The sequence below is a fragment of the Engraulis encrasicolus genome, unplaced genomic scaffold (genome assembly GCF_034702125.1).
Source record: "Engraulis encrasicolus isolate BLACKSEA-1 unplaced genomic scaffold, IST_EnEncr_1.0 scaffold_251_np1212, whole genome shotgun sequence".
Classification (NCBI taxonomy): Eukaryota; Metazoa; Chordata; class Actinopteri; order Clupeiformes; family Engraulidae; genus Engraulis; species Engraulis encrasicolus.
The window spans coordinates 1-62,398 of NW_026945535.1; the positions used below are offsets into that span (position 1 = coordinate 1).

Below are 62,398 nucleotides of genomic sequence, written 5' to 3' on the forward strand. Positions count from 1 at the left end.
GGCAAACGCACATGCCAAGGACAGACAGCTGTGGGCACAGAGGCATAGACAGCGAACAGAGGTACAAACTGCATATGAAATTGCATATTGAATTGAAATTGAATTGCAATGGTAAACTGCATAGCCTAGCCTACAGTGCGTAAAAAATATTATATTGCATGTATGGCAAAAGCACAGCACAGCAGGTTCAAATGTCTGATGGCCAGTGGACGTTGTCTCTGAATGTTGAGGTTCTCAAGCTTCTATCTTCTACCTGATGGCATAGGGGCCTAAAAAGTTGATGTGCTGGATGGGAGGTATCAGCTATGATTTTCCTTGCCTTTCTTATAACCTGCGATGAAAAGGGGGAGGACAGTGAGGAGAGGTTGGCACCTAAGATTTTAGACTGCGCACAACCCTTTCCAGCCTTGCCTTGTCCTGTGTAGGCCTAGTGGCGTTACCGTACCAGACAGAGAATGTGAGAACATTTTCAATAGTTAATCTGAAAAAGTTTTTTTTTTTTTTTTTTTTACTTTTTGAAAGGCCATTTACAGTACATTCAAAAACAATGTTTCATTTGATAGCTGGTCAAGAAAAAAAAATCATGCAGGAGCTCAGGTATGGTGATGTAGAGCAGAGGTTGTCATGGTAAAGTTTGGGAACCCTTAATACAGAGAATTTACACCCAGGAGTAAGTATGTCAAGGGATTGTCGGGTGGAGCCTGACTGAATCAGGGGGGAGCAGAATGAGTTTGTATTTCTTTTTTAAATATTAAACCTATTAAATCATCAATGCCTAAAATATACAATTCATAATCATTTAATATTCTGGGGATATAAATCTGTTTGTGTGGATTGTGTTTTCCATGGGTCCATGTGACCCCGTTGTACCCGAGGCCTAGAATTTGCTGCTAGGCTCCTGGGTATGTGTACCACTAGGTGGTAGCCCATGCAAGCACACTGCAGAATAGTGGAATATACTGATAACACATTTAAGGCAAGTCCATTCATATTAAGACTACTACATGGTATGGCAAAAAGGCGTAGGGGTACAAGACAATAAAGTTTTTTGGACCAATAACTAATAAGACCTGAGAATGTTTAAATCAAAAGCTAGCCTTTGTCATTGCTCCCATCATGTCTTCCATGCACTATATATAGGCGAATTGCATAGGACAGTGAAATCAACAAAAAAAAGAAGAAACACAAACTTCCATTTAATTAAATCTTTATATATCAAATCAGTGTCATAGCAAAACATATCATCACCCCAAATGATACATTTCTCAGGGGTATATCATTACAAGCAGACTTTTATAGTCTTAAAGTCATGCCGATGACTCTTAACTAGGATACCCGTTTCTACATTCAGTGTTCCATGTTCTTTGGTAACACAGTGACTGATTAATCTCTAACTTTGAGGATTCAGACTAGTACTACATTTCATTGGTAGGATCTTGTAAGAGGAGTCATCTAAGAACACAAAGTATGGAAACACTCTCTCGGTGAAGGTGTGAGTGAAAGTGTGCAGGTGTGCGCCATTATCTGGGTCGGAGAATGACAGCTTTCCTCCGTCCCAGTCCAGCTGCACCCTGATCTTCTTGGGCTTCTGCTCCACCGTGAGCTTGGTCTCTTCCGGCGGAGCGCATGCCATGTAGACATCATTACACCCCACTCCCCACTGACCTCTCGCATCGCCAACGTCGCCCTTCCTCTGGACAGACTCACTCATCACACCCAGGGCCCAGTCTTTACTCTCCCCAATCTCCACATCCCAGCACTGTGACCCTGAGTTGAAGCCCTCAGAGCCCAGCAAAATGCCGCACCCGTCAAACCTCTCCGGGTTATCAGGAAGCGGCTGGATCTCACTACCCCATGTCACACTGGTCAGATCCTCAGACAGGGCGAGCACCGAGTAAGCAGTGTTGGGATCCAGAGTGACGGGAGCTGCGGAGAGGAAGCAGTGTTGGACAAGTTACTCAAAAGCTGCAATGCATTACTGACGACGTTGTTACCGTGTTTTCAAAGTAGTCCGTTACATTACAATGTGACTACGGTAAGGCATTACACTACTTTTGCATTACTTTAGTTACACTCGCCAAAATAGCGAAATATGGATCTGGTCAATTACAGAGTGAATCAAACTCATACTGTAAGTCATGACTCTTTCACCTCCCAAGAGGTGCTTTGACAGCATGAACAATGAGAGGTGTGCCTGCGTCGCAGAGCTAAAGATTGACTAGTAGCAGTATACAGTAATATTAACTGTAATAGTAGCAGTAGTCGTAGTTGTGGTGTGCATATACGCATGTGTGGACAGGGGCATTGTCCTACTCACTGTATTGAACAATCTCCTGCATCTTCTCCCAGACTCTGAACTTCAGGTTGCCCAGGTGCTTTGCCACATTGATCAGAGCTCCTTCTGGAAGCTTCTCTGGATCCTGCAGTGTGCCAGCAGTGTGGGCTCTGGAAAAATATTCAGGAGTCAGTGCTGCTGTGGGTTTGGATTCAGAAATTCCAGAGAGAGAGAGAGAGAGAGAGAGAGAGACAGACAGACAGACAGACAGACAGACAGAGAGAGACAGACAGGCGGCACATCACTCACCTTTCCACAGTGCTCTTGTAGTTCTGCAAATTAAAAAGAACAAGTATATGTGTTAATAGAGGTGTTTGCATTTGTTGAGTGAAAATAGGATACAATTACAAGAATACAAGGAGGACACAATTTTAAGAAACCAATACCTAGAATACTGTAATTGATTTGATCACAATTTCGTCCATAACAGTGGTTTCAGAGTAGGAGACTGATGTGATTGTAGAGCGCTATGAGCAACTCCATATAAATGGAATTACATTACAATCAAGCCAAAGTGTACCTTGTCAAAAATCTATGTAACAAGGTTAGCACAGAAGTTTGAAATTGGGTCGATTGCGTTCAATTAGTCTCCAATGTGCAGTTAAATTAAACATGAGACATTCACAACAAACAAACAAACACACATACACACATACACACATACACACACACACACACATACACACACACACACACACACAAACACACACACACACACACACACACATGTCTCTGACACCTTCACTAACAGCACACACACACACACACAAAAACATTAACATATTGATACAGACATGTACAATAAATACACCCCCACACACAAAGTGCAGTAAGAGTAAGAGAGTACTGATAGACAAACAGACAAGAGCCATGGTGAATGACAAAACATTACATTAAATTTAGCTAACACACTGATTCTTTTATCCAAGGCGACTTACAGGTATTTGCCCCTGGAGCAATGTGGAGTTAAATGCCTTCCTCAGGGGCTCTTCAGCCATGGGTGGATAAGGAGAGGTAAGGGTGTGATCTAAACCTGCAACCCTCTGATCTTACGACCACCTCCCTAACCATTAGCCACACCTGCCTAACACATGCTTCCTCATTCCCCGCGGTTGAAACTCAAAATTCCTTAGGGGTTGTGCTACGTCCATGAAGAAAACTATTAAGCTTNCCCACCGTCAACCTAGGCTGAGCAACTTTTAGGGGGCTTTTCCCTAGAACATCCTGACTGCAAATGAGCCTAATCACCTTCCAATTGCGGTTGTGGAAGATATTAAATAGACCATGATCGTCAATGACACAGAGAAATGCATCACAAGGCCACAGGCAACAGGAAAGGAGTGGAGTTAAAGCTTGAAATGGAGCCTATGGTGCAGACTTTACACTGTGTCATATTTTAGCAGTTTCTTTCCAGAATTTATGCTGACCATTCACAAATGTTACATTTTCATGAATACTTACCACCACCATCAGATTCTAAGTATTCATTATGACTGGGAAAATCGCATTTTTCATTCATGAAACAGTGCTCCTTTAAGTCACACTAGCTCTCAATCTCACCTGCAGGAATGTGGCATCATCAGCTTCCATCTCCTCCTCTATGGCTTTGATTGTATCTGAGAGAGATGATATCTCTCCGCTCATCTTCTCAATCTTCTCCTTCATCATCTGACTCTTCTGCTCCTCTTCCTCCTTCAGTGCAGCTATCCTGGCTGCCTCTTCATCTCGTAGAAACTGGTGAAGCTTCTCAAACTCCTGCTTGATCTGTCCCTCTGTTTGGAGAACCTGACTCTGAGTGACGGCAATTTAATGTTATTGTTACATTCAGTACATGCATTATCTACCACCACTGCCAATAGGCTAATCAAGTTTAAGATTATGTGGCTGCACCATTGCCGAGCTTCATTTTAAACATCCCATCAAAGTTTTCTTGTTGAAGGTAATATGCTTGTTTCCTCAAACACAGGATTTTTTTTTGTCAGACTGGCCAATGCAATGCCATATAAAATGACTGTTAAGTGCAATAATGTTTCTCACCTTGATGTGTTGTGCTGTTTTATCACAGATCTTCTTCACCTTTTTAAACGATTTCAGCTTCTTGTGAAGCGGCTGCAATGCAGTCTTCAGCTCCTCCTAGAATGAACAGGTACCAATGGTTTGTTTATAGAGATGGTGTTACCTACTGTTTCTGTCTTGCACACAATACGCATCCACAAGGCTGTCAACTAATTCTTAAAGGGACAGTTTGGTCAATTTCAACATGCAGTTGTATTGCTCACGCTACCCTTGACTTGTCAGTACCTGGTGATGCCACATTTTTTGGCTCAGCCCTTTCCGAGATATGAGCAATTCTAATGGGGGCAGCGTTTGTTTACATTTTTAAAAAATGAAACATAGGCCAATTCCAAATATTTTCCCAAAAGGTACTGCTGTTTGCTAGTTGTCTGCTGATGTTTTATAACCTTTTGGATGTTTTTGGGAATAAATAAAAATGTTTTTTTGAAATGTAAACAAAGAGCTGCCCCCATTACAATGACCAGGATCTCGGAAACGGCTGAAGAAGAAGAAAAAAAAATCTCAGGCACTGACAAGTCCAGGGTAGTGTGAGCATTGCAACTGCATGTTGAAATTGACCAAACTGTCCCTTTAAGTCAAAGAAAGTTACAGCAAGCTACACACTGCATAAAAGTTCACTCGTGCGTAAAATAAATAATGTCCAACCTATTGGTTGGGCTTGCTAAGTCTTCAGTTCATCAAAATACTGAAGCCTACCTTACGATCCAGTGCTGTCTGGTCTTCAGATTTTGATGCCATTTTCTGTAGCTCTTTAGTTTCTATTTTTCCCTTCAACAACCTTGGGTTAATCGAAGCCTCTTCTACACAAGGCGCACACGACGCGCTTATTTCCAAGTTTCTGAAGCAGCTTTCCTGTAGTGTGCACAAACCACCTTCAGTTCAGCACCCACTCACGTCGATTGCTTTCTGCTCCGACGGTAGCTGATGACGTGTCTGAACCCTGGAGCATTTAACTCTAGCCGCCGCCTTGCTAGCCTCGCCCATACAGGTATGTTCAGGACAGGTACAGTCCGCGCTACGCCCCTATTACCTGCCCCCAAGACCTGAGTGGGTGTCACTCATTCGTTCATTTTGATTCAGCCTGAAGCGCACACATTATCCTAAAACAAACATGACATTCCATCTGAAATGTCACAGTAAATGTCACAGTAAACGCACCCCCATCCTGTTCTTACACCCACGTCCACTCAGAGAGAGAGAGAGAGAGAGAGAGAGAGAGAGAGAGAGAGAGAGAGAGAGAGAGAGAGAGAGAGAGAGAGAGAGAGAGAGATAGCCTAAAGAGGCTATTATCAAGTCTAGACGGCAACGTATAGCCTACTACTCGTTCATGTGTGCTTTCCATGTTGCCGTTTGGTAGGCTATTTACCACAATTCCCAGAGGACATGAATGGACCTAACCTTTACTACTTAGCATGGTTCTTGGGACACTCCTGGGGTAGACTCTAAGCCATGTTGTGCATTGGGTATGTGGGTGTGGCTGTGGGTGCTAGGCCTACTCTACTTAGACCTATAGGCTTATAAAAAAGACTAACCCCACTTTGCATTTGCACCTGTTGTTCTGTATAGGCTATCTTGTGCACTTTGCATCAACAAGTAGGCTATGTGCTATGAATCTTCAATTGTAGTCTACAGTAAGTCTCTTTGGATGAAATTAGTCTGTCAAATGTATAGGCCTAATTTAGGCTTCACTTAAAGTTTTAAGAGATGAAATTATGATTGTCCTGCATGAAATTCATGTTGAATTTTATTAATAGCCATTTCAATAATTGAGATTTGAATACTGATCAAAATAATCGGGATCATGATCTCATCTATAATAGAGCAGCCTTTTCACAATGGGCCTAAACTCAGCAAGTGAGTTAATGAAGCCAACAAGCACCATCACGTACGTCAGTGACAGAGGTATATCCTCTTTGACACCCATCAAAGGAAATGTTTCAAAGTATCATACAGAGACATACACAGCCAAACCATTATACAGTAATGTTCTGATTAAATGAGTTCACGGACTCCGCCAAAGAGGTTATGTTTTCGGTTGGTTGGTTTGTCTGTCTCTTTGTCTGTCTGTAGCAGGCTAACTAAAAAAAAGTAATCAACAATTTTGTTGATGGAAATGACTAAAGGAACAAGTGATTACATTTTGGTGGTGATCCGGATCCAGGAATTGAAAAAGGGCGAATCTTCACATTTCAGTTTCTGACAAAAAAAAATAACAATGCAGAAAGACTTGAAAAAACGGTGTAACATAGTCAAATGTTCTAACAAAGAGCTTCCTTGGCAGAGGTCTGCTTTCTTTGAGTCCATTCAGCATAGGCCACATTGAGGACAAGGACTCTGAGAGTTTTTCTTGATCACTTTAATGCTAATCACTTCAAGTCTTCCATGTTGCAGATGACAAAGTCCACATTGTCACATACAAGGCATTGTGATAAGATAACACATCGGTTTAAGCAGAGACACAGATTTCCCAAATTAAACCGATTTTCTTGTACAAAAAGGCTCTGGTGCAAAAAAAACAAACAAACAACAAAAGCAAAATCTGCCAATCTTTTCACACACATCACACATCAATTTAAATTTACACTTGCTTTGCAATAAAATAATGACATTACAAGCTGGCTTGCATACAGGCATTTGGGCACAAGTCAATTCAACACCAGGGTTGCCAGATAGTGGGATGTTTAGGATGACCATCTGCAGGGGTAAAGAAAAACATATCGGACAGGTTTGTAATGTAGATTTATGGCCAAAGAAAACAGTTGAATGCCAATGGGATTCATGTGACTTTTTGAAAAATGAAGGATGTGAATTTCTCTTCAGTGAATTCTTAGGCAGAGCGCGTCTAGACGTCTTTGAGACATAAAGTGAAGAGGTTGAAAAGTAGGTGGTGAACAAACATACAAATCTAAACTCAAGTAGGCCTAGTATGTCTGCACACTATATCCTGTTTTATACTTTTAATCAGGCCTGCACAGTAAAAAAAAAACTGTTGTTTTTACGGTAAAATTGCTGGCAGCAGTGGTTGCCAAAGTCTACCTTTAAAGTGGTAGTTCGCTATTTTAGACATTAAGCCCTGTTTGTGTGACTTCTGGGGTGAAGTAGAGATGTTCTCATCACAATTTTGACATTTGGTGCTGAACGGAGCATTTGGGTATTCAAGACTGCAGCCCCCCCCCCTTTACATTGACTCCAATGAAGCACTCAAGCAATCGATCATAAAATGGCATTAAACTTTCGTTTGCAGAGACATGAAACTTACCGAGTGGTCAGGGGTGGGAAGCGATACGTTGGCTCGAAAATCACTGCGAAATGCGCTTCCAGAGAAGATATTATCATTATTGTCCGTCTTCATTGATTGTATTGGTTTGACTAGTATTACTCCGCGCGACCGGAAATGGGGGTGCGTTTGTTTACGTTACTATCTATGGTTTGTATGCAATCTGTAGTTTTTGTAGCCAGTCCCGCTCAAAGATAGCCGTTCTACCTCGCTCCTTGATGTCTACATAAACAACACACTATCGCTACCTACTGGCTGGATGTCTACTGCTATTCCACGGCGTCTGGGGAAAAATAGGTCCGCCAAATGCTAAACAACAGTTAGAAGGCATATTTCGCTGCAATTTGCGGGTCAATTTATCGCTGTCTACCACTGACCACACGGTGAGTTCCATGTCTTCTCAAACAAAAGTTTAATGCCATTTTATAATCGATTGCTTGAGTGCTCTATTGGAGTCAATGTAAAGGTGGGGGGGCTGCAGTCTTGGATACCCAAATGCTCCGTTCAGCACCAAATGTCAAAATTGTGATGAGAACATCTCTACTTCACCCCAGAAGTCACACAAACAGGGCTTAATGTCTAAAATAGCGAACTACCACTTTAAACAAATAACGGTATATTTCCTTTTTACATTTTACGGTAAGATTATGGCAGCAGTGGTTGCCAAAGCCTACCGTTAAATAAATAACGGTATTGGTTTTTTTTACATTTTACGGTAAAATTATGGCAGCAGTGGTTGCCAAAACAGATTGGACAGATTATATTCAGGTGAGTTCAATTATAGAGTTACAATCAGACAACTGATTGGACTGATTATACTCAGGTGAGTCCAATTATAGAGTTGCAATCACAGACAACTGATTAGACTGATTCTACTCATTGGAGTCCAATAAACATCAACTTAATTAGATACCTAAATAAATGCCCAATTGCCAGATTGTCTAGTGCAGGCAGGTGGACCAGTCTAGTATCATCAGAAGGGTATGCAAATCCATTCTTTTTTTAAAAAAGGCCTGAAAATAACCTTAAGGAAAATGAAGGCCAAAGCTAGCGGGGCAAGCAAGCTAGCAAACAAGCTAGTTAGCAAGCCACCATGCAGCCACCCTTACAACGTGACCTGCTTGCCGGGCCGGCCAGGTGAGGGCAGGCCAGCAGCCGGCCAGCCGGCCTTACAGCCAGCCAGCCAGCTAGCTAGCTAGCAACCAGTGAGCAGTACAATGCAACAGTCCCTGTTTAAATACATGTTCAAGTGAACCATGTGACCCGAGTGATGAAGCATTTGGCAGGTGCAGGCAGTAAGTTAATCATTGCATGACAGCCCTTAGCACTCAGGTGAGGTCAGGAATTGATTGATTGATTTGGATGGGGTAGAATGACAGTTTCAAATAGACTGGGCTACTTCTAAGAGCTCAAGGGATTACTGTCCCAGGTAGACTTTTTCAGATTATACTAGCCTAAAGGTATATTTTACACATTAAATGAGGCTAAACTGTAGGCTGTTAACTGTTGCCATTTGCAGTCCTTAACTGTTGCACAGTTTATTCAGTTGCCAGCTTCATTGTTGTCAAATCTACAACGTGGAGGCACCTGGAGCCAAGCAGACAGGCAATATGTTTTCTGTGGAGTAATTAATGTTCAATTCATTATAACCACCATTGCTTTCTGTTGGGTAGGAGGAATGTAAAGAAGGATATTCTGAATTTTGAAAAGGTTTACTGTGTCAGTTTGCCTCTCAAACCAAAAATCTGATGGCAAAGCCTCAAAGTCCAATAAAGGAAAAAATTATTGCGGTGGAGAATTTTTCGCAGGATGAACTACAACACATGCAAACAGGGCCGCGTTATCCTATGGTGCAACCGGTGCTGCAGCACCGGGCCCCGCCACTAGAGGGGGCCCTGGACGTCGTGAGATCAGAGAGATTGGAAAATATGAAACGATATTTTGAGACAATCAATTGTACTTTTGACGCATTTCGCCATCCGTAGGCAAGCAGAGGCGCATATGCATATCTTGTCACCAGGCTAGACAGGCAGCTTGGGCCCCCCAAGACTGTAGCTGGGGAACAGTAGTGGCGATTTGTTACAAGTGTTCTTTCTTTTTAATTTTCGCTTGGCCCCCCTACTGAGCCTAGAATCGCCTCTGCATGCACGCAGGAATCGGAGGTCGGAACTTATCATTTCAGTCAGATGCTTCTGGTTGTGTGCCACCAGTGAAAACGGTGGTCAATAATTTTATAGTTTGATGATGGGCTATTGTCTAAAAAAGATGTGAGAAACTCGGCGTCAGCACTTGCTTCAGATTGTACGGATAAACTTCAGCCCGGCATGGATTAACGCATTGAAGAGAAGGTTGGCAACATTATCCATGTTTGTAATGTCAGTGTTATAATCGCTTTTTGTAATAATTGTTGCATAGCGATCATGGACTTGTGCAATCATGTAGGCCTAAGCTAAGCAAACAGAGCACAGCACACCAACCTAACTTTATCTTATTCTATTGTTAAAACATGGGGAAATAAATCACGCACCCAACTGCATTCGCGAAACAAAAGTCTTGCATGGCGCAGCGAGAACCACTTCTGAGGTGTTTTTTAAAAAGTGTTCACAATAATACGCAGCAAGTGCACCAACCAGCACTCAAAGTTTTGACAGTCTGACAACAACAGGGCAAGCCAATCTAGCAAACACTAAAATGATATAGGGTAGTCGCATTTTCCTAAAGCAATGTTATGCCATTTCCCTAAAGCACTGCAATAGGTCTAATGTCGATGCTCTGTCAGCGTATATATCTTTGCGTTCGGCTTTGTGTTCAGTTAAAACATGCCTGGGTACCACTCGCGGATTGTTCAGTTAGCAAGTGGCTCTTATCTGGGAGGAAAAAAAACTTGAGTGATACATCCACATCCACATCCACATCTAAACATTTGGCCTACGAGTTTGCACCGTAATCTACTGTAATGATTGCACACTATTGCATTGTAATGCACCATCTAGATGAAAACCGCTGACTTCTTAATTGGTAGCCTATATGGTACATTTTGAGGGGATTTCGTGACAGCTTCACTTTGCTGTGGTTCGCTGCTAAGGGGATTCCCCTTCCTCGCGTCAAGCGACAGCTGAGTAGGCTACTTTCCTTTGACAGACAGCCAGTCTTTCCAAGGCCATTGGAAGTTACATTAATTAACACGTGTTTCCCACGACGGTTTCGATTCGACAAATTGGTTGGCAGCAACGTAGCAAAAATAAGAGACTTTTGGTTGTGCTTCTGTTTGGTAGTTCTAGCTGAGCCGACGTTTACTCTGCTAAACGGTAGTGCACAGAATCTCCTCCCAGTCAGCTGGTTGCGACTGGTGAACTCAGCAGGGGGTTCCGCGCACCCTTTTTTGTGTTGAGTAGAACGTGTAGCCTGGGTTGTTTCATGCGTTTTAAATAGGCTATGGCTTATTATAATGTGGTGTAGGGGCCCCGGATTGCGTCTGCACCAGGCCCCGGTCAGGTTTAACGCGGCCCTGCATGCAAAGGGTTGTACTCTAGGTTAATACTCATTGATGGCTACTAATCAAATAGCGTGTTGACATCAAACTCTGCCTGTTACAACCAGCCTATCAGTGGTTTGACAAGTTACACCTGGAACAAGTGCAATCACAAGAGATCTATTGGATTAAAGAGGACAAAAAGCCTAACACGACCAGAAAGAGCACCTACTTTTTGTAGTATACACAATGTGAAGAAAAGCAGAACAGAGTTCTTTGTCTGTTGGTTCACAATTTGGTTCACTAACAGAGGATTGAGTTTGGTTCACTTATAGGGGACTCAACAAAAATGGCTGCTCATGTTGCCAAAACATTTGAAAATTGGGGAGGCATGTTTTTCATAACTCTCAAGGGAGTTAAACATTAACTCTCTAGCTCTCTTAGCTCAACAACTCGGATCCAGAGGAGTCAAATAACACTCTGTAGTGTTGCTGCAACTCTTGATGTTTAGATTTTGGCTGAACACCAGTCTAACTCTGATCAATCGAACTCTGGCAAATTTGCTGTGTACATATGTGTACACCAGTGAAAAATAAAGTCATGTACCGTTTCTTGACTACTTCATCTTCACTTAACGGTATTTTCCAATATTTTCTTTTCAGTGAACAGTTCAGTATTTTCTACATATTGACACCAGTGAAAAATAAAGTTATGTACCGTTTCTTGACTACTTCATCTCACTTAACGGTATTTTCCAATATCTTTGTTTACAGAGAACAGTCCAGTATTTTCTACATATGACACCTGTCAAAAATAAAGTTATGTACCGCTTTTTGACTAAATAGTGGCTTGCCATATTTAGTACAGAGATAAACTGTTTTACATTTTACGGTCACTGACTGTTGCAATTTGACAGATTTTTGCCGTAATTTCAACAGGCATTTTTTACAGTGTGGATTGGTAATCTGGCATACAGGGCATTTTCCTGGTGGGCCGACAGTCCTCAGGGGCCGATATTGCTGTTGTTGTTTTCCTGAGGATTGGCCCACAATTTAGAGCCATAATTGGTGGATTACGCCATTTAAGATATAGTATTCAAGTGGCCTGAGCCTGTGTTAGGGGCCGACCTATGCCAAAAAATGCCTGGGGCATTTTTCAGTCCCAGACCAGCCCTGCTTTTAATCCCCACATGTGTTTTCACATGTTTTCGAGTGACGTGTTTTCAAGCTTGATTCTGATGAAGAGGGCAGGCTAAAAAAAACATTCACTTTCACAAGACAAAAAACACAAAAACCTTACAGAAAACAGGACATTTCCTCTTAACTAGATGTTTTCTACAATCTAGCCAATCAGTGTTCTCTGTTTCAGGCATCCATGGTAACATGAAGGCTGATTGAACTTTAACTGTGAGGAGTCAGACTTACACAACATTTCACTGGTAGGATCCTGTAAGTGTTGTTTGCCTTTAAAGCAAAGTATGGAAATACTCTCTCAGTGAGAGTGTGTGTGAAGGTGTGTAGGTGTGTATAGAGGGCAGGGTCAGTGAACGTCAGCTTTCCTCTGTCCCGGTCCAGCTGCACTCTGATCCTCTGGGGTCTCTGCTGCACTGTGAGGTCATGCTCATGAGGTGGAGACCATGCCAAATATTCACCATCATTACACCACACTAGCCACTGGCCACTCAAACGGGTGATGTCTCCTTTCCTCTGGAGAGACTCTGTCATCACACCCATGCCCCAATCATTACTCTCGCCAACCTCCACATCCCAGCAGTGTGTCCCTGAGTTAAAGCCCTCAAAGCCCAGCAAACTGAGGTACTCATCAAATCTCTCTGGATTATCAGGAAGCTGCTGTCTCTCATCACCACATCTCACACTGGTCAGATCTTCAGACATGATGAGTCGTGGGTGTGCAGTGTTGGGATCCAGAATGACAGGAGCTGCAGAGAGGATGGACACACACATGAGATAAAAAAAGAGTTGTGATGTGTTTAGGATGTGAATCACAATCTCCAGCTGAACAATGAATGGTGTGCTGATGGGTTGCGGCGCGCGCATGTGTACTCACTGTATTGAACAATCTCCTGCATCTTCTCCCAGACTCTGAACTTCAGGTTGCCCAGGTGCTTTGCCACATTGATCAGAGCTCCTGAAAGCCTCTCTGGATCCTGCAGTGTGCACTGGGCTCTGGAATAGTAACATTCAGGAGTCAGTGCTGCTGTGGGTTCGGGTTCAGAACCACAGACAAGACAGAGGTATGATTCACATCACTCACCTTTCCACTGTGTTCTTGTAGTTCTGCAAAGTAGAACAGTTGTTTGCAGTTATGATGTATTTTGAGATTTAGTTAGTACACACACTATATACAGTGTGTGTGTGCGTGTGTGTGCGTGTGTGCGCGCGCGTGCGTGTGTGTGTGTGTGTCTGATATTCTTCTGATTTCTCCCCTTATAAGTTCATACCTGCAGGAATGTGACATCATCAGCTTCCATCTCCTCCTCTATGGCTCTGATTGTGTCTGAAAGAGATGAGATCTCTCTGCTCATCTTCTCAATCTTCTCCTTCATCATTTGACTCTTCTGCTCCTCTTCCTCCTTCAGTGCAGCTATCCTGGCTGCCTCTTCATCTCGTAGAAACTGGTGAAGCTTCTCAAACTCCTGCTTGATCTGCTTCTCTGTGTTGAGAACCTGAGTCTGGAGGAGGCCAATGTTGTTTGTGTTACATTCAGTTGGTGTGTCATTAGCTAAGCTCACTGGTAAGGTAGAATACACACCATTCAACTCCAACATGACATGGCTCTCCTTTAATCTAATGTGAAACAATTAAACAATTAAAAAATAGAATAATGAGTTTCACACCTTGATGTGTTGAGCCGTTTTATCACAGATGAGCTTCACCTCTTCAAGTGATTTCAGCTTCTTCTGTAGTGGCTGCAGTGCAGTCTTCAGCTCCTCCTAGAATGGACCAGAATACAATGGCCACAAACATGGGTTTAGTCATTTTCATTAATATTGCACACAAATTGTAGACATTGTACACACACACACACACACACACACACACACACACACACACACACACAGACACACACACACACACACACACACACACACACACACACACACACACACACACACACACACACACACACGCACACACACACACACACGCACACGCACACACAGTCTTGAGAGTGTCCAGATAGATGGCTTTCAGAGTGAAATCAACACTGCCATCGGCCTGGCAGCGACTAGTAGTGAGTGTCAAATTAACATCTATTGCAGGGGTATTGAACGTATGTCTTGGGAGCTGTATACGACCCTTGAGGCTGTCTCATCTGCCACCCGAAATCATTTTAATATTATGCAGTTTCACATGATATATAAGATAAAGAAATCTTAGAAATTACATTTAGCCAAATTTATATTTTCAGGAGACCTAGTGAAGGTGGCGTGTTGTAAAGGTGGCCACCTTCTAAGAATCCCGGTCCTAACCTACGTTGACCCTATGACTCTACGATCTCTTTCTATCTCTTCTTCCTCTGCCTTCCTGCTATCTCTGCCTCTCCTCTCTTCCTCTCCTTTTAAATCCATCTCTAACAATTAGCCTATGTTCTTTTTTTCTCATTTGTTAAGCACTTTGAGTTACATCCCTTGTATGATACAGTGCTATACAAATACAATTATTATTATTATTATTATTATTATTAATATAAGCCTAAAGTGCTGCGGGAAATCCTGTGTGTTGTGTTCTAGTACAGCCCTTGGAGGACTTTCTACATTTTGAAGTGGGCCTTGAATGAAAACGGTTCCCCACCCCTGCTCTTGTGCTACATAATGCCTACAGGCAAAGGTGTAGGTTTGGCTCGAAAAGTGATGGGGACATTTCAATGGCAAATTGTCCGGATATGCTGTTTTTGCATTATATTTGTGGAATAAGTGGTGGAAAAGCTAGGTTTATCTCAAAAGCGGTATGGACATTTCCCCACCATCCCCCCTAAAATTACGCCCATGCCTACAGACAATAATCATACAGCTTGGCTAAGGACAAAGTTCATCTTAACTTGTAGTCCACGGTAAAGAAGTTATTGTGTTAAATAGCAATATACTGTACCTAACAATTCTCTGCTTATATGTTCACATATCAGGACATTTACCTTGCGATCAAGTGCTGCTTCATCTATTGGGTGGAACTTGTGACCAGTGTGTTTTTTGGAGTCTCGACACACCAGACACACAGGCTGTTTATCCTCCAGACAGAAGAGCTTGAGTTTCTCACTGTGCAGACTGCAGAGCACCTCAGACCCTGCTGAAGCTCTCTGACTCCTCTCCTTTAGGAATGCCTCACACACATTTCTCAAAGCTAAGTTAAGAGCTGCATCTTTGGACAGTTTTCTTCGGCAGACTGGACATTCTCTGTATCCTTTGCTCTTCCAGAACTGCTGCAGACAGGCCTTACATACACTGTGACTGCATGATGTGATAACAGGATCTGTGTAAATATCACAGCACACAGGACAGCAGTAATCATCTTCTGATTTTGAAGCCATTTTCTACTTTTAGCCCAATCTATTGTACATTCACTTCCAGAACCTCGGTAGACGGTTGCAGTTTCTGGTCAGTGGAATAAACTATGCCCCAGGAGATGTGCTGTAAACATGTTGTGTCCACATACGTTGCTCCAGTAACTTTCTGGAATAGCTGTGAAAGTCGCAGCTCACTAATTATGTCCTGCACTGTGTACACTCCATTTCTAGGTGTTTAGGACAACCAAGGCTGCAGGTTGTAGAGTTGTATAGCATGTAAATATAAATACTAAGCAAGCACAATGAAAATAAATAAGCTGTATAACTCACGACTACCCAGGGCTGAGGCTGGGGTGAATGTGGCCTGGGCTAAAAATAGGCCTGCAATTCTGAACCTGCTCACATTACTCCCCTCACATGAGTATGTGTGTGTGCATGTGTGTGTGCGTGTGTGTGTGTGTGTGCGTGTGTGTGTGTGCGTATGTGTGTGTGTGTGTGTGTTTGTATGCGTGTGTGTGTGTGTGTTCCTGCACACTGACTGCTCTCCTGTAAGAAGGTCTCACACAGGTTCCTTAACGCAATGTTGGGTGGGTATGCTGATCTTGAGCATTTCCTCCTGCAGTAGGGGCATTTTCTGGATCCTTTGCTCTGCCAGAACTGATGCAGACAGGCCTTACACACACTATGAGCACACGTCATTATGACAGGATCCTTGTAGATGTCACAGCACAAAGCACAGGTGAGGTCCTCTTCTAGCTTTGATGTCATTGTCTCCTGTAAAAACTGAAACAAAAAATGATTTCCCTATTTTAATTTAAACCAATTTGCGAGTACTCATGAAACACTTGTTTTGGCATATGTTGTACCTATATCCTGTATATTTCCTTTCACTTCCAGCTGGGTAGAACAATCAACTGCAATTATTTCTTCAATCTAAAGATACAATGATTTCGACATCCCCAACGTTTCCACAATCAGTCACAAGCTATCGTTTTTCGGTTTCAGCAAAAGTGACATAAAAAGTATACCAGAGTGTTTTATGAAGTGTCGTCAAGTGAGAAAGTAGCCGTCGTCTTCAGGTGCCCCAGCCTTAACTTCCTCATTCTCAAAGTAATTCTCAAAATAACAAGGCATCACACTGTCATACACCGCAACACTACACACTCTCACTAGCACTTAGACTCACCCAATAACACCACATTACACTGGCACCAACACACTCTCGCTGACCGTATACTCACACAATAGCAATACACACTAGCATACACCTCAACATACTCTCACTGGCCCCGTCTATAACCAGAGGAGAATCTAGGTTCAAGCGAAATGTCAAAGGAGTGAACATTTGAAATAAATGTGCCACTACTGTAGCAACGTGTGAGCTCTTTTTCATCATCCCGGGTCTTGGGGGCCCAAAGCAGCGGCCTGCCGTGCCTGGTGACAAGATGTGTCTCTGATAATAACACATCACACACTGTATTCCCCAACAGTACTATGAACTAGAAAAGTTTATGCGGTAGTACTCAATATTGCAAAAATGTCCAGATGACATACCCATTTTAGATGTTCTCAACATTTTTTAAGTACAACTGACATCCTAACACAATGTCTTTGAGTTTGTAAATTAGAACTCTATCTGGCATATGAGTGGTTAGACATTGAGTCACGACAACAGCTGAGGCGACCATGGAGTAGTGGTTAAACAGCTGGTCCTCAACCCCAAAGGTTGCAAGTTCAATCCCCAACATGGAGATAACCTTACCTACTTTCATACTTCCTGGAACATGGTATGAAAATGTAGATGGCCACCAGACCCATGACTCCAGCTTTAATTAGCAATATTTTTCACATTTAATTTCGAGCGAAATTACAAAAGAAAAATGCTTAGTTAAAGCAAGACAATGTTTGACCTGCTGTGGTCTGGATAGGGGAATGGCCACAAGATCAGAGGATTGCAGGTTTGAATCCTGTTTTACCAATAAAAAAACACTCAAGATGATATTTATTGTTTATTTTTTATTGTTTAATTGCGAAACTGTGAAAGTTACAAATTCTTTATATCATGCCAATTGGAACTATATCTGCGGTATGAGACTATGGATGTCAGCTTGTTGTGCTTGGGCTGTTAAGCTGTTGGCCTTGAAACATCATGGTTAAAAGTTCAATTTCCAGCAAGGGATGTTAGTTAAAAAAAAATCACATTCAAACATTACTGTTTTGGTATGATGTCAGTTGGCCGGATTTGAAGTGGAAAGTATGTGTGAAGCACATTTGACTGTTAATTATGAGTAAGTCCAATACTTTCTAACAAACAGGCCTAACTTTCTAGAAATGCAAAACTTGCACAACTCTTACCAGTTGAGGAGTGGTGTAGGGGATAGTCCTCTGCATGTAGCCATAATGACAGGTCCTTATCTTGATGTTGAGAGTTCGAATCCTAAGACTGCGGCACTCACTTGTTTGGTTGTTTTAGTTGTTTTTTAATTGTTTACCAGAAGTACAGAAGGACCCATTCATGTCAGAACCATATAACCCTATTTTATTAAAATGTAACATAAAATACAAACTTCTCTAAAAATGGTGAATCTGTCAATGGGGGATAGATTTACTCAACACCATGTGACCATCAAACTACAACCAGAGATACTCTAGACAGAGATAAGTCATTTCAGTTCATTTCTGGTATCCACTTTCTGTAGGGTGAACGCCCCTTTAGGAGACCTTCGGTTAGGAGACCTTGGGAGTCCTCAGGTTGAGAATAAATGGAGTCCCCTTAGCACTGTAGATGGCGGTAGCGCATTTCTTGTGCAAACACCTCAAAAATAGAAGAAGAAGGAGGGGACAACGCCCCCTTAGGAGACCCAACTTGAGCACACACTTTTGCATTGGGTGGGCGGGTTTCGAAGCCTCTTTATTACTCCACCCTCTTTGCTACAACCACAGTGGGCAAAGAGGGTGGAGTAATAAAGAGGCTTCGAAACCCGCCCACCCAATGCAAAAGTGTGTGCTCAAGTTGGGTCTCCTAAGGGGGCGTTGTCCCCTCCTTCTTCTTCTATTTTTGAGGTGTGTAGCAACCCAATGTAAGTAGGCTGCCGGATGTGAGTGCCCGGATATCCGCCCGAGTATTTACGTCTATTTTACCTCAGCTACTCGATTTCGGTCGTGTATTTACGACAGTTTAACCTCAGCTACTTGATTTCGGTCCGATTTGAGTCTGACTGAAGATGGAAGGGAGTTGTCGTGCGTAAAGAGCCCACAGCACATCGCCGTTTTGGCGACACCAGAGTTCCTTGATCTCCCAATCAGAAGAATAGGCTAGGCCCGGTGACCAATAACATCAAAATAATAATAATAATAATAAAAAAATGAAATTATAACTTAAAAGCGAATTGATTTGGGTGTGAACATTAAACTGTCTCAACCGGGCACCCAAAGGGAATTCATCAAAAGATAACGGCGTTACTTTCTCGTCGGCATTATTTTGTTTTTATTATCCAGGAGGACTGAGCTGAAAACTGCAGCAGTCACCTTGCACAGTTCTAGCTGCTCCGAAGCACGTGCGTGTCTAAGCAAATCATCCTGCCCATTCGCAACGTTAAATAAAAAGTTTTGCACAAGACTATAGCCTAAAATAGATGCACTGTCACAGACACTGGAATAGCCCGTTTCGGAAGGCATTAAAGTCACGAGTTTACAGTCTAAATGTAGCTAGCACTCGGGAAGTTTCTGAGTTTTATTCCTTACTATAGTGAAACATAACATCAGGATATCCTATAAGTTAAAAGAATATCTGGGCATAGCCTTCTCTCTGAGTTAGAAAACAGCAGCTAGGCCTAGGCTATGCCGCATATTGTGTAGTTATTAGGCCTATTTGGTGGTGCAAAAACAACACGCGATCCATGCCGCATATTGTGCCATTATTATTGGTGATGCCGAAACAACAAAGCCAGATTGGTGACTAGAGCCTGCCTAGTACATTTAGACATAGCCTACTCATTTGATTGTGCCATGTACATTTAAAAGTGTCAGTGCAGAATTAAACTGGGCGCTGAATATAAATATTGGAACCATTTTCCCTCCGTGTCTAGATACAGTCAGAGGCGCGCGCGCACGCTCTTATTTCTGTATTATATGAAAATATCCTAAAACGGTCACAACATCAGAGGACCTTCGTGGTGGAGGATACTTGCGGCGGGGGCCGAGACCGAGTTGTTACAGGACACTCTTAATATTATTGAAGGGACAGACCATGCTCGATACTTTACCCGGTCTAAATGTAGCACTCGAAAAGTTATGCCGCATATTGTGCCGATTATTTGGTGATGCCAACAACACGTGAAACTAGGCACATTGGAGACTGCAGCCTATATAATTTAGACATCGCCTATTCATTTGATTGTGCTACTAAACTTAGACTAAAAGTGTCAGTAGATTACAGAATCAAACGGGACGCTGAAATATTGGAGCCAGTAACTTCGTGTGCGGTGGATATTGTGCAGATGTGTGTGCGCGCGGCGCGCACAACTAATTTCTCTCCCTCTCTTTGCTCATCAAGCCTCCGATCTCCAAAAAGACACGGGCACTCAGGATAACTGTTTACACGAGCTGTTTAAATAGGCCTAATGTGATGCACATTCTTCATGACATGGCATGGTTTGGCCACCCTAAATTCAACATGACTGCATTCGCACATATCGTTTAAACATCCATGATGGAATTGTCACTCTTAATGTGCAAGTATTGGATATGAAAAAAAGATCCTAAAACGGCCACAACACCAGAGGACCCGTGGTGGTGTGGTGGATATTTGCGGCGGGGGCCGAGGCCGAGTTGTTACGGTAGGCCACAATCACCGTCAGGCGACACAGCGCGACTCACATAGGGTAGCTGTGGTACCGCAAAGCATTCCTGATGGTGGAAATGAATGCAAATACATGCAAATACTCTGGCGGATATCCGGGCACTCACATCCGGCAGCCTACTTACATTGGGTTGCTACAAGGTGTTTGCACAAGAAGTGCGCTACCGCCATCTACAGTGCTAAGGGGACTCCATTTATTCTCAACCTGAGGACTCCCAAGGTCTCCTAACCGAAGGTCTCCTAAAGGGGCGTTCACCCTACAGAAAGTGGATACCAGAAATGAACTGAAATGACTTATCTCTGTCTAGAGTATCTCTGACAGTGGGTTTACATACAGTCAGAGAACGTCTATGAGAATGGCCACTGGCTGGTGGCCAGGAGTGGCACTGCAGCTATGTTCTCGCAGCCAAGTAAATAATGAATGGGTGCCAATGGGGCTGTACGCTTCTCATAGTTGTATCTGCATGGGGGCCGCTAGGGGGGGGGGGGGGGGGTACAGATTCTAAGGGCCCAAGCCATGATAGGGGCCCTTAAGGGGGCCCAAGCACTGATAGGGGCCCTTAGGGGGGCCCAAAATTCAAATCTTTCATGGGGCCAAACATTTCTGGCAGTGCCCCTGTGTATCTGCCCGTGTAATTTTTCTCCTGGAAATAATGAAGTCGCGTTCGATAGATAGGAGTAAGTGAAAGCATTTGCCGACACGTTTGCATCTTGTCAAGTGTTAGATTCGTGAAAATGACCCTTATTTCAACTATAGCAATGACATAACACGTGACAGGTGGTGGAAAAGCGGTACGTATAAATGGGGTAAAGGAAATGACTGCGCTCATCCTTCAGAATTTGGGCACCTTCAATTAACATGTTGGACGGTGGTGGGGGGTTTTGAGGTGTGTGACCGTAGATGTCTCTGCGAGGATCAGTCAGAGTACGTCTCTCGTCAGCTCTGGTCGTGAATAGTCGCAGAGATTCCTCAGCCAGCAGGTATTAGCCGAATGCTAGCGTGTTGCAGGACAAAACTAACACGTCTTTGGGAGAACAAAGGCATGTCAGGAACCTTTAACTTCACTTCTAATACAACTTCCATGATAAGGTACAGAATGTGCACACATCTTTACAAACCAGAGAACAGAACCGTCACAAATCCCTGCTGAGCCATTTAGCCCAATAGGCTCCCATTGATCTTTTACTTGGCTGCGTTCGCCAACGGGGCTATAATGGGAGCCAATGAGAGATACCGTTCTCATAGGTTAGACGTTCTCTGATACAGTGTTGAATCTCGCCCTCCAACCCGTGCCTGCAGTTCACCTAGGGAGCGCTGTCGAGACAGCAGAGCTCATAAGGCTGGCGCTAATAACTGACAATTGTGCTCGCTGTCGGCTGAAACTTGACAATATTACTGTAAGTTCTGAGAAACCAATGTGGATTTCAATGAAATGTACAATAACCTGGGAGTTTTGTCCTTCTGATTTCCAACAGCTTTGGCATTTATGAGTCAGGCTCCGCCAGCATCTTGCTAACAAAATTGCTTTACGGCCGTCGTGATCACAGCAATGCAGCCGGCCGACCAATCCAAACACAGTGTGTGAAGCCACTCGTGACGTCATATTGACAATAAAGACGTATTTTACAAAGATCCAGCGATTATAAACATTCAAACTAAGTGCTGTTTGAAAGGATAATCTATCCTGCCTTTTGGAAAATTAAAATTAAACGATGACACCAATTCTCTCCCAAAGCAATGGCAGCATCGTGATTGAGCTCCATGGGGAACCAACAGCCTCTACGCTCCTTGGCGCTCCTCTGCGCTGTCTGGATAGCGCCACTTAGTGGACAGTACCACCCGGAAAAAGTTGCGAGATTCCTCTCTCGTACTACCCATAAACACTCTCTGCTACAACTGACAACTTGGCATGGAAAAATGTGTCTATCAACCTCACTTCAAGGTAAGAAAAGACCCATAAAAGTGTGTTGGTGTGCATGTATAGTAGTTTACTATGTTGCTGTGTGTGACCTTAGGGGCTCTTGACGCTACACTATGTGTATGTTATGTTAGCAATTTATCTTAGAATGCTAGCTACTGCTAGTTAGGCTAGCACTGTGTAGGGCCTACACTATAGGCCTTTCATACAAATCTTTTTCTTGTATCATACATCTGCAGTGTATTTGCAAGTGATGCGTTGCATTTTCATGATGACATATTGCACATTGAACTTCTGTATAAACCAGTGTAGCAAACCCAGTGATCATGCTGTAGGGGCCTAATCCAACAAGTCCTCATGAAAGCCTTAAACTTATTATTTACGCTCCACAGGCAGCCGATATGGGACCACAAGAACTCTATGATCCATCACCTCTGCTCAAAGGATAAACAACTGACTGTGTTGTGAAGTCTGACACTATTTTGGGGGAAATGTTATTGTAAGTTATATGGATCTCCTTCAGCCTCCAACTCCTAATAAAAGATTCAGATATGGACAACAAATAAATGACTGAATTGTCTAATGTGTTGAGGTTGATTCTTTGCAATGTATTGACTGTTGACTGTATAGACTGGGTCTACATTTTAGAACAGATTGTTGTGCATTGTATGATTGTTGTGTTATTGTCTACTGCTATTGTTTGCCAACCACATGGAACAAAAAAAAAAAAGATATAAAGCACTGTTCACGTTTGTGGAATTAAAGCTCATGTTCTATTTGGTTTAAACAGAGTGCACTTGTATAAACCAACCAATCAATAAACCAACCAAGTTTTTTTTTTGGCTCTAAATGAGAAAACATAAAACTTTTAATAATCAAAAACCTAGAGCCAATATAGCTAAAAATGCTGTGCTTGTGTACTTAAAAATTGTGCGAAATACTAATTCTTGCATTGATTTTTGCATCATTCTCGAAATATTTATGTCAATGGAGCATGTTAGATCTTTGAGTAGCAGATACTAAAACATTCAAGATTTTATTTTTTCTCATAACATTTGTTTTCACATAACATGTCTGATTTTATGTGAGACTTACGTAAACGTTTTAGTTTTCAACACAAATCTTTTGTGTAAACGATTGTTTCTGTGCATTTTAGAGTTTGGACTACATACTTGACTTGGGCTGCTAAAAACTAAAAATCTAATTATGGAATTAATGTTTTTAATCTGTTCAATCATTTCAAAGTTTTTGATCATTTTCCTAAAGATTTTGTGTCCTTCATATGCATGAATGTATGTAGTATTTACGTAAAACATTTGGTCATAAAACTGAAACTTCAACGGGAATAAGTTTCCACAAAATGTTTGTGGAACATGTTGGGGTTTACAGTGCACTGACATACACCTCAAGACAAGCACTCTGCACTTAGCCTGGGAACTCCTATACTGCCTTTAGTTCTGATCTGACACTTGTGATTAGGTCAGAGACGGTCCATTATGGATTAAAATAATCTTTGATTAGGTCTGCTGGTAACCAGGCAACTCTCTACTCACACAATAACACTCATCACACTGGCATCAACACTGGTGCTCTATACTCACACAATAATACATTACACTGACATAAACCTCAACACACACTCACTGCCACTCTCACACACTAACACACTCTCACTGCCACTTTCAGTTCACACAATAAAACTCATCACACAAGAATACACTTCAACACAACACTCACACAATAACAACACATCACACTGAATCAACACAGGCGCTCTCTACTCACACAATAAGTAACCTAGCAATAGCGGCCTTCGAGGTGTCCCGATATTAAGGGAAATAGGCCTAATGGACGAGGCGGAGCGTTCTAACAGCGTTGATATCGGGACACCTCGAAGGCCACTATTCTGTTTATCACCCGGATACCAGCATTTCAATATTAATTTCTTAATATGTTGAACTAAGGCTTCGTGAGAAAGTAGATTATCCGCTGCGCTTGGTACGTTGCTATGGGCACCACTTCCTAATCTAGTGCGGCGCGCCTCTATCGGAGGCATGTAAGGATGCAATATAATTGACGACTGGGTTTTTGACTTGACAACCAGATGCGATAGAACTAGTAACGGGGTCTTGACTAGACAACCAGATGCGATATAACTAACGACGCGGTCTTGACTAGACAACCAGATGCGATAGAATTAGTAACGGCACTTTGCCAGAAAGTTAGAAAAGAAGCTACTTAGACGCCCGCTTGACATCATAGGTGTCCTGCTCTTGGGGAATAAAGGACACCTGCTCAGCCAATCAGAAGACGTTCCGTCTGCTCACCGGGTGATAACAAGACATCACATTTGAACTAAAACACCATCTTTAGATCGTGGAACCTCATGATGTCAAATATAACACACAGACAGGCATGCACGCTCGAACGCACGCACGCACACACACACACACACACACACACACACACACACACAATGATACATCTCATCTTGCCTGCTGTATTAAGAGTGTGAGACTGCAGTGAATGACAGAACTCTGAACACTGTAGAGCACTGCAGAACAATGAAGAGCACTTTGGTTAGCTTTTGGCTTTTCTTGTTATTGGTTTTTAAGAAATGATCTGAAAACTACAGAAGAAATAGAAGATGATTTCTTCATCATTTATTTCCTCAATTGAAGTTGTGACAGAAATTAAATTGTCATTATTATGTGTGTGCTTGCACAAGAAGAAAGAGATGAGCTTATAAGACATTTGAATTGACTTGTGAAAGTGGTAGCCTACTGTAATAAATGGGCACAAAGCTCGATATAAGCAGAACTTTAGAGGAATAAATAATCTTTGTTGAAAAAAAAAAATGCAGGTTAACAAAAGGAAGGATTTGTCATGTTAGAAAAATGACAAGAGCAGTTGATACCAGAAAGTAACTTAATATATTGTATCCTACATCATTTAAAAAGAAGCCACAACCCACATTGTACTTTAGACGCGATTGGGCAGAATTGCATGGCAAACCTGTTTGTGTGCTTTCAAGTTACAGTAACATGCACAGCACAAAACACTCACACTTTAATTACCTTTAATTAAGGCTTTACTGATATTATTGAAAAACACTTTTGGAAATCAAAAAGAGCCTTCTGATTAGGTGGGCTTGACAAGTGGGTGGGCGCAGGCCTTCTCCCCAGCCCTTTGTTAGGATGACGCTTGTGGTTTTATGACCACTGTCCCATGATTTCATTTCACTCAAATGAAATTCTGATTTAAATGGAATTCATCACTAGGCCTATGTTTAGTCTTCATATATTATATTACATTAACTCTCAACTAATAGATGTTAGAGAGGTGTTCTACTATCAGTGTTCTGTTTAAGTCATCCATGGTAACACAGAAGCTGATTGATCTCTAGCTTTGAGGATTCAGACAACACTTCACTGGTAGGATCCTGTAAGAGTTGTTTGGTTGAAACGCAAAGGATGGGAACACTCTCTCAGTGAAAGTGTGTGTGAAGGTGTGTAGGTGTCTCTTATTATCAGGGTCAGTGAATATCAGCTTTCCTCTGTCCCAGTCCAGCTGCACTCTGATCCTCTGGGGTCTCTGCTGCACTGTAAGTTCATGCCCATGAGGTGGAGACCATGCTACATATTTACCATTATGACACCACACTACCCACTGGCCACTCATATTATTGACAATGTTTCCCTTCCTCTGGAGAGACTCTGTCATCACACCCAGGATCCAATTCTCCCCAACCTCCACATCCCAGCAGTGTGCCCCTGAGTTAAAGCCCTCAGAGCCCAGCAGACTGACATCCACATCAAATCTCTCTGGATTATCAGGAAGCTGCTGTCTCTCATCACCACATCTCACACTGGTCAGATCCTCAGACAGGATGAGTTGTGGGTGTGCAGTGTTGGGATCCAGAGTGACAGGAGCTGCAGAGAGGAAGAACACACATCTGATCTCAACACTGATTGTGTGTGTGTGTGTGTGTGTGTGTGTGTGTGTGTGTGTGTGTGTGTGTGTGTGTGTGTGTGTGTGTGTGTGTGTGTGTGTGTGTGTGTGTGTGTGTGTGTGTGTGTCTTATGAAAATGGACCATGGTTTATTATGATATTACTGTACTATTATTACAATGGTTCTACCATGGTATGTCATGATTACTCTAAGTACTCTGAACCTACCATAATTGTACTATGGCTTACTATGGTATTACTGTGATTTTATAGTAACATGGTTCTACCATGGTATGTCATGATTACTCTAATCATACGAAAATCGACCATGGTTGTAATGCAGAAACCATGGTTTTACTACCACATTTCATGGTGATTCCAAGTCCTATCAACCAATCATAGTTCTAGTACAGTAGCTGTCATAGCAGTAGCCCTGTAATTATATTACATAATTTATTTATCAGCCACGTTTCCGCCGCACCCCAGGGTGCCCCGGCACCCCTGTTGAGAAACACTGCTCTAGATCAAAGAATTGCAGGTTTGAATCCTGACCTCACCATTCCGTAGACCTCCATCCATGGCTGAAGTGCCCTTGAGCAAAGCACCTAACATTGATCCAGGGACTGTAACCAGTAGCCTGTAAGTCGCTTCGGATTAAAAAAGCATCAGCTCACTGTAATGTAATGAATAACTATTAACCATGGTTAGTTGTCATAGTAAAACCATGGTTAATGTTTGCATAGTTAAACTATGGTAAATCCATAGTTAAACCATAGTTAAATCCATAATTAAACCATGGACAAATCATAGTCAAACCATGGTTGAATCATAGTAAAACCATGGTTGAACTATAGTCAATCAATGGTTAAACCATAGTCACAAACCATGCTCAAAAAAACGTGACAACTATGAGTAACTAAAAAACATGGTTCAGTTCTCATAGTAAAACCATGGTCCATTTTCGTAAGGGGTAGTAGTGTGTACTCACTGTATTGCACAAGCTCCTGCATCATCTCCCAGACTCTGAACTTCAGGTTGCCCAGGTGCTTTGCCTCATTGATCAGAGCTCCTGAAAGCCTCTCTGGATCCTGTAGTGTGCCCTGGGCTCTGGAATAACATTCAGGAGTCAGTGCTGCTGTGGGTTTTATTTCAAAAGCACAGAGAAGAGAGACAGGAGGCACATCACTCACCTTTCCACTGTGCTCTTGAAGTTCTGCAAAGTAAAACAATTGTTTAGTAAATAAATATATGTTTTGTATTATGTAATTTAGAAAAATAAAAAATATTTTAACTTCATTTAATTTATGTATCTTTTTTATTTTTTAACAATCACAAATACCACAGCCAGAAGAAGGCCAATGATATTTACCACAGATTCATTAATCACCGTGTTCTTGTAGCAGACACTTATTTTCTTGCCTTCTTACCTGCAGGAATGTGACGTCATCAACTTCTATCTCCTCCTCTATGGCTTTTATTGTGACTGAAAGAGATGAGATCTCTCTGCTCATCTTCTCAATCTTCTCCTTCATCATCTGACTCTTCTGCTCCTCTTCCTCCCTCAGTGCAGCTATCCTGGCTGCCTCTTCATCTCGTAGAAACTGGTGAAGCTTCTCAAATTCTTGTTTGATCTGCCACTCTGTGTTGAGAACCTGAATCTGGATGAAGCCAAAATGTTCCACTCAGTAGGTGTGTCCTTAAAAACAACCAATATGAAAGGCAGTATACAAACCATTCAACACTAACAAGATATAAGAAAAAAATCTAATAACAACCAGACATGTTCCAAAATGTAATGTTTTAATGTTGTAATGTTGATGTTTTTTTGGCAATGTTGTGTGAGTAGTTACTGTAAAATCAATGATGCACCTTGATGTGTTGTGCTGTTTCATCCCAGATGAGCTTCACCTCTTGAAATGATTTCAGCTTCTTCTTTAGTGCAGTCTTCAGCTCCTCCTAAATGGACAGGAATAATGCAGGGGTTAAATAACTATAGTAACTCTACACCAGTGATTCTCAAAGTGTGGTCCGGGGACCACTGGTGGTCCGGGGCAGAGCTCAGGTGGTCCGCGGGGGGATTTCTACTTTTCCAGCAGAAGGCTATATTTGTAACATTATTACAAAGCCAAACATGTCTGAAGTCATATATTCAACACAATAAGACAGGCTTGTAAATGTGACTAAAAAGTAAATAATCGCATTAAAATTAGCAGCGTTAAATAGTACACGTCAACTGCCAATTCAGTTGACAGGTGGTCCCTAAGCAATTTGGGGGGGACAAAGTGGTCCTCGGTCTGAAAAAGTTTGAGAATCACTGCTCTACACAATCACAATTCAATTTCACACATTATAAACCATTGCTGTAGCCTTTGTACAGTACATAAACTTTAAAGTAAGGACATGACAGCTAAGACTGCACACACCAATACAATATTGTAATGGTCAACTCTGCCAATGGGGTAGACAAATCAACACTGCCACCTTGTGCTAAAATATTGAAACTCCAGGAAACAGTCACACAGTCTGAGGGAAAAGTTAATCTTAACTTGTACAGTTAAAAATACCAACCCATTGTGCACTGGAAATTGCAATACGCATTTATGTTCTTGCATATAGGTTATAACATAACTTATACTTGCGATCAAGAGCTGCTTCATCTATTGGGTGGAACTTGTGACCAGTGTGTTTTTTGGAGTCTCGACACACCAGGCACACAGGCTGTTTATCCTCCAGACAGAAGAGCTTGAGTTTCTCACCGTGCAGACTGCAAAGCACCTCAGACCCTGCTGAAGCTCTCTGACAGCTCTCCTGTAAGAAGGTCTCACACAGGTTCCTTAACGCGATGTTGGGTGGGTATGCTGATCTTGAACATTTCCTCCTGCAGTAGGGGCATTCTTTGTATCCTTTGGTCTGCCAGAACTGCTGCAGACAGGCCTTACACATACTGTGAGCACACGTCATGATGACTGGATCCTTGTAGATGTCACAGCACAAAGCACAGGTAAGATCCTCCTCTAGCTTTGACGCCATTGTCTCCTGTACAAACTGAAACAAACAATTATTTCCCCATTTGAAATTTTAATTTTAATTTTAACCAATTTATGAGAACTTATTAAACACTAGTTCTGGCAAACCTTGTATAGCCGAGCTGATTTTCTTTCACTTCAGCTAAGCCCAATAAACTGTAATTATGTCTGAACTCTAAACTCTAACAATAATTTTGACATTCCCCATATTTTCTGCAATCAGTTACAAGATACACAGTTATATATATATTTCAGCAAAAGTAACAAAAAAAGGGTACCAGTGTGTTTTTCGTCAAGTGCCGTCAAGCGGGAAAGCAGCTGTGGTCTGTGCCTACGTCTTCACCTCCTCATTCTCTAAAGAAACAGAGGTCTGCAAGAAGAGGATGCTGATTGGTCTGTAAAGTAACTTGCTCAGAGGGGTTTTTCCCCTCCCTGAACTAGATCATGCCAAAGTTCAAAACAAAAACCAAACAACCAAATGTTTCTCAGTGATTGGTCACACACACACACACACACACACACACACACACACACACACACACACACACACACACACACACACACACACACACACACACACACACACACACACACACACACACACACACGCAGGGGCGCCGCCAGGAATTTTGGGCCCTATGAAAGATTCTAATTTTGGGCCTACCCCCCCCCTTTTTTTTTCTTTTTTTTTCTCTTTTTTAATTATTATTATTGTTATTCGGGGGAGCGGAGGGGGGCATGAAGGGCATGAATCCAACACATAGATTTATATAGGCCTAATTTGAATTGTTAAGAATCTTCAGAGGGGGCAAATAATCATTCTGAAAGACATAAAGCATTATGGTTGGAAAAGCTGAGGCTTTTGTTTTTCCATATTCAAATAAGACAGATTTCTCAATATCATTTCCATGAACTCTTAATTAAAATAGAGATAGCAGATAGCTACTCAACATAGAGGCCATTTTCCTTTCTTTGCGCCTACCCCGTGTGGTTAGCCGCCTGGGTAACCTACGGGATGCAATTCCATAGGGTTACACTGACAGAGTTTATTGGCAGTCCGCCTCAGTCTGGTATTAGACATAGGCTGTGCAATGCGCAGATTATCCAAAATGATTTGGTGACTGACGGCAATAGCCTATCTAACCTGCAGCTGTCTCGTCAAATCGCTGTTCATTTTCTGCATCCAAGTTTTCCGTCGGACTAACAGATTGACCAGTTTGAAATAGTGGTGCGCTGTCCATCAGCACCACGCTGACATCAGTCTAATTTAGACGTCCAATAAGCATTTAGCCTATTTCGTGCCAAGGGTGAAACTCTTTGTAACATTCATGAGAACAAGAAAATATCTTGCCCTAGCCATTAGGTTAGCCTACTCCGTGTTGTTACATTGTTGTGAGGAATGATTGTAAAAATAGCGACCGCTTGTCAAAGGCACCGCTCTCCTGCGCAAACATGATAATTAAGTGGCTGATGAGAGCATCCAAAACTTAGGCTACAAGTTGTTGTCAAATCAGCCTTCATTCCCCTCACTTAAGTTTCAACTGATGCTGCTGGGTGACCAGAGAGAACCAAAACTTTACTGATGAGAGGGTCAAAACAAAAGCAGGTCAACGAGTGTTGTGTTCCCCCCTTGCGCTGTTGGTCCACACCGCGCTGACATTGACAGTTGATAGATGTGCAACATTCATCACGAAACGTGGATACAATCTACAAATTTGATATGGACAAAACAACAACCCCTCCATCATGAGTGTTGTGCCATTGCTATGCAGGATAATGTCCGAACCATTTAGTAGTTATATAAAAAACATTATTTTGGCACTTAATACCCACGAAGCAAGCGATTATGTCAGCCCTGCAATCGCTTCAGCAGTAGGCTATGGTAGTCGGGAAAGTAGGCTATTATGTTTGGAGGCCAAGTCTAGTTTATCACTTTTGCCGTTTGCTCGCGGTGACAATAAAGGTGGAATTTTTAAATTGGAGCCATGCTAACGTGCTCTCTTGGAAGTTTAGCCTATCCAATGATTCTGCTTGTTACTTAGGCCTATCATTTGATTGCGTTTGCAATGTCCAGGCCCGTTTCTAGGATTTTGGGGGCCCTAGGCAAAGGAGTTGTCGGGGCCCTAGGTTTTTTTTTGTAAGGGGGGGGGGGTTTGCACCTGACAGGGTAGCCACGGCGCCAGAACGTCTGTTTCGGGTTTCGGAGGGGCCAGACAATTTTTGGATGGCACTTCAGTCATTGTCACATAGCCTACCATTACAACACAATGTCACAGAAACCAAAGAAATCTAAATTAATGGTACAAACAAGAAGTCACCTTATAGAGAGTGTTGTGGCAGGGCAACACATGCATGAAGGGCAATGAATGCATAAACAGCAAGCATACACCAGCATTTCCTGTGAGGAAATGCAATCTATGATAACTAGTCCCTACAGTTCATTTTATGAAACTTTATGAAGAAAGACCTGGGCAAATATAGCCCATTCCATTCAGTAGGCTCCGCTCATGAAGTAGGCTAATTGAATGTTCAGTTTAACCTGGCCTGTCTCACATGAGAGTATGCCTATGGCCCAATCAGATTTTTTGACCCTACCACGAAAATCATGATCTGCATTGCCAATCACAAATAAAGAAAGGTTTAATCTTTCCAACCACTTTTAAAATCTAGGGTGCTCCATTTGTGCAAAACCAACTATTGACTCATAAAACAATAGGCCTAGTCCAGAAACTCAAGGCTGAAAAACGAATAAGCAGGCACAGTGGGGGGTTTGGGGGGATGTGATATTGGTAGCAAGAATTCTAACCAAGCCAGGGGGGGGTCTCCCCGACGAGATTTTTTTTCGTATTGCATCCACCACGCATTTGAAAATACAATCCAAATGTTTGTGTTGTTAGTAATACCGCAGCACACACAAATAGGCTACTCTGTAGCGACCAAGGATCACTGAACAACCACCTACGTTACTCCGTGGTTGACACAGCTGTGTCAATTATAGGGGACCAATACCCCGGTGCCCTTACCTTGAGTTGTCTTGACCGCAGAATGTATCCCAACCTCTCACTGTAATCCACAAGTTCCCAAATTCCAATGTGTAATCCATATAATAGCAAGAAAGTGGGCTACAATGTAGCTATCCCAGCGCACTTGTGTGACTCGTGTTATCCGAAATATTGGTCATATGCATATGCATATGCACATTGTTCATTCGTTTCTTCTTGCGTTTGTCCACATTCAAAACAGTTCCGTGTCGAAAAAAGGTGCGTTATTGAACAATCGACGTTTGCCCAGTGCTTGTTACAGCACATGGATAATGCTTCACGGATGTTTTTGAAAACATAACACTGTAGCATCTCGCTGTCTGTGCGATGTCAACTGGCCTGGGACAGTTTGGTTGCAGTACAGAGAGTAGCCTAATATGTCGCCTTCAAGATTAACTTTTATTTTAAAAGCAACTGTCTTGAGCCAAAAATGTAATATAAACTGGCGTCTGCTGCGCAACATCCAGTGAGAGATTATGTAGCTGCATCTTCAATTTGTATTTGCGCTGGATTTGACGGTTGAACAAATTGGAAGGGGGGCCCCTTTGACTACATTTGTCGTTGCACCTTTTGGCAATTGACATTTTCACGTCGCTGTCGCTGATGCAAACCTATTGGAAGGGGGGCCCCCTCGAGCAGGGGGCATTAGGGAGGCGCTGTTGCTTCCCTCGCAGCAGAGCCCTTCACAAAGATGGCATTGCCTTATTATAAAGCTATTTCAAATCGTCGTTGCTGTTGGGTCCATAACCTGTCGTCCTTGGGGGCCCCACCTACTCGGGGGCCCTAGGCAACTGCCTACATTGCGTACCTTAACGCAACGGGCCTGGCAATGTCATTGAGTGAGCATACCACACACACACACACACACACACACACACACACACACACACACACACACACACACACACACACACATACACACAAACACACACACACACACACACACACACAAACTAACAACACATCACTGACATACACCTCAACACACTCTCTACTCACACAATTCCACTGACATCAACACAAACTGTCACTCTCACTGGCCCTAATATCTACTCACACTATAACAAGACATCACATCACACTAGAACACACCTCAGCACACTCTCACTGGCACTCTCTACTCACTCACACCATAACAAGACATCACATCACACTAGAACACACCTCAGTACACTGGCAGTCTCACGCAGTAACAACACATCGTATTCGGACTAAAACACCATCAAGGTTGAAACTCCTGATGTAAAATGCTACACACAAACAACAGCATGCATGCACAAGCAGCATACATGCATTGCACACACACACACACACACACACACACACACACACACACACACACACACACACACACACACACACACACACACACACACACACACACACACACACACGCACACACACGCACACACACACACACACACAGGGGTGCCAAGGGGTACAAGGGAGACAGTTGTCCCGGGCCCAGGGAGAGAGGGGGCATGTCATATTACATTGAATCTATTGGGCTGGGGGCCCTTTCAAATGAGTTTGTCCTGGGCCCGGACAAAGCTGTCAGCGGCTCTGCACACACACGCACGCACGCACGCACAATGATACTATACACCTTGCTTGCTATATTAGAGAATGAGACTGTAAATGAGCGACACAGAACTCTGAACACTGTAGATCTGAATAGCACTTTTATTAGATTTTTGCTTTTATTTACTTTTTAATACATGATCTGGAAACTACAGACAAAATAATTGATTTGTATCCTTTTAATTTATAGTCATATGTTCCCTCAATGGAAGCTGTGACAGAAATCTTGTTTTCATTTTGAGTGTGCTTCTGTGTACCTGAAGATGTAATTCTTAACTAATAGATGGCATAGACCAGGTATGAGCCAGATATCATAACATGGGGGGACAAGAATAAAACAGGTAACCTAAACCAAAACATACACAGTGAGTCACTTATTAAAGCTGTCAATCAATCAAAACAATCTTCTGATTGGGTGGGCTCAACAAGTGGGTGGGCACAGGCCTTCTCCCCAGCCCTTTGTTAGGTGACGCTTGTGGTTTTATGACCACTGTCCTATGATTTCATTTCACTCAAATGAAGCTGTGATTTAAATGAAACTCATCACTACACTTACGGTTAGTCTTCACATATTATATCATTAATATAATTCATTTCTAGTTATAGAAGTTCATAGGCGGTGTTTGCATCAAGCAAGGTCAGGCAATTACCCAGGGCCTTGTCCAATCAGGGGCCTCATCCTTGCATTACAGCATTCGTTTTCCTGCATTTATACATCATGGGAGGGCCTCAAAATTGAAAATGTTCTACTATCAGTGTTCTGTGTTGTAGTCATCCATGGTAACACTGAGGCTAAATAATCTCTAACTGTGAGGATTCAGACTGATACAGCATTTCACTGGTAGGATCCTGAAAAAGGTGTTTGGGAAAAGCTCAAAGAATGGAAACACTCTGTCAGTGAAGGTGTGTGTGAAAGTGTGTAGGTGTGTGTTATGATCAGGGTCAGAGAATGTCAGCTTTCCTCTGTCCCAGTCCAGCTGCACTCTGATCCTCTGGGGTCTCTGCTGCAATATGAGGTCATGACCCTCATGAGGTGGAGCCCCTGCAACATATGTACCACCAGCACAACACACTACCCACTGGCCACTCATATGGGTGATGTCTCCCTTCCTCTGGAGAGACTCTGTCATCACACCCAGGCCCCATTTATTACTCTCCCCAACCTCCACATCCCAGCAGTGTGTCCCTGAGTTAAAGCCCTCAGAGCCCAGCACACGGACAACGTTATCAAATCTCTCTGGATTATCAGGAAGCTGCTGTATCTCACCACCACGTCTCACACTGTTCAGATCCTCAGACAGGATGAGAATATCACATGCAGTGTTGGGATCCAGAGTGACAGGAGCTGCAGAGAGGAAGAACACATTAGATGAGTGGTGTGTGTTAGGGATGTGAATTATGGTAACACACATTATGTGTGACCAAAATGTGCTTGATAATTATGTGTATAGAGAGAGAGAGAGAGAGAGAGAGAGAGAGAGAGAGAGAGAGAGAGAGAGAGAGAGAGAGAGAGAGAGAGAGAGAGAGAGAGAGAGAGAGATGGATGTGACACTCTCACCTATCCAGGTGTGTGTGTGTGTGTGTGTGTGTGTGTGTGTGTGTGTGTGTGTGTGTGTGTGTGTGTGTGTGTGTGTGTGTGTGTGTGTGTGTGTGTGTGTGTGTGTGTGTGTGTGTGTGTGTGTGACAGCATTCTACTCACTGTATTGAACCAAGTCCTTCATCTTCTCCCAGACTCTGAACTTCAGGTTGCCCAGGTGCTTTGCCACATTGATCAGAGCTCCTGAAAGCCTCTCTGGATCCTGCAGTGTGCACTGTGCTCTGGAATAACATTCAGGAGTCAGTGCTGCTGTGGGTTTGGGTTCAGAACCACAGACAAGAAGCAGGATACACAGTAGCCTCCTCATACATAGACCTCTACACATGACACACACACTCCAACAACCCCCTGCTATACACTACAGCCCCCTACCCACACACACACACACACACACAGGAGAGACATCTAGGCACCAGTGAAGTAGCCTATATAACCACGGCATCCCTGTATTCGGGTCAGTGGTAAGCCTGGTTTAGACTCCTCCTTCAGTTGGGGGACACATACTGTCAGCAGGGGGGCAACGCCAGATCGCGAACATTTCAGCCTGAGAGAAATATACTTTGTTTGTGGCAAGGGGTCTTCTCAGCGCTAAAAGAGGGGGCGTGGTGGCTGTTTGGGTATTTCATCTGCTGCTACCCCCCGCTGACAGTGCGTGTCCTCTAAGGACGAGTCTAAACCAGGCTGTAGGCACCGTAGCCTTCTCATACATCTGTCACACTACCCATACTACAGTCAGTGATGCTGCTCCCCCACAAATACACACACACAGACACACACAAATCCAGTCCCTGCTCACCAAACGATGAACAACAAAGGGTGACAATTGAAAAACTCTCACACTTCAGCCCTGTGTACATATGTTACTACACTATTACACGCACCACATATTGTCAATAACACACACACACGCACGCACGCACGCACGCACGCACGCACGCACGCACGCACGCACGCACGCACACACACACACACACACACACACACACACTAAGGGTGGGCGATATATATCGTCTGCGAAATTATCGTGAATGTTGTTTTGGCGATGAGTAATTTTGCAATAGAGCTCGAAAGTGACGTCACTTCCCCCGATTTCATGGGACCTCAACGGCGTTTTTAGCCGAAAATCGTAGCATGTAATCCAATGGCGGTATTAAAATGGCATTTCGATCCCCTTCGAGTTGTGCCACGAGCTCCATATATGTTGTTTCTGATATTTTTGCTTAATTTTTCGTATGAACCCCCACATTTTTTAGAAAGCTGTGTTTCTTCACATTTTTCATGCCGACGGTCTCGGAACAAAATATTGATATTTATGCATGACTAATCTTTATCTATTATCTTAAACAGCATATTTGTAGCCCAGCGCATATCATGACTGAGATCAGAAGATATTTACTCGCCACCACGTTGTTAGATGGTCAGCTTAGGTCCCGTGAAACGCGGAACTAAGGGGCGGGACTTTCGAGCTCTATACTCATGAACGGCGTGACGTTTTCCATGTGCGTTACGCCCATTTGTGGGGGAAAACAGGCAATGCAAGTCAATTGGTGGTGTTGGGGTTTAATAAACGAAAGATAAGGACCTGTAGACTAGCGTTGTTCACGCGCAACATGCAGAAAAGGTGTTGTGTTGCCGGCTGTTCAAATAATATTGCCAAACAGTCGTGACTGAAGTATGTACTGTGTTCATTTAGGTTAGTCGATGTAGCATGTAAGTTGATGAGACATTCGGTTTGTTTTCACCCATAAAGGGGCGTAACGCACATTTAGGAGCAAAGTACCCGGATGGCCGTTCATGAGTATATCGAGATATTTTTATGAAGTCGCTAAACTCAACAAAGCGCTGTGACAGGACTCCTCCAGACAGCGATGACAGACAAGCCTTTGAGCCAATAGTAATGTTGTTGTGAACTGGAGAATAAGTCTGTGAACCAATGAGCAGACAGTGCAGACGCGATCTTATCCTAGGCTGAACGAGTAGGCAGAGGTTCGGTCACGTCCGGTTGGAGCTGAGCGCGGTTTAGTTGAATCTCAAACTCACAATCTCACATTGGCGTATTAGTTGGCATAATCTGATTTGTGACTGGGTCTGGACGGGGAGAGTATGGAGGGGAGGAGTGGTGGTGGGGTTGAGGAGATGGAGGATGAGCCGTTTAGGGATTTGTTGCGTAGTTCATGGTTAAAGAGAGGTTTGGAGCCAGAGGAGGGTGAGGGAGATAGGGCAGTGAGAAGGAAAGTGGCGCAGCAGGCAAATGAGTTGAAAGTATTGGTTGGATTTAAAGAAGGTCATGACATTGGTAAAATAGGTCTGATTGCGTTAACTGTTGGTTTGAAAAAGGTTTTGGGAGAAGTGGACAAGGCGTTTCCTGTGCGTGGTGGTAAACTGCTCATTCAGTGTAGGAATAGTACTCAAAGGGACAAGGCGCTGAAACTACAGTCTGTTTGTAAACTAGAAGTGAGTGAGGCGCGGTTGTTTGGAGAGCGGAGAGTGAAAGGGGTAATATCAGGCATCCCCCTTGGTGAGAAATTGGAGGATCTTAAGAAAGTAATGAAAGGAGGGACTATAGTGAGTGTCAAAAGGCTACAAGCCAACCGAAATGGTGAGAGAGTTGATAGCACATCTGTGCTCCTGGAATTTCAGGAGAACGTGTTGCCGGAGAGAGTGATGGTGGGATATATGAGTTTCAGTGTGCGAGAATATGTCCCTGGCCCTGTCAGGTGCTACAAGTGTCAGAGGTATGGGCACATAGCGAAAGTTTGCAGGGGTAAGCAGAGATGTGGGAAGTGTGGTGGCGAACATGAGTACGGGCAATGTGGGGATAGTGTTGTACGAAAATGTTGCAACTGTGGAGGGTGTATGGAGGGTGTCCGGTCAGGAAAAAGGCAGTAGCAGTTCAGCAAGTGCACGTTCATCCAGAAACCTCTCATACGCTGATGCGGTTAAGGTTGTTCAAAGAGAGAGTAATGAGGGTAGCCAACAGCCTGCACAAGCGCATGGACTCCCTCCTGAAGCAGGAGGAACTAGTAAAGAGAATGTTATCAACCCCGAGAAATTACTACTGTTTATTGCATACGTGGTGAACTGTTCTGATGACTTAAAGAGTAAAACGGACAAAATAAAGATGATAGTTAAAGCTGCTTACAAATTCCTTAATATAGGGAATGTATCATGGGAGAGAATACAGGATGCACTGGCGCAGGGTGAAATGAATGAACCGTCACAGGCACAGGCATGACCGTATTACCCTTACTAATACTCCAGTGGAATGCTAGAAGTCTTGTGGCAAATGGGCAGGAATTCAAAGGATTTTTAAATGAGATGGAGCAGAAGCCTGACGTTGTATGCATACAAGAAACGTGGTTGAAGCAGTCACTGGATTTTGTAATCAAAGGGTATACATTTGTGAGAAGAGACAGGGGTGAGGGTTTTGGGGGTGGTTGTGCTATGTTTGTGAGGAGGGGAGTTCAATATAGAGAGATAAAGAAAGGTAATGAGTTGGAATATGTCATTATAGAGCTATGGACTAGAATGGGAAGCATTAAGGTAATTAATTTTTATAACCCATGTAGGCAGCTGGAGGTGGAGCAGCTAGAGGAAATCTGGGAAAATGTTGATGGTAAAGCTATATGGTGTGGGGACTTCAATGCTCATAGCACTGCATGGGGTAGTAGAGATGACAATAATGGAAGGGTGGTGGAAAGCTTCATGGAGGACCGGCGGTTGGTTTGTCTCAATGATGGCGCAAGCACAAGAATAGATGTGGTGAGGGGTACTGAGTCAGCAATAGACCTAACTATAGTCACTAGTGAATTAGCGTGTAAATGTAGCTGGCTGGTGCACTCTGACTGTGGGGTAGGTAGTGATCACTTCCCTATAATGACTAATATAGCGATGGAGGTGGAGAGAGTAAATGAAGTAAGAGAGGGGAGGTGGGTCCTAGGTAAAGCAGACTGGGACAAGTTTGTAGAGTTGAGTGATGAAGGACTGGCAAATGTTGACACCAATCAAAGTGTTGGAGATTTATGCCTTGACATTTGTGGCAGGATTATGTATGCAGCACAAAGTGCTATTCCAATCACAAAACCGAAAGGTCTGACCAAGATAGTTCCATGGTGGACTAAGGAGTGTAGTGAAGCCATTAAACAAAGAAACAAAGCTTTTAAAGTATTAAAAAGGACACATAATTACCAGTGCCTGATTGAGTATAAGAGGGCCCAAGCGCAGGTCAGAAGAATAATTAAACAGACCAAGAGGGAGTATTGGAGGAAATTTTGCAGTTCTCTTGGGCGCACAACTCCCATTGAGCGAGTATGGGGAATGATAAAGAAGATGAGGGGTAACGGAAGAGAATATGAATATCCAGTGATGGTAGATGAAGGAAAGGTTATTATAAGCTGTAGAGATAAGGCAGAAGCTATTGCAAAGACCCTGGTTAAAGTACACAGTTCAGAGAATCTAAGTCAGGAGGAGATCAAGGCTAGACAGAGTACAGTAGCAAAACATGAAATACATGAACATAACAATATAGAAGAAGAAGGAGTGTTGAAAAGGCCATTTACCCTCCAGGAACTGAACAGTGCTTTGCATAAGGTAGGCAGGTCTACACCAGGAAGGGATAGAGTATGCTATTCTATGATAGAACACCTGAGTGATGAGGGTAAAGGAGTCTTGCTTATCTTATATAATAAGGTGTGGGAGGAGGGCGTACTTCCTCTGTCCTGGAAGGAATCCATTGTTATCCCCATACGAAAGCCTGGAAAGGACCCCAAAAACCCTGGTAGCTATAGGCCAATTGCATTGATGTCTCAGATGGGGAAAACACTTGAACGTATGGTGAATGATCGAATGGTATATTTTCTAGAAACCAGAGGGATGATACATAGCTATCAGGCAGGCTTTAGGAAAGGTAGGAGTACTATGGATCCAGCAATAGCATTGGAGGATGTTGTCAGAAAGGCACAAGTTAATAAGGAGTCTGTTGTGGCGGTGTATTTTGATATTGAAAAAGCCTATGACATGTTATGGAAGGAGGGGCTGCTTATCAAATTGTATCAACTTGGCATACGAGGTAGAATGTGGCGATGGGTGAAGGCGTTCCTATCTGACAGGAAAATAAATGTCAGAATAAATGGTGCTTATAGTGATGAATATGATGTTGACAATGGAACTCCTCAAGGCAGCATTATTAGCCCATTATTGTTCACTGTGATGATTAATGATGCTTTTAAAGGGGTAGACAACTCTGTAGAGGTTGCATTATTCGCGGATGACGGAGCAATATGGAAAATAGGAAGGAATATAGAGCATACTGTACGTAAAATGCAGCAGGCCGTTAACAGTGTACATAACTGGGCTCTTGAGTGGGGATTTAGAATCTCAGTGGAAAAAACAAAAGTAATGTTTTTCACAAGGAGAGTAATTAATCCTAACCTACATATAACCATTGGGGGTATAGAATTGGAAAGAGTGGACCATTTTAGGTACCTTGGCATGTGGCTTGACAAAAGGATGACCTGGGCAGTGCACATTCAGAAGGTCTTAGAGAAATGCAAAAAAGTGTTGAATGTCATGCGATGTTTGAAAGGTACAGAGTGGGGAGCTAATAGGCCAGCATTAAGGTCAATCTATACAGGACTAATAAGGTCAGTTATCGATTATGGGTGCATTGTGTATAGGTCAGCTGCCGAGACTACATTGAAAAAACTAGACCTTGTCCAGTACCGAGCTCTGCGGCTATGTATGGTAGCAAAGAAAACGTCACCAGTTGCAGCCTTACTGGTGGAGCTGGGAGAGATACCTTTGTGGTTAAGAAGAGATCAGTTGGCGCTGGTTTACTGGGCTAACCTAAAAGGCCATCAGGAAGGTCACCTGGGCCTACGCTCACTGACTAACTGTCAAAAGAGGGGGAATGACAGAATTAGAAGCTTTGGGTGGATCATTGAAGAGAAGACAAGAGAAATGTATATTCACAACCTAGACGTTTGCCCTACATGTAACCGGTGGTTATCCTGAACTTTTATTCTGACGGGGTAACGACACTCCCCTTTCCTTCAGGTGTGTAGCATATATAATTGCGGTGGTAACTAGCTAGCAAAGAGGCTATGTTTTTGATGCTGCAGAGTGTAGCGTGGGGTACACCGCTCTCTCTCTGTGGTTGAGCCATCGTACAGGAAAGCCCTGTCCATCGGCGGCTGGCGTGGGGTCGGCTGCTGTTCTGGGATGGTGTGCTGAGCTGGGCAAACTCAAGTGTCGCTGGTGATGTTCTTCCACTTTGTGTCCTGTGTGGTTGACTGCTTGCATGCCGCTTCGAGAGAACCAGAGGAGGAGTTGGTGCCTTCGACTACACTGATGCAGTGTCACTAGAGAAGGGGGGCATCACTGTTCTTTTCCCAACCTTTTGTTTTGTTTTGTCCTATTGTGTGAGTGATTCATCCTGTGCAACCTTTTCACTTTGACGTCCGAGACGAAGGGGCTTGTGTAAGTTTCACTCTAACATCCGAGACGAAGGGGCTCGTGTAAGTTTCTACTTAGTAACCACAAAGACGAAGGAGCTTGTGTATGTGATTAGGGTATGAACACCGAAGTATTACTGGGAGACGTATCTTAAATCTCAGACTCCTTTTGGAACCTATACTTGCTGTAGGGGGAGACCAAAGACGTGTGTCTAACAGGCTTGTGTGTGTGTGTGGTGGCCATTACCAATTTTGCCCTTTTGGCAGTTTGTTTTTTTGTTTAATTTGATTTACTAACTTTGTTTGCCGTGCAATTTGTTATTTGGTCTACCCCTCGTGCAATTGCCATAAGCACTTTTCATAACTAGCACATTTGCACAATTTTGTAGATTGAGATGACGTGCCTATAAAATACTGTAAAAGGTTCATATGCTCTATTTTTATAGTTGACTGAGCCCGTGAGGCATATTTTCAGAGACTCATTACGAAAAGAAAGAAAATAAAAAGAACTCTGAATTGTATGACAGTTGTATCTCTTGTTATTCACTAACCTGTTGCGGGGAAAGTCAAATCAAGTGTTTGATGGTTGGGTTCTCTCACCCTAACAAATGAGAGTGGCGTAGTCACTAAACATCTTAAAAATATTAAAAAACATCTAAAAATCTTAAAAATATTACGGTAAAGAGATAACGCAGGCCACATTTGGCAGTAGTCGGCAAAGGATAACTAAGTGGATACAGCTGTCTACAATTGTTAGTGGTGGGTTTTGTATGCATTTGGTTTTGTTTTGTTTTGTTGGGAAAAGAACAGTGATTACCCCCAGCCAGCGGAGGGCCCCACCGATGATCACCGGCAGGGGTGCTGGCATAGCCGACGGCCAAGCTGCGAGAGAAGCATGGAAGGACTGTCTGAGTTGAAGCAGATGGTAGCGCATCGGCAAGGGCAGCTGGATGTGCTGTCAAGGTGGCTGGGCATTTCCCAGCAACCTCAACCTCAACCGGAGTCGCAGGAGGCTGGCTTCACGTGGGAGAGCCAGCATCGGGGGCACCCGGTGAGAGACCGTGATGGGCAACGGGCCTCTGTGGGTGCGCAGCGCTCGCCGACAGCCCACTCAGGGGGCAATGGGCAGGCCTCCAACCGCAGGCGCAGACTGTCATTTAGTGGACCGGAGAGTAACCGTCCAAGAAGAACGTCCATGTCGCATGAGGCTGGCTTCACGTGGGGGAGCCAGCATCTGGGGCACCCAGTGAGAGACCGTGATGGGCAACGGGCCTCTGTGGGTGCGCAGTGGCAGCCCTCACCGACAGCCCACCCAGGGGGCAATGGGCAGCGGGCCCCTGTGGGTGCGCAGCGGCAGCCCTCGCCGACAGCCCACTCAGCGGGCAATGGGCAACGGGCCTCTGTGGGTGCGCAGCGGCAGCCTTCGCCGACAGCCCACTCAGGGGGCAATGGGCAGGCCTCCAACCGCAGACTGTCATGTAGTGGACTGGAGAGTAACCGTCCCAGAAGAACGTCCATGTCCATCCAGCCTGGCGTGACTCCATCCTGGATCATAATGCAGTGTCTGTGTATGATTATGTGCATGTGTACTTTGTTGATGGTTAATGTGCTGGGGGGCCTCTAGTGTGCGTGTGGCTGCGCTCGTTGGATGCGCGTGCGATGCGCGTGCTTGTGTGTGTGTGTGTGTGTGTGTGCGTGCGCGCTTGTTGGGTGTGTGCGGGGATGTGTGCGAGTGTGGAGTCTCACCGGGACGGTGACCTTTTAAAGTGGGGGTGTATGTAACCGGTGGTTATCCTGAACTTTTATTCTGACGGGGTAACGACACTCCCCTTTCCTTCAGGTGTGTAGCATAAATCATTACGGTGGTAGCTAGTTAGCAAAGAGGCTATGTTTTTGATGCTGCAGAGTGTAGCGTGGGGTACACCGCTCTCTCTCTGTGGTTGAGCCATCGTACAGGAAAGCCCTGTCCATCGGCGGCTGGCGTGGGGTCGGCTGCTGTTCTGGGATGGTGTGCTGAGCTGGGCAAACTCAAGTGTCGCTGGTGATGTTCTTCCACTTTGTGTCCTGTGTGGTTGACTGCTTGCATGCCGCTTCGAGAGAACCAGAGGAGGAGTTGGTGCCTTCGACTACACTGATGCAGTGTCACTAGAGAAGGGGGGCATCACTGTTCTTTTCCCAACCTTTTGTTTTGTTTTGTCCTATTGTGTGAGTGATTCATCCTGTGCAACCTTTTCACTTTGACGTCCGAGACGAAGGGGCTTGTGTAAGTTTCACTCTAACATCCGAGACGAAGGGGCTCGTGTAAGTTTCTACTTAGTAACCGCCAAGACGGAGCTTGTGTATATGATTAGGGTATGAACACTGAAGTATTACTGGGAGACGTATCTTAAATCTCAGACTCCTTTTGGAACCTATACTTGCTGTAGGGGGAGACCAAAGACGTGTGTCTAACAGGCTTGTGTGTGTGTGTGGTGGCCATTACCAATTTTGCCCTTTTGGCAGTTTGTTTTTTTGTTTAATTTGATTTACTAACTTTGTTTGCCGTGCAATTTGTTATTTGGTCTACCCCTCGTGCAATTGCCATAAGCACTTTTCATAACTAGCACATTTGCACAATTTTGTAGATTGAGATGACGTGCCTATAAAATACTGTAAAAGGTTCATATGCTCTATTTTTATAGTTGACTGAGCCCGTGAGGCATATTTTCAGAGACTCATTACGAAAAGAAAGAAAATAAAAAGAACTCTGAATTGTATGACAGTTGTATCTCTTGTTATTCACTAACCTGTTGCGGGGAAAGTCAAATCAAGTGTTTGATGGTTGGGTTCTCTCACCCTAACAAATGAGAGTGGCGTAGTCACTAAACATCTTAAAAACATCTAAAAATCTTAAAAATATTACGGTAAAGAGATAACGCAGGCCACATTTGGCAGTAGTCGGCAAAGGATAACTAAGTGGATACAGCTGTCTACAATTGTTAGTGGTGGGTTTTTGTATGCATTTGGTTTTGTTTTGTTTTTGTTGGGAAAAGAACAGTGATTACCCCCAGCCAGCGGAGGGCCCCACCGATGATCACCGGCAGGGGTGCTGGCATAGCCGACGGCCAAGCTGCGAGAGAAGCATGGAAGGACTGTCTGAGTTGAAGCAGATGGTAGCGCATCGGCAAGGGCAGCTGGATGTGCTGTCAAGGTGGCTGGGCATTTCCCAGCAACCTCAACCTCAACCGGAGTCGCAGGAGGCTGGCTTCACGTGGGAGAGCCAGCATCGGGGGCACCCGGTGAGAGACCGTGATGGGCAACGGGCCTCTGTGGGTGCGCAGCGCTCGCCGACAGCCCACTCAGGGGGCAATGGGCAGGCCTCCAACCGCAGGCGCAGACTGTCATTTAGTGGACCGGAGAGTAACCGTCCAAGAAGAACGTCCATGTCGCATGAGGCTGGCTTCACGTGGGGGAGCCAGCATCTGGGGCACCCAGTGAGAGACCGTGATGGGCAACGGGCCTCTGTGGGTGCGCAGTGGCAGCCCTCACCGACAGCCCACTCAGGGGGCAATGGGCAGCGGGCCTCTGTGGGTGCGCAGCGGCAGCCCTCGCCGACAGCCCACTCAGCGGGCAATGGGCAACGGGCCTCTGTGGGTGCGCAGCGGCAGCCTTCGCCGACAGCCCACTCAGGGGGCAATGGGCAGGCCTCCAACCGCAGACTGTCATGTAGTGGACTGGAGAGTAACCGTCCCAGAAGAACGTCCATGTCCATCCAGCCTGGCGTGACTCCATCCTGGATCATAATGCAGTGTCTGTGTATGATTATGTGCATGTGTACTTTGTTGATGGTTAATGTGCTGGGGGGCCTCTAGTGTGCGTGTGGCTGCGCTCGTTGGATGCGCGTGCGATGCGCGTGCTTGTGTGTGTGTGTGTGTGCGTGCGCGCTTGTTGGGTGTGTGCGGGGATGTGTGCGAGTGTGGAGTGTCACCGGGATGGTGACCTTTTACAGTGGGGGTGTATGTAACCGGTGGTTATCCCGAACTTTTATTCTGACGGGGTAACGACACTCCCCTTTCCTTCAGGTGTGTAGCATAAATCATTACGGTGGTAACTAGCTAGCAAAGAGGCTATGTTTTTGATGCTGCAGAGTGTAGCGTGGGGTACACCGCTCTCTCTCTGGTTGAGCCATCGTACAGGAAAGCCCTGTCCATCGGCGGCTGGCGTGGCGTCGGCTGCTGTTCTGGGATGGTGTGCTGAGCTGGGCAAACTCAAGTGTCGCTGGTGATGTTCTTCCACTTTGTGTCCTGTGTGGTTGACTACTTGCATGCCGCTTCGAGAGAACCAGAGGAGGAGTTGGTGCCTTCGACTACACTGATGCAGTGTCACTAGAGAAGGGGGGCATCACTGTTCTTTTCCCAACCTTTTGTTTTGTTTTGTCCTATTGTGTGAGTGATTCATCCTGTGCAACCTTTTCACTTTGACGTCCGAGACGAAGGGGCTTGTGTAAGTTTCACTCTAACATCCGAGACGAAGGGGCTCGTGTAAGTTTCTACTTAGTAACCACAAAGACGAAGGAGCTTGTGTATGTGATTAGGGTATGAACACTGAAGTATTACTGGGAGACGTATCTTAAATCTCAGACTCCTTTTGGAACCTATACTTGCTGTAGGGGGAGACCAAAGACGTGTGTCTAACAGGCTTGTGTGTGTGTGTGGTGGCCATTACCAATTTTGCCCTTTTGGCAGTTTGTTTTTTTGTTTAATTTGATTTACTAACTTTGTTTGCCGTGCAATTTGTTATTTGGTCTACCCCTCGTGCAATTGCCATAAGCACTTTTCATAACTAGCACATTTGCACAATTTTGTAGATTGAGATGACGTGCCTATAAAATACTGTAAAAGGTTCATATGCTCTATTTTTATAGTTGACTGAGCCCGTGAGGCATATTTTCAGAGACTCATTACGAAAAGAAAGAAAATAAAAAGAACTCTGAATTGTATGACAGTTGTATCTCTTGTTATTCACTAACCTGTTGCGGGGAAAGTCAAATCAAGTGTTTGATGGTTGGGTTCTCTCACCCTAACAAATGAGAGTGGCGTAGTCACTAAACATCTTAAAATAATTAAAAATCTTAAAAAATATTACGGTAAAGAGATAACGCAGGCCACATACAGTACCATACCCTACTGTACCTTTGTGGACCCTAGAACTGCCTTCAGTTGACCTTGGCATCCTGGAAGTGAAAGAGGAGATGGAAATAGATAAGGACTATGTGCAGTGGTTTATACAGAATTTCTATGGGGACAGGTCTGTTTTATTTACAGATGAATCCAAGAGGGATGATACACGAGTGGGGGCAGCATTTGTTATTCCCAAGTTAAAAGTGGCTGTTTTGAAAAGACTAAGCGATGACTTGGCTGTGTACACAGCGGAACTAGTGGCCATACTATTGGCTTTAACTTGGGTGGAAAGCAACAGGCTTCCAGGGAATATTGTTATTGCATCAGACTCTTCAGCATTGTGCAGCATCAAGAATGTGCAGTCTCAGTCAAGACTTGATATTGTTTATGAAATTGTTCAACTGGCAAGCAGTCTGCAGAGATCTGGTATCAGTGTAACTATGTTGTGGGTGCCTGCGCACATTGGAGTTACAGGGAACGAGCTGGCAGACCAGCATGCCAAGAAAGCAACTGATCATCCTACAGTAGACATGAATATCAAGTACAGTAAAACTGAATTTAAAAGTATTATCAAGTGCAGAACTAGGCAAAAGTGGCAGCACATCTGGGACAATGGACTAACTGGCAGACACCTTTACAGTATTCAGGAAACAGTGGGTCGAGGCAGAAATACGTTCAGAAGCACAAAAGATGAGGACGTTGTTTCTAGAATGAGGGTAGGCCACACAGGCTTAAATAGCACTTTGTTTTTAATGAAGAAGCATGTGGATGGAAAATGCAGTGAGTGTAACACCCTGGAAACCCCTGAGCATGTCATAGAGGAATGTGCGAAATATCAATGGGCGAGACTGGAGCTGAGCAGAAGCCTTGAGGGAGACAAGCATAAAGTACCTCTAAAGCTGAATGAAATTCTACAAAGGCAAACTGGAGAGCCAGGCTTTCAGTACTTGTTTCATTTCCTAAGGGAAACAGGTCTCCTATGGAGAATATATGTTTTTTTTTTCTTTCTTTCTTTTCTTTTTCCTTTTCTTTTTCTTTTCTTTTCTTTTCCTTGTCTTTTTTTTCTTTCCTTTTCTTCTGTCTCTTTCCTTTGATAGAGTAGTTTAGCATTCCAGACCCACACTCCATTTCAGAAGGTGGCGGTAATGCACACCAATCAGTTGCTTGCCAACCGCCAATAAACAGTATTAAGAAGAAGAAGAAGAAGACAGACAGTGCTGAGGGGGGCGGGCTGTAGCGTTTTGGCAGACGGGGGGAGAGAGAATCTCGTGTCACTGTCAAGGGGGGTTTAGAGTCGTGCGTTCGCGGGGGTTCTGCACAGAGAATGAGCCACAGCGCCCCCCTGTGCAGCGACAAAACGACCCCTGGCTGCAGTACACGCATGTTTCTCCCAGGCTGAAATGTCCGTGAGCTGAGCTATGCTTGAAGACGGTGATTGGTCAATGCGCTTACGGCAGTCCGGGGGGAACTCAGCCCTGATAGGTCAGTTGTGTTCTATTCTTCTACCCTACCGCGGAGGTTTGAAGGAAAACGAAAAACACGATGCAGATGACTTGGCAGGAAATCACTGGAGTTTACTTGACAGGGAGAAGAGAAACTGTTTTTTATTTCAGTAGTACAACTTCCAAAAAATCAATCACTCGTGCAGCGCTGCTGCTGCTGGGCAGTGGAGGAGAGTTGCTGTTATCCAAATGGTGGATTCAACCATTAAACCAGCCATTGCATGATGCTGAGGGCGTTTTGGAACTATGTTCTTTAATCAGCAACTGTCTGTGATTATGGAAAGCCAAATAGTTAGGAAGAGAAATAGCTTTGTCTCTGGTCTGAGAAATCGCGTTAGCATGCTAGTTAGCGAACTAAGCTAAGCAATGTTGTTCTCTACAACTAGAGTGGCTGTTAGTCAATATAGTAGAGCGGCTACAAGGCCAATTTGGCTTGAATCGTGCAAATTATGATACAAGCATGAAACTTGGCAGGTATGTGCTTAAGACCAATACGATCAAATCTACCTGATTGGCCACTTGAAATGGCGGCCATTTTCCAAGATGGCCGCCAAAAAGGGCTCCAGAAATGGATTTATTGCATAGAATTGACCTAGAAATGTATGATGAAAGCATGAAAATCAACATGTATGTGTTTAAGACATATACGATCAAATCTACCTGATTGGCCACTTGAAATGGCGGCCATTTTCCAAGATGGCTGCCAAAAAAAGACCCCAGAAATGGATTTATTGCATAGAATTGACCTAGAAAATTATGATACAAGCATGAAATTCAACATGTATGTGCTCAAGACCAATATGATCAAATCTACCTGATTGGCCACTTGAAATGGCGGCCATTTTCCAAGATGGCTGCCAAAAAGACACCAGAAATTGATTTATTGCATAGAATTGACCTAGAAAATTATGATACAAGCATGAAATTCAGCATGTATGTGCTTAAGATCAATACGATCAAATCTACCAGATTGGCCACTTGAAATGGTGGCCATTTTCCAAGATGGCCGCCAAAAGGACCCCAGACATTGATTTATTGCATAGAGTTGACCTAGCAAATTATGATACAAGCATGAAATTCAACATGTATGTGCTTAAGACCAGTGCAATCAAATTTACCCAATTACTCACTTGAAATGGCGGCCATTTTCTAAGATGGCTGCCAAAAAACTAAAAGACCCTAGAAAATGACCTATTGCACTGAATTGTCCAAGCAATTTATGATGAAACTCAACTTGTATGTGATTAAGACCAATAGGCCTACAATCAAGTCTTCTTTATTTGCTACTTAAAATGCTGGCCATTTTCCAAGATGGCAGCCAAAAAGACCCTAGAAATTTGCAAATGTCATATGTGCATATTGCAAATTTGGTGGAAATAATTGTTCACTCTCCTTAAATATGTTAGCATGGATGATGAACTGATACAAATATTAAACATATTCTGCAATGACACATAAGCCACTCACAGTATGACACACAAATAGCATGGTGATGACATGCTAATGCCAGTACTTAATTTAATATCAATGGAGGCAGTGGTTTGCTATTGGGGAATACCACTTGATATTGGTGGCCTCGCTACATCTCTGTGGGCTCCACCTGCACATCGGTTACCCCAAGACGGGTGGTTTCCGTGCCCTGGGTTCCCTCCACTGCGTGCTCTCCGTGGTATTGGATGTCCGGACGCTGCCTTTGTGCGCCTGGTGCCTAGCCTCTCTTCTTCGGGTTCATATTGCAAGTTTGGTGGAAATAATTGTTCACTCTCCTTAAATATGTTAGCATGGATGATGAACTGATACAAATATTAAACATATTCTGCAATGACACATAAGCCACTCACAGTATGACACACAAATAGAATGGTGATGACATGCTAATGCCAGTTCTTAATTTAATATCAATGGAGGCAATGGTTTGCTATTGGGGAATACCACTTGATATTGGTGGCCTCGCTTCATCTCTGTGGGCTCCACCTGCACATCGGTTACCCCAAGACGGGTGGTTTCCGTGCCCTGGGTTCCCTCCACTGCGTGCTCTCCGTGGTATTGGATGTCCGGACGCTGCCTTTGTGCGCCTGGTGCCTAGCCTCTCTTCTTCGGGTTCGGAACTAAGACCCTGGGCCCTTGGGCGGCTGTTGCGTCTCGAGCTGCGCGTTGGGTGAGTATGATGCGTATCACTGCTGATTGACGCTGCCTCTTCGCCTTCAACAGCTCTGGGCATCGGCAGGAGAATGGTCTGTGCCCCGGCCAAGCTTTTGTTTGCGCATTCTAGGTAAAGGCAACTCAATCGGGAGTTTTTCAATACCCATAGTGGGATGTCGAGTGTTTCGACAGAAAGAGAACTATAGGTTACCGAGGGTAACTCTGGTTCTCTGAGGGAGATGAACGAGACATCTCACTAGATTGCTACACTCACCCACAAGCTCAAAGGTTAGTTGCCTCAGATTGAAGCTCAGAGCCCAGCGCACCTCGGATTTGTCCCCGAGGGGGCGGGATCCCCAGCTGTGCAGCTCATTGGCATGACGGCAAGATTGAAATCAAGTTTTGGCAAATGGTCGCGGGCGTTACCCATAGTGAGATGTCTGGTTCATATGCCTCAGAGAGCCGGGGTTACCCTTGGTAGCCTATAGTTATGTGCCTTTTTGCTTGATTGTATTTCCTTCTATGATGAAATCATTGGAAATTCAAACAGTGAATGTTAACATTGATTTGGGCCACATCTGCTAGATTAATTGCAATTAATGAAGTTCTAGTGTCTTCTTTGATGGCCGTCTTTAAAATGCAAATGAGTGGATTTGATTATAGGCCTATTGCTCTTAAGCACAAACACACAAAATTACATACTTGTATCATCATTTTTTTGCTCACCTTTGGGCTAAATTCAGCCTTTTTGTGGCCATATTATAAAATGGCTTCCATTGCAAGTGGCGAGTCAGGAAGTATGATTGTATTGTTTTTTTTTTTTGCACATTCATGCCAAAATTGATGCTTGTATAATAACCTGCTTGATCAATCCTGTGCAACAAATCCATTTCTATGGTATTTTTTGGCGGCCATCTTGGAAAATCGCCGTCATTGAAACTGGAAAATTACTTGGAATGTATTGTGTTGGTCTTAAGCACATAACTGCCAAATTTCTTGGTTGTGCTTGTATCATAATTTCCTTTCTCAATTCTGAGCAACAAATCCATTTTTAGATTCTTTCATGGTGGCCATTTTGGAAAATGGCCACCATTGCAAATGGCAAATCAGATAGATTTGATCGTATTGGTCTTAAGCACATACATGTTGAATTTCATGCTTGTATCATACTTTTGTAGGTCAATTTTATGCAATAAATCACTTTCTGGGGTCTTTTTTGGCGGCCATCTTGGAAAATGGCCACCATTTCAAGTGGCCAATCAGGTAGATTTGACCGTATTGGTCTTGAGCACATATATGTTGAATTTCATACTTGTATCATAATTTACAAGGTCAATTCTATGCAATAAATCTATTTCTGGGGTCCTTTTTGGCAGCCATCTTGGAAAATGGCCACCATTTCAAGTGGCCAATCAGGTAGATCTGATCATATTGTTCTGGAGCACATACATGTAGAATTTCATGCTCGTATCATAATTTTCTAGGTCAATTCTATGCAATAAATCCATTCCTGGGGTCTTTTTTGGCGGCCATCTTGGAAGATGGCCGCCATTTCAAGTGGCCAATCGGGTAGATTTCATCGTATGGGTCTTGAGCACATACTTGCCGAATTTCACGCTTGTATCATAATTTGCACGATTTTTCCTGTAGCCGCTCTACTACTCAAACACCCACCTGCATGTATAGATATCATAACTGCTTAGGTGGACAAGTAATGTTAAGTTAGACTCGCGCAGTGAGTTAAATTACAATGTGTGAAATCCAACACATGCAATTTGCAGCTGCCATAGTTAGGTTCTGATTCCTATCTACAAGTGCTGTTTCCAGTCAAAAATGACTGTCCTCTAACATAATCATTAGCAATACATCATAAACCTATTTTTTATTTACATGGATATGTTTTCATGACAAGTGATGAAGTATTACTTTACAGTCCAGCATATGCATATTATTAAATTCAAAAAGTGAAAGCTCTTCAGCACAGCATTTTTTCCCAACTCTCTGTCCCTCCCCAGTTAAAACACAAATGCTGCACTACTACCTCCAGTGCAGAATTGAAATTAGTCTGGAATCATGCACAAATCATAGACCGCATAAATGTGTAGCTTTGGTATACTGCCATGCTTTGTGATGTAGACATGCCATCATTTATGCAGACCTCTTGGTAACATGCAGTTTAGGCTACATAGGCCTACAATGTTCTGCTTTACTCACCCTTCCCTGCCATGCCAAATTCCCATATTACGGTACACATTGATTACTACCCCCCCCCCCCCAAAATAGGCCCTACTTGTTTTTGCACGTGTTTTTGGAAATTATCGTCAAATTATCGTTATCGTGAAAATTCTAAAAATTATCGAGATAACTTTTTTTGCCCATATCGCCCACCCCTAACACACACACACACACACACACAGACACAGACACACACACACCNCACACCACACACACGCACATGCACACGCACACACACACACACACACACACACACACACACACACATAGTCTCCAACCGATGAACAGCACAAGGTGACAACTGAAAAAGCACTAGGCCTACATGGTATACTTTCACACTTGACAAATAAAATCCTTATCTTTGTGTTTTGTTTACATCACTCACCTTTTGGCAGTGCTCTTGTAGTTCTGCAAAGTAAAATAATGTTATGGTGTTAATAGAATTGTTTGTATTGGCTTCGACTGAGAATATACAGTACATGTACATAGGCCTACATTTATTTTGGTCGACCTTGAGAAGCTGTCTCTATTGCTATGAAGGTGAACAATGGAAAAGGAAAAATAAATGGTGATAAAAATGCAGGCTACTTTTTAACATTTGACATTTAACAAAAGATGTATTCCACTATGTTTTACATTTAACAATTAACTTTTTTAAGACAACATGTATTCCACTGATTGTAACTGCAATTGCAACTACTAGTTGTTCAGTTCCATCCATCCAAGTGTGTTGTGAGTAATAGTGATGTGGGAGATTAGATTAGATTAGATTAGATTACTTTATTGGTACCCAAGGGTAGATTTGATTTGCAGTAAAGTGAGCTTCGCTCATACAAAACATTCAGGACATAGGACACACATAACATACAAGCAACCCACAATAAACATATGGACAATACCAAAAGTGACCTAGTGCATCCTATCAAAGAGACATGGTGTCACATAAAGTGACAGGGGTACCAAATAAGATTAGATTGTTAAATATATGATAAATAGGAGTATAGAATACATGATGAGAAGTAGCTAGATTGATAAATACCTAGTAGAATAAGACTATTGTCTAAGGAATTAAAAACAGTAAAAGCAGTGAAAAAACAGTAAAAACAATAAATAACATGATCAGATAGGCCTACAGAGAATCATAGCCTGTGTTTGGACGCTATATTATTAATTTCTCTAATTGCAGAGGGGACAAAGCTTCCTCTGAAACGCTTTGTTCGACAGGCAGGCAGGCTATATCTGTGGCCAGAGGGCAGAAGCTGGAACTCTTTATATAGTGGTATCTGTGAGCAGGGAGTGGTATCTATGAGCAGCTCCAGAGAAATGGAAAAGCCAGACACCTCCTCATTCTCCTGGTTCAGAGGTCAAGATCAGCGTTTACTTTCTAATATGCCTTGTTTAAAAGACAATAAATCTTACCTGCAGGAATGTGACATCATCAGCTTCCATCTCCTCCTCTATGGCTCTGATTGTGTCTGAAAGAGATGAGATCTCTCTGCTCATCTTCTCAATCTTCTCCTTCATCATCTGACTCTTCTGCTCCTCTTCCTCCCTCAGTGCAGATATCCTGGCTGCCTCTTCATCTCGTAGAAACTGGTGAAGCTTCTCAAACTCCTGCTTGATCTGTGTCTCTGTGTTGAGAACCTGAGTCTAAATGAAGCCAATATTATGTTGCATTGTTACATACCGGTAGATATAGTGATCACACTATGAAGGATGTGTTGAATTGATTCTTATTGTGAATTCTGGTAGTCTATATAAGATTATACAGTATGGCTGTCTTTCTCACCTGGATGTGTTGTGATGTTTTGTCACAGGTGAGTTTAGCCTTGTTAAAGGCATCTAGTTTCATCTTTAAGGGTTGCAGTGCCATCTTCAGTTCCTCCTAGAGTGAGGGAAATGCAGAAAAGAACATGTTTTTGGATATTTTTTATATTTATTTGTATTATTGAACAAAATCAAAGTGTATCTCAAAGGAAGCAGAGGGAGAGGGAGGGACTCGAACAGGCTGATTGGACAGTTTAACAAATACTTCAAAGTCAATGTTAATGTTTAAAAGTTATGGCTGGCCTCTGATGTTTCTCTCACCTACTCACTCACTCTCTCTCTCTCTCTCTCTCTCTCTCTCTCTCTCTCTCTCTCTCTCTCTCTCTCTCTCTCTCTCTCTCTCTCTCTCTCTCTCTCTCTCTCTCTCTCTAACTCTCTCTAACTCTCTCTCTCTCTCTCTCTCTCTAACTCTAACACTCTCTCTCTCTCACACACACACACACACACACACACACACACACACACACACACACACACACACACACACACACACACACACACACACACACACACACAGAGTCTACCGCAGATATTGACCTCACCACTCTACATGTTACACTAATCATACGGCTGCAGCAGACACTATAATGTGGCAAATTAACACTGCCACCTAGTGGTACTTAATTGTAACCACAGACAAAATTCACAGTGACTGAGGGCAAAGTTTAACTTTGGCATGTAGGCTACAGTTCATTCACACCTATTGTGCACTGTATGACGATTAATGTGCATGTTCTCCTCCTATGGTTTTACATATCAGGAAATAATAACTTACCTTGCGATCAAGTGCTGCTTCATTGACAGGACTGAACTTGTGACCAGTGTGCTGTTTGGAGTCTCGGCACACCAGACACACAGGCTGTTTATCCTCCAGACAGAAGAGCTTGAGTTTCTCACTGTGCAGACTGCAGAGCACCTCAGACTCTGATGAAGCTCTCTGACTCCTCTCCTTTAGGAACGCCTCACACACATTTCTCAAAGCAAAGTTAGGAGCTGCATCCTTTGAAAGTTTTCTCCTGCAGACTGGACATTCTCTGGTTCCTTTGGTCTTCCAGAACTGCTGCAGACAGGCCTTACACACACTGTGACTGCATGATGTGATGACAGGATCCGTGTAAATATCACAGCACACAGGACAGCAATAATCCTCCTCTGATTTGGAAGCCATTTCCACTTGTTTAGCCTAAACCACTTTGCTTTCAATTTCAAGACTTCAGTAGGCTACACTGTCACAGTCTTGAATCTGTTGAATAAACTACACCCCACAACACATGCGTAAAGATATTTTGTTTCGAAATATGCTGTTCCTGCCACTCTCTGGAATAACTATGAAAGTTTCAGGTCAATAATTCTTTACCATAGAATGTACACACCAGCCTTACGACCTCTCACACACACCGATTACTTCCTCATACGAGACACACCTGAGGGGGAGGGAGGTTCTCTTGCAGTGAAGGACTCTGATTGGTTAATTTCTCTCTCTCTCTCTCTCTCTCTCTCTCTCTCTCTCTCTCTCTCTCTCTCTCTCTCTCTCTCTCTCTCTCTCTCTCAAAAAAAAAATACTGTACTGGAATCAAGAGCCACTGGAAACTACAGTGAGTTCAATCAACAGAGCCATCTAGTGTTGCATATTGGTTACTACAGACAGTATTCCATACACCCACGCAGTATGGGTGAGATAGAGCCCTACAGGGGCTCTAAGGCGAGAAATCGTTACGCGCTGAATAGAAGCATATCATTCGGTACACATGTTCCTTGAGTGATTTGAAGACATCCTAGAAGGGGTGCCCCTCGAAAAAAAAAATTCTACCATGTCATATACAATATGTCATGTTGGTAATGCATTACATTGTTATTACATGACATTATACTTGACAATGGTAATACAGTCCTCAGCAGAGATGAAGCAAGGGTAGCCTGCTTGACCAGATTGATAAAACTTCAAAAATGTACATAGTGTGAAAGTATGGGCAAGTCTGTGCTTACATGCTTGACAGCAAATGTAACATTGTGAACACTGAATTAAAATGAGCATTGCCCACACTAAAACTATGGTGAGAATAGACTGCTGCTAATGCTCGCTCAGCAGCATCTGAATCGGATAGTGTCAGTGCAAGATGTCCTTGGTAGCAGGTTCTCCATTCTCTAATTTCCATATAACAGATATATTGTATTTGTATGAGAGAGGGTAGGCTAAAGGACAGGACCTTTCCATATGTATGAAGAACCCCATAAGCCCCATATGCATTGTGCATATTGTGAGAGCATTTCAGTCATCTTTAGAATGACATTACAGATTACTCAATTTACATGTAGGCTACAGTATGGCTTCAGTTCAAATTAAATGGAAATGATTTCTAAGAACATGTTGAGTAAGACGACAGAGGTTAATTGTTTTGTTTTAATTTGCAGACAAGTTCTCACCTAGTAGCCTACTTATGTCAAAAGTTGTATTAATTGGCTCAGTAATCATTGAGTACTTAAATTGCTATCAAAACTGACAGCTGATGGACAACATGTACCGTAGGTCTTTTGCCACCCATACACATAGGAAAAATATAAAACAACAATTCTCATATGGTATATGAAAGTAAACCATTACCTGTACTCTTTTTCTTGATATGCAAGGCACACATAGTCTGGGAGGAAGGACAGTCTACCATACCCTGCCACCCAAACAAAATGCCACAAGACTTTTTTTAACCTTCAAGATTTTGAGTGGTAACAGTAAAGGGTGGGTTATACTTCCTGGCAGTGCCACAACTCATTCCCACTACACCTTTTTGCATCATATTGTATATGTCCTCAGAATGCTCTACATGTGTCAGTTCTATGTAGTTGTACTGTACTGTACAGTGCAGTGCATTGGAGTGCAGCGCAATACAGTACAGTACAGTAGCATACAGAGCGGGGCAGTATAATAAAGTACAGTAGAGTATAGTAGGGTGACATAAGGTAAAGTGGGCCGCTTTTTGGTAGATCGCTTGGGAAAATAACAAAATAACATCTATACATTTTAAATTTACATATATAATTAATAGCTACTATATTCCATCTTTTTGTGTTGGAATTATATTATAAAGCATAATTATTTAGTTCCTATAAGTCTTTAAACTTTCGTTGTGACAACTTTTTTTGAATGGGCAGCTTCAGCCAAAGTGGGCCACCTCATCAGGTTAAGTGGGCCGGTTAAATAAAAAAGGGAAAAAGTCAATAATTCATTTTTTTTTTAAATGCTAAAACACAATTCTGTTCTTCCACATGTCTCTGGACAGTGTTCATCCTATTTTTTTATTTTCTGTCTCCTCTCTTTTCATATGCATTGATTTCTTTTCACCTGCCATCTTGCTTCATTTTTGCTCCAAAAAGTAGGCCTACACAAACATAGCTTTCTCAAGCTAACTATTTCTAAACAACAGCTAACACCCACTGATTATAATGGCGGCCCACATTAGCTGAACACACATGGCCCACTTTACCTTAGGGGGGTCAGGTAATTTGGGCCACCAACATAAACCCCCTTTTCCTTTAATTTAAGTTAATATATCAAACTACCACTATTTGATCTGATTTATACAAGCAAGACTGACACCGTGAGTATTTCTTTTATCTGTATGTATGTTTTAGAATAACTATATGATCCTTATACTATATGATGACTTATATGGGGTTTCCTTGTGCAGACAACATTTGAATTAGTGCCCCTCCCTCAATAACAAACAAAAACCAATCAAATCAACTGTTACTTGTCAAGCACAGTCATGGCAACAATTTAATATCCTTTATAGACATTGGCTCTCATTTCCATAGGCGCTGGGACCTCGAAACCTTAAGCGGCCCACTTTGGCTGATGGCCCACTTTAGCTGATGTCACCCTAGAGTACACGGGGCAGTATAATAAAGTACAGTAGAGTATAGTACAGTACAGTACAGTAGCATACAGTACTGTGCAGTACAGTACAGTAGCATTCAGTACGGTGCAGTATAGTTAAGTAAAGTACAGTACAGTACAGTAGCATACGGTACGGTGCAATCTAGCTACCGGTAAGTACAGTACAGTACAGTACAGTAGAGTACATTATCACCCAGTGAGCAGACGGAACGTCTTCTGATTGGCTGAGCAGGTGTCCTTTATTCCCCGGTAGCAGGACACCTATGATGTCATGCGGGCGTGCGGGCGTCCAAGTTGCTTCTTTTTTAACTTTCTGGCGAAGTGCCGTTAGTTCTATCGCATCTGGTTGTCTAGTCAAGACCGCGTCGTTAGTTCTATTGCATCTGGTTGTCTAGTCAAGACCCCGTTACTAATTCTATTGCATCTCGTTGTCAAGTCAAAAACCCAGTCGTCAATTCTATCGCATTTGGTTGTCAAGTCACCCCAACATTCTGAGCGCGTCCTTAGGCTATGCCTCCGATAGAGGCGCGTCTCACTAGATTAGGAAGTGGTGCCCATAGCAACGTACCAAGCGCAGTGGTGAATCTACTTTCTCACGAAGCCTTAGATCAACTTATTAATAAATTAATACTTAAATGCTGGTAACCGGGTGATAAGCGGAATAGCGGCCTTCGAGGTGTCCCGATATCAAGGGAAAATGGACTTGGCGAAGCGAACAGCCCTTCGGCTGCGCCGTCGGGCTGTTTAGAACGCTCCGCCTCGTCCATTATTTCCCTTGATATCGGGACACCTCGTCGTCCGCTATTCCATACGTACGGTATATCACATTACAGTACAGTACAGTAGAGTACAGTACAATAGGCATATAGTACAGTATAGCTTTATTGAATATGGGAAGTGTGTGTGTGTGTGTGTGTGTGTGTGTGTGTGTGTGTGTGTGTGTGTGTGTGTGTGTGTGTGTGTGTGTGTGTGTGTGTGTGTGCGCGTACATCTGTGTGTCTGCATCTGTGTGTAGAGTAGAGTAGCTTTATTGAATGTGGTAAGTGTGCGTGTGTGTGTGCGCGCTTTAGTTAAAAACTAAAAATCAACCAACCAAACAGATACACAAACCAAAAATGTTTCCCAGTGATTGATCACACACACACACACACACACACACACACACACACACACACACACACACACACACACACACACACACACACACACACACACACACACACACACACACACACACACACACACACACACAGTGCTCCTGTTGGTATGATGAGTGGCAGCATCCTTGTAAGACAGGTGCTGCTTGACCTCCATGACTACTGAGACAGGATTCACTGGTAATATTCCAGGACAGCTCTAAGTATTGAAGACTGTGTGTGTGCGTGTGCGTGTGCGTGTGCTTGTGCGTGTGTGTGTGTGTGTGTGTGTGTGTGTGTGTGTGTGTGTGTGTGTGTGTGTGTGTGTGTGTGAGTTAACCAATGCAATGCCAGTGATAGCCTGCAGGGGGAATGGAGGAGCATCACGTCTTGCTTTGCCTCTAGTGTAGCGTTGGCAGCTGCTGAGAGTGGTTCCATTTCTCCAAATTTCTGAAACATTTCTGAAAATAGGGCCCCACGAGGGTGCGGGGGGTAACCAGTGAGTCAGTTCTGCACCGCTAGCCAAAAGTGCCCAGGCCCTATTTCTCCCCCCAGTCCAACCCTGAACACACACACACACAATAACAACATCACACTACCATACACCTCAACTCGTGTTGCACCGATACCAATTTTTGGCCACGATACCAATACCTGGCTGTGCAGTATCGGCCGATACCGATACCATACCGATACCACTATCTTTGAAATGTATAGATATATATGAAGAGCTGCATACTTGGATGTAAAATCATTGCTATCATGGTTTTGTCAGGCTGCTGCCCACCTTTGTGAAACAGGAAAAAGACTGATACTTTACAAAGTGAATGCAGTATAATTTTGTATACTTTTTAAATACCTCTGAAATTAAATAATTAAGTTCAAGGCTGCATTCAAGTGTCATACAAGCATCGGTAAATGGTATCGGTGCCCTATTTGTTGATACTTGCCGATACCGATACCACCATTTTTGTGCCGTACCGGGGCCCCAGCCGATACTGGTATCGGTGCAACACTAACCTCAACACAAAAAAAGTTTGTGCGCGTGTGTGCGTTTGTGCGTGCGTGCGTGTATACATGTGTGTGTTAGCAGTGCAATGCCAGTGAACACACACACACACACACACGCACACGCACACGCACGCACATACACACACACACACACAATAACAATACATCACTGACATACACCTCAATACACTCTCACTAGCACTCTCTACACACACAATGACAACACATTCCACTGACATCAACACACACTGGCAATCCCACTGGCCCTGTCTACTCACACCATAACAAGACATCACATCACACTAGAACACATCTCAGTACACTCTCACTGGCAGTCTCACTCAGTAACAACACATCGTATTCGGACTAAAACACCATCAAGGTTGAAACTCCTGATGTAAAATACTACACACAAACAACAGCATGCATGCACAAGCAGCATACTACATGCATCGCACACACGCACGCGCACGCACACACACACACACACACACACACACACACACACACACACACACACACACACACACACACACACACACACACACACACACACACACACACACACACACACACACACAAAGGGGTGACAAGGGGGACAAAGGGGTCAGTTGTCCCGGGCCCAGGGAGAGAGGGGGCATGTCATATTATATTGAATCTATTGGGCTGGGGGCCCTTTCAAATGAGTTTGTCCTGGGCCCGGACAAAGCTGTCCGCGGCTCTGCGCGCGCGGACACACACACACACACAAACACACACACACACGCACAATGATACATATCACCTTGCTTGCTGTATTAGAGAATGAGACTGTAAATGAGCGACACACAACTCTGAACACTGTAGATCTGAATAGCACTTTTATTAGATTTTTGCTTTTATTTATTTTTTAATACATGATCTGGAAACTACAGACAAAATAATAGATTTGTATCCTTTTAATTTATAGTCATTTGTTCCCTCAATGGAAGCTGTGACAGAAATCTTGTTTTCATTTTGAGTGTGCTTCTGTGTACCTGAAGATGTAATTCTTAACTAATGGCATAGACCAGGTATGAGCCAGATATCATAACATGGGGGGACAAGAATAAAACAGGTAACCTAAACCAAAACATACACAGTGAGTCACTTATTAAAGCTGTCAATCAATCAAAACAATCTTCTGATTGGGTGGGCTTGACAAGTGGGTGGGCACAGGCCTTCTCCCCAGCCCTTTGTTAGGTGACGCTTGTGGTTTTATGACCACTGTCCTATGATTTCATTTCACTCAAATGAAGCTGTGATTTAAATGAAACTCATCACTACACCTATGGTTAGTCTTCACATATTATACCATTAATATAATGAATTTCTAGTTATAGAAGTTCATAGGGGTTTTGCAT

At 43.4% G+C, this 62,398-nt stretch overlaps 2 protein-coding genes across 2 annotated transcripts; both read right to left on the reverse strand.

Annotated features, from left to right (window-relative positions):
* Positions 1 to 1,272: 1,272 nt before the first annotated feature.
* LOC134442825 (E3 ubiquitin-protein ligase TRIM35-like) lies at positions 1,273 to 16,025 on the reverse strand. The gene is made up of 11 exons (XM_063192782.1): positions 15,316 to 16,025; positions 14,018 to 14,113; positions 13,622 to 13,852; positions 13,435 to 13,457; positions 13,228 to 13,346; positions 13,035 to 13,099; positions 4,373 to 4,468; positions 3,896 to 4,126; positions 2,585 to 2,607; positions 2,318 to 2,445; positions 1,273 to 1,926 (listed from the first exon to the last, which is right to left on the reverse strand). The coding sequence occupies exons 1-11, from the start codon at positions 15,706 to 15,708 to the stop codon at positions 1,391 to 1,393; spliced, it is 1,941 nt and encodes a 646-aa protein (XP_063048852.1). The 5' UTR covers positions 15,709 to 16,025; the 3' UTR covers positions 1,273 to 1,390.
* Positions 16,026 to 34,246: 18,221 nt separating this feature from the next.
* On the reverse strand, positions 34,247 to 56,363 carry LOC134442826 (E3 ubiquitin-protein ligase TRIM35-like). Its single transcript, XM_063192783.1, has 5 exons — positions 55,753 to 56,363; positions 54,940 to 55,035; positions 54,565 to 54,800; positions 35,763 to 35,899; positions 34,247 to 35,408 (listed from the first exon to the last, which is right to left on the reverse strand). Exons 1-5 carry the CDS (start codon positions 56,143 to 56,145, stop codon positions 34,867 to 34,869), a joined length of 1,404 nt encoding a protein of 467 aa, XP_063048853.1. The 5' UTR covers positions 56,146 to 56,363; the 3' UTR covers positions 34,247 to 34,866.
* Positions 56,364 to 62,398: the final 6,035 nt, after the last annotated feature.

Excerpts from the sequence above, each read along its gene's own strand:
- LOC134442825 (XM_063192782.1), bottom strand. The coding sequence starts at position 15,708 with ATGGCTTCAAAATCAGAAGATGATTACTGCTGTCCTGTGTGCTGTGAT. Across the intron at positions 13,100-13,227 it reads GCAGGAGATTGTTCAATACA|CTCCTGTCATTCTGGATCCC; the intron begins GTGAGTACACAT and ends TCCTCTCTGCAG. Across the intron at positions 4,469-13,034 it reads TGTCTGAAGATCTGACCAGT|GAGGAGCTGAAGACTGCATT; the intron begins GTGAGATGTGGT and ends TGTTCATTCTAG.
- LOC134442826 (XM_063192783.1), bottom strand. The coding sequence starts at position 56,145 with ATGGCTTCCAAATCAGAGGAGGATTATTGCTGTCCTGTGTGCTGTGAT. Across the intron at positions 35,900-54,564 it reads GTCACATTCCTGCAGGTAAG|TCCTGAATGTTATTCCAGAG; the intron begins ATTTATTGTCTT and ends AGCAGCACTGAC. Across the intron at positions 35,409-35,762 it reads GAAGGACTTGGTTCAATACA|CTCCTGTCACTCTGGATCCC; the intron begins GTGAGTAGAATG and ends TCCTCTCTGCAG.